General features: G+C 37.4%; 1 long non-coding RNA gene across 1 annotated transcript; it reads right to left on the reverse strand.

Annotated features, from left to right (window-relative positions):
• Positions 1-20,773: 20,773 nt before the first annotated feature.
• On the reverse strand, positions 20,774-42,644 carry LOC111191777 (uncharacterized). The gene is made up of 4 exons (XR_002649660.2): positions 42,444-42,644; positions 42,228-42,272; positions 40,661-40,883; positions 20,774-21,216 (listed from the first exon to the last, which is right to left on the reverse strand). It is a non-coding gene; the product is annotated as an uncharacterized LOC111191777 (long non-coding RNA).
• Positions 42,645-72,089: the final 29,445 nt, after the last annotated feature.

Raw genomic sequence — 72,089 nt, forward strand, 5'->3', positions numbered from 1 at the left:
ACAGTCGAGGCCTCGTCACACGAGGATGCTACAATCAGGCAAATCACTTGGCCTGTCCGAGTCCATGTTGAGTAACCCGGACACCGCAAGCCGACCACATTTTCCGAGTGAACTGCTCTGAATGGGAGTAATTGCTACATAAAGGTAGTAGGACATGACAGGGCGTTCGTCTTACAGCCTGGAAAAAAAAGAGCTGTAGTGAGAAGGCTAGAGGTTCACAGTGCAAGAAAATACGCTGCAAAGTACAGTATCAGGTTGATGAAAGCAGATTCTAATGCAGTAGGATATAATCCACTTCAATATGTGGCAAATAAGAGCAAATCTGGGACGACTTATGTGGTTCTCAACTGCTCGATGTAATTAGCGCTCAAACTTAAAACGGCGCAGTCGCTAGTTCTAATGTAATTACGCAGATACAAGTGTCTGAATACGTGAAGTGCATCTGCCACATTGCTTGTAAGCTGTCACACTAAAGACTGTACGAGACAAGGCAAGTTCAAACAGCCCTGACACTCAACAGTCTTACTTAGCACTCCGTCCACCTTTCTGCACACCTCGCGAGCTGCGAGCATGCGTTCCCCGCAAACACAAAACGACAGCGCTTCACGGGCGGTTTGGCTACACTTTTTCCACATCACGGTGTGAGCAAATATCGTAAAACGGGAGCACAAAATACATGTGACACCGTATAAATCGCTTCAAACCGTCCCGGCGTGGCAAACGGCGCCGGCGAGACAATAAAAAGCGCAACAGATTTAAAGGCTGTAAAATGAAATAAGGTTCGGGCGGACGAGGCTGAGGCAAATCTGCCGCAAAACAAGGCAGGCCTGGTCTCCCAGCTGTGAAGGTGACTGGAGGGGGAGCTCTGCGCAGAACAAGCCCTTTTGATTAATCACACAGTATTTACAGGCTCGGGTTTAATCACAGATCAGAGGAGCGCACAGCTACATCGCACAGGGGACCAGGAATTTATTCAGTGACGTTAACCCCTAGAGGACCACCAGGCTGGACACTCTAAACCATTCACACACATCAACTATTATTCCATAGTGCAGTTCTGATATCCAGATTCTGAAAAGTGAAAAAAAAATCCAGTGAAACCAATGTGTCATTTCACAATACTTTATAAAGTAGCAAAATTTATGTTTTGGGAAGCATCATGTGGAAACAACTGGAAACAAAATACGGTAACACTTTACTTGGATGGTCCATTTGATGGCCTCTTTGATGCTCAACTAACATTCAACTGCATGTCTATTAAATGCAAATAAACTAAAAGGTGAATGTAAATTATTTTCTATTGAATGTAACCCTACATTCAACTCTAACCCAAACGCTTATCTTAATATTTTAGGATTGGGTTTAGGGTTAGATTTTAAGCTTAGGTTAAGGTTAGGGTAAGGGTTAGGTGTAGGGTTTGATTTTATGGTTGATTAAGGGTTAAGGTTAGGGTTAGGTGTACGGTTAGGTTCTATTTTGAATCCTTTACATTCAACATAGGGTTAAGTTACATTTAATGAACATTCAATTCAGCGTTAGTTGAACGTCAGTTGAGCATCAACAAGGCCATGAAATGGAGCATCCAAGTAAAGTGTTACCCGAAATACTATAAAAAAGACTGTATTAGGGTCTGGGATCCAGATTGTGAACCGTTAAAATGTTCTATATTTTCTATATATACAGTTCATCAGAATTTCACAGGAGTCCACATCTAACTTTTAGTCAACTGTCTGACAATCTGGTGTGTTATTTAAAGATCAAGTATCTCTCAAAGTCTGATCTTCACAGTGTATATTTGTGAAGGTTTATTGTGTGTACACAAACAAAGGAGATTTCTCAGGAGCTCAGGAGAAGAACTGTTGATGACCATCAGGCTGGAAAAGGTTACAAAATTGTCTCTTAGGGGTTTGGACTCTGCCAGTCCACAGTCAGAAAGATTACATACAAAAAAATTAAAGAATATTAAGCAAAGGGGTGTAAAACAATCTGTGAGGTCAAAAATGAACCCAGAGTAACTTCTAAGCAACTAAAGGCCTGCCTTTCTCACTCCGGCTAATGATAAATTTCATGAGTACAGAGACAGGAAAACACTTATTACACTCTTTTGCATGGCAGGATTTGCATGTAACTTTACAAAGAAAAAAAAAACAAAAATGTTGTTTGCCAGCAAGAAGAAATGTCAGTGGCCAGACTGGACAGTGTGGTGTGGAATGTTTTCACAATTTGTGGTGAGGTAAATTAGTTCAAGGAACCAATGCACATAGAAAAGCATGGACAGCCCAACATCTCTTAAAAGTAAAGCCACCATACACTCTAAAAAACAGAGATACGATATGAGTACTTTTTTGTACTCAAAGGTACACTCTTCATAATTGTACCCTCAATGGTACAATATTGGTCTTTACGGGGTCAGATTTGTTCCCTCTGAAGTACAAAGTCATTTCTAACAGCAATAAGTACAAATTTGTACCATTTAACCAGCCAAAGGGTACATTCAGTATTCTGTATCACTGTACTAATGAACAATATATACTTTAATTGCACATTTTTTATTTGGAAGCCAGACAATTTTCGATAATCAAGTTTTTGAGCCATATTTAGTTGATGATAATGTTTATAATCTTTATAATCTTTACTGGCACAAAAACCATGGGTACAAAAAAGGACTTTCACTGAAAGGTACTTTTTTGTACCTCAATATAAGGTACAGCCCCAGCGACAAGCTTTGTACTCTTTTAAGTACAAATCTGTACTTATTTTTCTTAGAGTGTAGGTCTAGTGCCTCTACTGGCTGGGTGCAGCTTGTTGTGTAGCTCCGCCCATTTCCATATGTTTTAATGATGAAAAAAACGTTTTTTTTTTCATCTCCAGTGTCTGATTTCAAAAGTGAGTTTTCCCTGCATACTAAAAAACAGTGTGATATGAGTACTTTTTTGTACTCAAAGGTACGCTCTTCTTAATAGTACCCTCAAAGGTATAAAATTGGTCTTTAAAAGGTCAGATGTTTTCCTTCTGAAATACATACTCTTTTTTTAACAGCAGGAAGTACAGATTTGTACCATTTAATCAGCCAAATGATACATTCAGTATTCTGTACTAATAAACAATATATATTTTAATTATACATTTTTCATTTAAAAGCCAGACAATTTTGGATCATCAAGTTCTTGACACATATTTAGTTGATAATAATGTTTATAATCTTTATAATCTTTACTGGTACAAAAAAGACTTTCACTGAAAGGTACTCTATTGCACCTTAATATACGGTACAGCCCCAGCGACAAGCTCTGTACTCTTTTAAGTTCAAATCTATACTTATTTTTCTTAGTGTGTGTGTGTGTTAAAACATGCATATTATATTTCCCAGAAATCAGTTCATAATAAAATACACATAATTATTACAGTTACCATGGATTTCATGTAAATAATATACTGCAGACTGTGCTTTTAGGATCTTATTAAAATGTGGGACCAAAAAGTTAAATCAAGCTAAAATCTGAACACAGCTTTTTTTGATTATTACGTTTATTAAAAAACACATTTGTAACAATACTGTTTTTGCCACACTTAGTTTCAGAAGCAGTACTGATCTTCATTTACACAGAATTTATAATAAATCATTTTTCAGTAAAGCTGCATTGTCCTGTCTTTTTCTCCTGTTGTTTTTCAGATCATAGCTGTGGTGTGGTTCGAGGCCTGTCCTGCTGCTCAGTGCGGCGTGTGACACAGACGCAGGCTGAGAGGTGGGCCGGCTGAGCTGCGATGTCGGCCACGCTCGTCAGGCTGCTGAGTGCGCCTAACAGTCACTTTACCAACCTGCGTCCGCCTGAGCAAAATGTCACTCCCCAGGGGTCTGACCACACACACAGGTTACGCTCCTCTTCCAGACATCGCTAACAAACAGTATACCTAAACACAGACAGGCCTGACACTCACACACACACACACATGCACATGTGCAGACTGAGTATTCCTTATTATGTGTATTATGGAAACACAACACCTACAGAAGCCTTTCAGGACAAATAACATAAATCGATATAAACAATTTTTTATATATCACAGGCATCAGCTGTCACAACACTACATGTTAAACGCTATCTGCTCCTTTATAAATCTTTATGTAGATGTTTTGGTAACACTTGATAGGTACCTACATAACAGGCTATATAACACATTTCTATACGCTCCATAAAGCAATACTTTAATTCATATGTATAGCTTATGGCAGGACTTAACATAACATGACATTCTATGCAACTGATCTTTTTTTTCTAAAAAAAATATATAATTATATTGAAGTATTCATTTCATATTTATAACTTTATCAATATGGTGTTGTGTATTGCACACTTCCCATGCAGAGTACATAGCTTTGATTGATAACACAGTAAGTATAGAATGTATGTTTTTAAAAATGTATAATTTTACTTCTAGGAATTAGCATTGGCATCAGCTAGTCTTTTTTTTAAAGCCAACCGTCAGAATCTCTTTCTCTGTTGTGTTTTTATTTATATTTGCTGTCATCATAATAATAATGTATACCACCAAAACTGGCCTAATTTGGGCTGCAGAAAATACTGAAAATAAGTATAGAGTAGACACAGCTTTATAACTAGTAGTGGTTTTCATGCTGTTGGCCTCTAAATTATGTAGACCTAAATGGCCTATGAAAAAATGTGAACACTGTATTTCAACAGGACCCAATAGAAAAGTAACCAAGATGCATGTAATTAAAGTAATATAATTTAATATAATTAATTTAATTACTAGTTTATTTTAACACAGCTGTTTTGTGGGATATGTTACTGGTGACGCTAGTAAAGCATATATACTTTTTAGGTTTTAATTTGTTTATTTTTATAGTGGCAGGAAAAGGCTTTTGGAAGAAGATGAAGATCAGTTATGACCAATGCAACTTTACTATTTATATTATTTTTATCAATTGTATAATGATTGTTCATTTCTTTTTCATAGAATTGATTAAATATTATGTTTTTGCATTATGTTTTGTATTATGTCTTGCATATGCGATAATTTTTTAAGTTTCATGTTGTGAAAAGTGTAATAAAAAGTGTAAAATGTAAAAAAAATATTTTACAAGGAAATTATTGAATTTTTATAAAAGTATTTGAATAGGTTAACTGTATTATTAACTCATCAGTTTAAAGTGCACATACAGTGCCACTTATACGTTTGGACACACCTCTTCTCATTCAGTGTGTTATCTTTCATTAATTAACAATGAATTTTTTTACATAGTAAATTCAATTTTAATATTATTACTGAATATATTTAATATATAGAGGAACACATGGAATTAATGTGCAGAAAACAGAATATGTTTTATACTTTAGATTCTTCTAAGTAACACATGTATCTTTGAGGACAGATCTGCACACTCTTGTTATTTTAATCGCAGTGTCTTCATGAGGGAGAGTCACCTGGAAAAGTTTTCTCAGCATCTTGAAGGGAAGGTGGTGGTGGAGGTGCTGAACAATAAATGCTGCTTTGAGCACCAGCTCATCCCAAATCACCTCAAATCATCATCTCAGTTGATCAGGTTTAGATCAGGGGATTGTGGAGGACAAACACATTTCTATTTATTACATAATTCCATAAGTGTTTTGACCTATATACTATTCATCTACAAGGCAGAAAACAAATTAAATAAAGAAATAAAAAAAAAAAACATGGAATAAGAAGGTGTGTCCAAATGTTTGACTGTTACTGTACATAGAGAAAGTAATTTTTTAGGTCTGTTTTTGCAGGTCTAATACTTTTCTAGTATGCTGGATTTTGGTCATGTTTAACTGATCATTCAGTACTTAAAGAGTACAGTTAAAGAGATTTCACTCTGAATTCTGCAGTTTCTCTTCATTTTAAAATCATGAGAAATCCACTCCGCCACTTTCCCCGAGCCTGATCACTCTACATCGCTGACATTTCCATTAAAGTATGGGGATGACTTGGTAAATTTGTTGGTCCATTAGCTGTGAGCATTTTTGTCATTCTCTCTGTCCGGGAGATATTTTCTCAAAATGACGAGTCACATTAGGAGCGAGGAGGGAGAGTAATTTATATGTCACATCCCTTTAGCCTGACCTTAACCATGATCACAAAGACTCTCCAGCCTCCCCTAGTAAAATTTAATCACATTTGCCTTTTTAATGGCGTGTCGCGAAGAACCGCTGCCAGGAATTCACAAGATTCCCGGCGATCCCATAAGTTCCCCATGCTGGTGCAGAGAATGTGATTTCAAGGAGTGTGTCAATACTTACATCAGCCCTGTGGCTCTAGCCCTGCTGCTGTTGACATTGTTGTAGTGTGATGGAGGCAGAGTTGACATGCTCTTTGGCAGTGGGCCACACGCCGCCCCCGTACATCCTCGCCCATAGACATATGCAGGAGGAGGAGGGAACGCGCTGACTGAACTGAAGAGCATGGGAACAATGCTCCATCATCATCATCATCATCATCATCATCATGCGACGGGATCACATGTGAAAGTCAAACTCCGGTTCAGAGCGATGGAGCCTCTGTGTTTGAAGAGCAATTAAATCTTTATTAGTTTAATAATGCAGGAGCTGAGGAAACTCATTATGGAAGAGTGTTGACAAATGCACAGCACCATTAGTGTTCCTGCTAAACAACACAATATCTGATCTACTAACATATGAATATAATACACAAGGCCCTAAAACACAGCTACTAAAACCTGCACTTTAATTTCTATTTTATGATAGTTTTTTTTTTTCTTTTTTTTTCTTATTTTTAATCACTTTACTTAAAACTTGTAATCTTGTTACATGCTAAGCACATTTTTACTAACAATAATATATTCTATTGTGTTACTGCAGGCAGACCTTTCCACTGACAAAAGGACTACAACATATTCAGTGTCACAATCAGGTCTTAACGAACACACACACACACACACACACACACAAACCCACTCTTAGCTGACATAAACTTGATGGTTACCTGCTCAAAAGGGATTTTCTTTTACAGAATTGATTGAATATTATATTTTCCTTATATATGAAACGGGGTCCAAAACTAAACAAAACGCTTTTAATTTTTGTCTCAATTAAAAGCGTTTTAGAATAAAAAACTAGTTTTAAATTAAAAGGATCTTTTTAAACTAGATTTTTTTTTTATTTTGTAAATTTAGCAAGTATTTGACAAATGTATGCAATGAAAAGGGAAATTTCCTGCTTAACCTGCTTAAAAGGGATTTCAGTGCATTTTATTACAGAATGGCTTTGTTCTGGCCAAAACTCATAATTATGGAGTTATGCTATACAGAAAGATGATGAAGGTTACCAGGAACAATAAATGATTAAATATTTAGACTGATATGTGTAAGCAATGCAAAATGCCAGATGTCTCAGCATGGAGTTGTAGAATTTGCCGATGGTGTCCTGAGATAATTCATCAAATGCGGCTTATATATTCCTACAGATTTTTTGTGGTAGGTACGCAGTGTTGATTACAGGCATGTAATGTTTATCTTCAAGTTCAAAATGATCCCAAACAGCAGTTTTTTTTTTGAGGTCCTGCAATTTCACAAATGGTAACGGTTTGACATCTACAATGATTTTAAAAGTGTGGTGGGGCTCAGAGTGGTGCAGCGGCCGGAGCCCTGAGAAAGCAAAATTGGCCTTCCTGTTGTCATGACACACAAACAGTTCTGAGATCAGAGATTAGATTTTCCTCTCATTTAGAAACATTTGGAGACAAACATTCTCAGATGATCTCAGATCAGCTGTTTGTACTTGGGTGCATCCTAAGAAAAAATTTGAAATTTTTTAAATGTGTGGCATAATGAAACCTGTTTTGGGAGAGTTATGTGGCTTTTTGTTTTGTTTTAACATGGACTTTGTAGCAGTGTATGAAAACACGGTAATTCAAATTAATCAATTCAATTTGAATCTGAGTTCTGAGTTTGAAATCACTTTATATCTTTGTATCTCATATATTCATTTTCACGTGTAATTGTGACGTAAATGATGGTTGATGGTTGGCCAATTTGTCATCATGCTGGACTCCTGTAGACAGAAACAGTCTAAAGTATCTTTAATGTAAAAGCTCCCGCCTTTAATTTGGACTTTCTCAATGTGTTCAGAAAAAGTGCAACGTCTCTCTCAGAAATACGTTAAAATATTCACAGATCCTGCAGCTCACATCCCTCTACAACCACCAAGCAGTGTAAAAAATGACTGGTAAACAAATCACTTCCTGGTTGAAGCATGTTCTGAGGAGATTCTGTCAGGTTCTTTGGCTTTTAACAAATTTCAGCTCTGAGCCCTGCGATGTAAATGCTTTAAAACACTTTGACATAACATGGGTAGTCTTGGGACTCCAGCCACTTGAATAATGAATTGGCAATATGTTGCGGAACAGCTGTCTACTCACCAGAAATGAAGTGTTCTTCAAGGGTAGGGCATCGTAAAATCTTCTTACTTACGAACCTCGCAATTACTGCAGATAATCTAGCAGGTTCAGGACCGAAGGGATTGTTTAGGATACGTGAGCTTCCACAATTGGTGTTTGTTTGTCTATCAGCACCCATCGCGCTGTAATCTGTGCTTATTCTAGCCTGTGTTGTCCTTGTCTACAAGGCTTCATCTTTAATTCAGGACCTGTGTATTTCTTTATGATTGCAACATCTGCTTGATCCCGGTGCCAGCCTGCCCTGTCACTCAACCTGTGTTCAATAATTTCTGCCACGACCCCTCGGAGGCCATGACGGCACCAGTTTACCAACTTCTGCTTTGAGACGAGTGCTATCTATCTATCTATCTATCTATCTATCTATCTATCTATCTATCTATCTATCTATCTATCTATCTATCTATCTATCTATCTATCTATCTATCTATCTATCTATCTATCTATCTATCTATCTATCTATCTATCTATCTCTATTGTCCAGTAAAGGCTTTATACTACATTTTGGAGCATTGCTGTAAAAATTGATTGCATTAATCAACAAGAGCATTAGTGAATGATTAGTGATGATTGTGAATGATAGTGATGTTTTTTTTGTTTCTATTTAGCCCTGCTTTAGATCACTGAATTACTAGTCTGTGAACAAAGACAGGATTTGGATCTTGCACATGAATATTCATACATGCAAACATATCACCTCTGATTGGGTAACAGCACTGCAGCATAGAACGCCTACCTGCCTTGATAACGTTTATTTCAGCTAAACTAACGCTATTAAACTCTTACCTCAGACTTGATGATTTGGTACTTGGGCAGTTTCACCATGTTGAAGCCCCAGAGTCCGCTCTATAACATAAAATCCAACGCGAACAGCAGCCGCTTTGACCGGTGTTCTGTCGAGTTGTGCTGCCTTGCCAAACCGTGCTTCCGTAGAGTATGTTTAAGGCCTCGGTAATACGCGGAGTCAACCAGAGATATATGATTTAAACCTTTCAGTTAATTACACATGATAGCTAACGCTGACTAGCTGTGTAAACAAAGCTGGAAGCTGACAGTGTCGGCTCTGCTGAAGCCCGGCTTCAGTGCTGTCTGTGGGCGGTCACGAGCTGAGGTGGGCAAGGCCATGAATTCACGAGTTGACATAGACATGGGTGCTTTACCTGATCAACTCTTTTTTCTGAACATTTTCTTTTACCACCTACTGCAGACAATGGGGGCTGAAGAATAGTTTCATGTGCAGCGTCCATATACAACTCAGTGTGTAGTGATTCCCCCTGGGCTACGTTAGAAATAAATCAAGTTTCCCTTTAGTTGTAATAACTTGTAGTTTTAATTTATTCTAACTCAAGTTTTCATTCCCCATTACTTAAAAAAACTTTAGCAAACCGGCTGCCTTAAAAAAGATAAGTAAACTCAACTTATCTGGTCTTACAATATAACAAAGAAAAAAAAGTTAAATCAACTTCTTCTTTAGTTGTAAAAACTTAATGTTCTAAGTTATGCTTAATAAATTTTTCATTACCCATTGCTTAACTTTTTTAAGGCAACCGGTTTCCTCAAATTTTTTAAGTAAATTCATCTTATCCAGATTTAGAGTGTATAGTATTTCACAAAGAAGAATAAAAAGTGGATTTTAGTGGAAGGAGATCTTTAATAGATATTCAGTTGAATGTTTGTTGAATGTTAGTTGAGCATCTATGAAGACTCCGAAATGGACCATTCAAATAAAGTGCTTCCATTTTGTTTTGTGGCTCATATCATTGATCAAACCCTGACAAATTTTTTAATTCATTTTTAATCCATGTAAGCTACTGTGTTTTTTTTTTTTGTGCTCTGGTTCTGAGTCAGCAGCCATTGATGCTGAATGTTGATGCTTTTAGGTATTAAAAGCTGTGTGTGTGTGGTTTAATGTAGAATTTTAATCCAGATCAGTTGGGAGGAACACAGCTGCATAATGTTTTATTATAGTGGTTTTATGGATTTTAGCTGGGCTCATAAGGCCCATGAGTAGCTTAAGGCACCTCTGGTCGAGGAGGAAGATTTTTATTGTATGTGATTTGGGCCCTTTTAAAAACAGAGAGTCTTGGTGTATTGTTTTATTGTCTGTATTCCACTAGTGTGTAAACAGATACTTCCTCCAGCAGGCATGAAACTGAACCGAATCAGTTGTCACTGATTAATTTCCTAAAGAACGACAATCATATTAAAGTAGAGGTCAATGTCTCTGATAACAACAGCAATACAGCACGTTTGTGTATATGAGCTGAGAAGTGTCCTGTGTAACTAACACAAGGTCAGTGTAGCTAATACAAAGACAGTTAGTGAGCAGACACGTTTACACCCTGTGATTCTGCCGCGACGGAGGCGATGGGAGCCCGTTCTGGCCGCAGTCAGAGGGGATTGTGGGCCAGTGTCTATAAACAGATGCTGCCCAGTGACAAACCTTAAAGGACAAGGCAAAGGGGCCAGATGTTGGACTGACCTCTGGATCTGTGGACCCGCTGACGGTCAGTGACGACGATGGGGCTTGGCAGCCGCCAGTGATCCAGTGGCACCCACAGCAGAAGGTAGAGAAATTTCCATTTTCCACCCCCTTCTCTCCTTCAAACATGGCCGCAGCGAGGCTGCTGGTCAGCGGTGCTGATGCTTGTCAGGGATGTGGAATTCAGCACAAACCCCTGCCAGAAGCCATCACATCAAAGCCTAGTTAGCCGAACGAACAAGAACAACTGGAGGCCCTGCCACTCTGCATTGTTCTCAAATCCAACAGCTGTTTCTTGAGCGAATGCAGATGCAAAATAATGATAATAATGGCTACTTACAGCTCGCACTACCAAGCAAACAAGTCACGAGAGCACGTCTGTGAAGTATATCTTAACTCCACGGGTGACGACTTTAAGAGCAAGAGCTATGAGCAGTGATGAGAAGTGATGATGACTCCAGACTATTTTTAATGTACAATCATCTGACTGACGAGGAAATGTCCTTAAGCTACAATAAAGCAACTCCACTCTTAAAAATAAAGCTTCTACAATGTGTTCTCCAAAGGACTCCAAATTAGAACCACGTATGGTTATTTAACCATGTTTGTAATAGAGCTGTGTGAATATGTGTGTTGTACCAACATTTCTGTTATAATCATGGTTCTTTATGGAACCAAAAGTGCTTCTGAATCACAAATATTTGGTCAGTGTAGTTGCTTAGACTTAACATAAGTTGGAATAAAATTGTCCATTTAGCTGTAAAAAGTATTTTCCCCTACTGTTATAGTTTTATTTAATGCAATATTTAGTTGCCTTGTGTGTGTTATACAGTATGTACTATATACTGTATGTATTATACATTTATATGTAAGTACGTTTATATACATTTCTACTTTTTTATATATATTTTAAATTTTCTCCTATTTTCTCCCTAATTTAGAAGATTAATTGATAACACTTTACTCGGATGGTCCTTTTGATGGCCTCTTTGATGCTCAACTGACATTCAAGTAACATTCAACTACATGTCTATTAAATGCAAATAAACTAAAAGGTGAAAGTAAATGATTCTCTATTGAATGTAACCCTACATTCAACTCTAACCCAAACGCTTATCTTAATATTTTAGGATTGGGTTTAGGGTTATATTTTAAGTTTAGGTTAGGGTTAGGTGTAGGATTAGATTTTAGGGTTGATTAAGGGTTAAGGTAAGGGTTAGGTTCTGTTTTTAATTATTTACATACAACATAGGGTTAAGTTAAATTTAATGAACATTCAGTTCAGTGTTAGTTGAATGTCAGTTGAGCATCAACAAGGCCATGAAATGGACCATCCAAGTAAAGTTTTACCAACTAATTTCCCAACTCACTCACTTAAAATTCCATATTGGAAGTGATGTGGGGAGAGGAGAGCACCACCAAGAGAGAGCAAGGCCAATTGTGCTCTCTCATACTCCAGCTGCTGAAGCGATCCTCGAACTTAAGCACCTTAAGGCACTGGACAAGTTAGAACTATAATTGATAGTAAAAAAAAAAAAAGATTTGTTTGCTCTGTCAATTAAAATAACTTTCCAATTTTTTTCAAAGTTATAATTTCTTCCTTTTAAAAAGAAACACCAAAAGAAGAAATGATTTAAAATATTTGCAAAGTTATTTTTAATTGAAGAAGCAAAATGATCTCTGTGTTCAGTTGTGTGCACAGCAATGACACAAATGTGTTTACATAAAGAGTATGCAAAACTAGCTTTCTGTACCCTTTAGCACTAACTTAATAATGAACATGTTCATGGTGTATCCAGATAATCATTACATTGTTCATTAAATAAAATATACCTCATCTGTCTGAACTTACAATCTTGAAACGTGTAAAAAGAACAAATCAAATTTATTTGTATAGCACTTTTTACAACTGTTGCAAAGCAGCTTTAAAGAAATCTGGTAATCGGACAAATAATCCAAACACAAGCCATAAAAACATAATCCCCCTCCCCCCTCTGTTGTGTTTAGGTTTCCTGATAGAATTGTAACAGTGGCAGTAAGAATAATAAAAGTAATAATAATACAAACAGTAATAATAATATCAACACCAGCAATGGCAGTGATTTGAGTTTTCAGTTACTAGATAGAGTCCATGTGCACTTCGCTGTATTCAGTAGTGGAGTGCGGGTAAATAATCCAAGGCAGATATTAGTAGAGATTTGTGACCTGTTAAAACAGTCTACAGCCAGACTTAATAAGTAGAGATGATAAGAAATGCAGAGAATAAGCAGAGAGAAGTGCTTGAAGCTGCTTCTTACTATATATCTAAAGACAGGGAGGCATGCGTGGATTAGGTCACATCTCTCCCAAGTATAAATGCATGTCTTTTCCTATCTCTTCATCTTGTTAAGCCATCCAAATCAGCATTCCTCCCCTTTTAATTTGGCATGTAAAATCCCTGGCATTTTGTGCGCATCTTGGCTCTTAACACCCCAGTCAAAACTGTCTTTGTGCAAGAACTGAGGCCTGTGGCGGTTTCCTTGGTGATGGATGAATTTGGAGACATGCATGTGTGTGTGTGTGTGTGTGTGTGTAGAGAGAGAGAGAGGAAGGCTGGCCTGGAGTGGTGCATGGTGACAAGATTCCCTCTCGAGTGTGAAGTGCAGCGTGGGCTTGGCTGTAGGCTTTGGCCAGGCGAGCTTCTGCAGCAAAAGCTAGCGGTCATCTGCCAACAGATCAATCTGAGACCCATCACACCCACCAGCCCTATCAATATCGTACACACACACACACACACAACACACACACATACAAAAATGTCCTTTTCTTTTTATGTCATAACATGAGGTCATTTTGGAGGATTTCAATTGGTCTATTCATCATGGAATTTTAAAAACAACATAAAAAACAGCTGCAAGTTATGTGTAATGTGAAAATAGCAAAATAAAAAAAATAAATACACTATCTAATATAGGTAACAGTTAGTGCAATATCTATCAATATCATACACAATACTATCATCAGAATTTCTGAAACATTAAAAATTAATTAATTAGCCTGTTAGAGTTATAATTATGGTTCATAATCAGTGTTTGAAAGGGTCAGGTGTCCAAAGACATCACATCGAAGTTCATATAAACTCTGGCTAGTATATTTTTTTAACTGCTTCCATTTCTGATGTGGGTAATAACCTGAATATATTAGACGTTTGATGACTTTTTAACATTCATTTATAAGTTGTCTGACCAAACAAGGATGGGTCCCCCATATATATTAGCCTTTATATTACATGTGATATTACATGTGATAGTACAAGGTACATATGAGCTTAGGTTCTGCTTTGTGACATCAGGCAAAGACTGAAAAAATTATACATTTTAGAAAGACATAGCAGACTGTGGAGTAGTGCCGCACTGTTCTACTTTGCAGTGACACCTTCATGACCAGTGACATGAGAAATAAACATTACTGGTAAATAGAAATATTTATTTAAGTAAAAAACAGCAAACATGGGGCCCTGAGTGGTCCAGCGCTCTAAATCACTGCCCCTATGATCAGGAGATCGCTGGTTCAAATCCTGGTCATGTAGCTTCCACAGCCCTAAAAGGAACCGAGTCGCTACGCTTTCCTCCAAGCGCGCTGTGATGCTACTCGGTAATGCTACAGAGCTGGAGGAAAAAATATTGGGAGGAGCCAAGGATCACAACTATTATGTTATATATGTAAATTTTCTATTGCCTTGTATTTCTCAGATATTTCTATAAAGTCAGGATACTTTTGTTTTGAAAAGTCCACTTCGCCATCCGGTTCACAAACCCACAGAGACAAAATCCAGCAAATAACACTCATCTTTGTTTATCCTCCATATCCGATGAGTTCTCTCTATCTAACATAAGTCTGTTTTATTATGATGGGATTGCTGGGATTTTTATATATTGTCTTTCTCTTGTGGTTAATTCAGGCTTGCCCTGCCAATCCTTTGCTTTTTGTATAGGTCAGCTGCCAGAGGCCGTGTGTGTGTGCGTGTGTGTGTGAGGTACAGTGTGAGCACCTCCCAACAGGCTGTGCTTAGATGTCTCAGTCACGCAGAACTGTGAACACACACCCTGCAGGCACTGCAAACAAGGGAAGAATATATTCAGGAATTGTTTCACAGCCATGAAAACGAAATGGGGCATTTTCCTTTACACATAAGCACCAAAAGCAGACCCAGAAGCATGTGGGCTGATGCCAGCGTTTTAGAACTGATTTGCCATTTTTGTTTGTTCCATTGTACCAAATAGCATTTTTCTTGTCACAGTGGCATGTTAAAAACATTCCCACTGTCACAGAAAATTACGTTATAAATCTGCACCATGTTATGGAAGCTTGCACCTAAAAAAACAGTTTAATCCAAACTAATCCGTGGGGAGAAATCTCCTGGACAAACACGACGGCACCTTCTAGTCAGCCTGAATAATGCCTGGTGAACATGCTATACAATATCTAATCTACCAGAGAAATCTGGAATATCACTGAGCGCAATTTTCCAATGCTAAAAGTATTTGAATCTTTTAAAGCTTTGCTCCAAATCCAATCCCTTCCATAAGTGGAAAATCTAATCAAGTGTGTTTTTCTCCTTGTTTATAAAAATAACCATTCCATCATTCCGTATGTATAAAAACACTGGATTTTTATATCTGTGCTTTACACGTTTGGGCACTTTACCTGGAGAAATATTGTCAGGCGTCGCATCTGAAGTCCAGCACTTGTCATAAGCGCTGAGTGTCAAGCCTGTCGCGGCGAGTAACGAAATGACAGCTCAGAATGTCTGCAAAGACGGAGCCTCAGGAAAGAAACTCACACAAGCTCTGGAAAACTCAGGCTTCAGAAGTGCATCAAAGTGACTTCTGTCAGCGCTGGAACACAAGCTGGAGAGAGAACTGTTCATTTCTACAACCCAGTAAAGTTGCCCATATGGAGTGAAAAGTTTTGAAGCTAATGTTTTTGAAATATCGGTATAAAAAATCACACTGAAAGCTGTGAGAGACCATGAAATGATGTAAAATCACTGTCTGGTTGAATAAAATGATTGCATGGACTACATAACATTAGACTGACAACTAAAAACCTTCACACAACTCAAAGCTGTGGAGCAAGAAGTGTTCTATAGGCTACAATGTTGAACATTGGGGATCTGTAAAACTACAGTGGACAACGGTACCTGTTCATATTTAATAATAATTAAATGTTTCATCATAGAGAAAATGGCTTTAACCAGTTATATAGATCTATTTATACATATGATTCTGGATCTGAATAGCACCTCAGCTTTTGGTTGTAGGTTTTCAATAACAACAAGCTGAATGTAGTAGCAGTGTAACAATTCAATCTTCTGTTCTATCATACATTACAATCTTCTTATTCAATGATACGGTCAACACACTTAAAACACACACTGGCATCATTTTAATACTGATTATGGTGTATGATGTAATGAAACTGAAACAAGCAAGCTAACAATGAAAACCATGCACACTGAATAATCATAAGCCTAAACAAGCTTCAGATAAAGATATTGGTTTATGGCTTGCAAATTATTGTAAAACAATTTTTTTATAATAATCATACGTTAATAACAGATGGGCTTGTAAGCTACAGTGGCTCTTGAAAGCTTTTTAAAATGCTTGTTAAATTGATTCTTTGCTTAGATGGAAAAACTGAAAATCACTGTATGTAAAAACAGTAATGCTTTGTCATTACCGTATTTACTGACATGCATTATCTTATGAGGAAAGTAACATGAATTATCGAAGTTCAGGAAAGAACTTAAAAAGGGACATAAGAATTCTAAAGTTATGTGTATGAATCATAATTTAATCCAGAGTGTGTCCTGTGTAGAATAGAAGGCATTACCACTCACAGTGGGCAGCGCAGTGGATGGTAATGATCATGACCAGCAGTGTCTGGCTAGAATTGTCCTTGCAAATAGACCAATGAAGCCACATCCCATAGGTCAGTGACACATCCTCTAGCTTTCATGAACATGGCAGAAGTCATGGGACACTATACCACTATTTTCTCTCTCAAGATGTTTGACAGTTTGTCAGTGTTTCATCTTTTTTGCTCCTTATTGATGCAATATAACCCATTATCATTTTTTAAAAACTGAAGAATACGTTTATATTTAATGTTTGGATTTTGATTCTAGGAAACATATAAAATTGTTGCACAACCTTTACAGTACTATATGTGTATGGTTCTTAACTTAAGTTCTGATAAGTTAATTTTCTGATTAAAAAAAATCTTATTCAAACTCTGCTCTAATTGCATAGTCATTAATATACTAATGAATTAGTTGCTGGAATGTAAGATTATTGCTCTTTAAAATATATATAAGAGACAACAATTTAGGATAATCCAGTCAATAGAGTAACAATTTGCAACAAATGCCCAAACCATTCCTTCATGCCATTTTCTGCCTCAGTTTTGCAGTTTTTCTTGATGACTACAAGGGGAACTAATTGAAATGGTAATATGGTAGTGGCCTTTCATCACTCATATTCAGATCTAACACAGAGTAAAGGAGGCAGTTAGCATGGAGCAGGCTAGATTACCTAAGAAGGCTGAATAAGTGAACGACCCATTTGCCCCCGCTGCTGATATGAGATACGGCAGAATCTCTGGCGAGGACAAAAAAATCGAAGGCTTAAGGCAACGTAAGGCTGAGGCAATGAAAATATGTTTTTGTCCCAAGGCCAGAGCATGTCCTGCACTGAGGGCTACTTGTAATTTTAGTGTTAGCTGGTGTAGCAAAATCAGCCATGCATTACCATTGGCCCCCAAGTTAGAAACAGGCTCTTTGGCTCCTGTCAAGTGAACTTATCATACCCCGGCACGCAAACACACACACACACACCCACACACACACACACACACACACACACAGTCTCATATGTTTACAAATTATGATGAGAAGCTTGCACACTCTTTATATATTATATATTCGTATGCACAGTATGGGAAAAAAACATCTTTCTTTTCTGTATAAAAATATATATAAAAGTAACAAAGCTTAAAGATAAAACATATTAAAATAATATCATATTAATAATGCACTCACAAAATTGGGTACCACTTTAAAATAAGACTACCTTTATAAAGGGTTTATAAATGGTTTACAATTAGTTTATTAATGGTTACTAATTAGGTTGTAAATGCCTTAAAAATCATTAATAATCAGTTATAACACATACGTAGAAAAAGCAACAATGACCTGTTGTTTGCCAAATAGTGAACCCACAGCCATCTGTATTGTTGGCCTTTCTAGTTATGTGTTCTAACTGATTATTAATGCGTGGATTATTAATTTTTAAGGCCTTTAAAACCAAATTAGTAATCATTAATAAACTAATTATAAACCATTTGTAAACCCTTTATATAGGTAGCCTTATTTTAAAGTGGTACCCAAAATTGTGTATCCAATATTGTAGTAGAATAAATGACACTGGGTAGATATAACCTGCCTCTAGTATGTATGGCATGGAAATTACAATTATTATATTACTTTTACATGATATGTCATATCCTGTGATGTGACTATTTCAAATACCCATATTGCCATGACGATGCTAAAATGATATACAGCATTGTGCAGGCCTTATATTCTGTACATATAGTCCTAGGCTTATGCACAATTTGGGGTACCGCAACCAAATGACACATTTTGTGCTTTTAATTCAGAGGAAGTACCTTTTATAGTCATATGATTAAAATATTATGTGTGTAACTAAATATAATGCCTAATGTATAATTTGCATTTATCTATCCGTTTTATTTTTATTTTTTTTTTTTTTTCATTTTTTGAACAGACTATTTTCTAAAAGGATTAAAAGGATTTCTTTTAACATAGCATATGTTAATACATGTTCATAACCCAGGAAACAAGGACTAAAAAGGCAAAACATACAAGAGAAAAGGAACATTTTTGTGTTACATTTTTACATTTGTCTGAAAAGTGTGTAACTACATTAACCTGAACTATGCATATCAATTTGAGCTTTTGGTATTTGTGAAGAAAGTCTCCACCATATAATTCTGCCATTTTGACATCTTTTCTCTACCTCTACCTGTTCTCAATGGTCTAGAGGAGAGCTACAGTGAGCCCTGATACTATAATTATCATAATTAATAAGGAACCGTCCTGGGAAAAGGAACACTCAGGCTTCATGAAGACGCTGTCAGAGCCAGCCCTTTAAGAGCCCACATGCAAAGTTCAACAACTGTGAAAGAACTATTAAAAAGGACAGAGAAAGCGGTGACCTTGACTGACAAGTGCTCTTCATTTTGGCAATAAACAGCGGTGGGGCTGATAAGTGTTCATTGGCGCAGAGAGTAATTACCTATCTGTCAGCATGGCTGCAGCGTGTGAAGTAGTATAAATGGAACATACATAATGTACAGCAATAATACCGCACACATAGAACCTAATGTATTATCATTATTCTTGGGCTGAAGGCTTTTTTTTCGCCCCCTTCTCTGGCTGCCGTTGCTGGGTAAATGCCTCCCGGCCACTATAATTTCGTCTAATCTCCGTTCCATATTATAATTTTCATAGCCCAAATGACAGCGGAGAATCGATGCGTTTCTATCAATGGCTAAACAGAACACAGAGCCATAACTAGACGCTTTATATGGCTGCAATACCACTGCCTTTCAGAGCCTCTATCAGTTTATGATAAGAGTAGGATAAGCAGTAAATTTGGGTCGGGCTGTCTCTCTTGCAATAATGTCATGAGATGACCTGGCAGAGCACATGGCCACACAGGGCCAAAGGACAGAGACTTGCAGAGACATGAACATAAAATGCATAATGTATAATATACACTAAAAAGTTAAATCCAGAAGGAAGTGTCAGATTGCAATGCTATTAAAAAGAAACGTTGGAACTAATATCACGATATTTAATGATACTTTTGGCAATATGACAAAACACTGAATTAAAAGAAAATTCAAGAATGCACTACTACAAAAACATGAAAATAAAATTGTATTATTGTATACGATATGAAATTGCACACCACTAACTGAGATATTAAAAAATACAAGAATTTTATCAGATTTGTAACAGAAGTCAATGATCCAGAATGCCATGATACTAGTAATGCACTCCAAATATCTTCATACAGTCAGGATTAAAGTAAAATAAATGATACTGGACAGATATAATCTGTCTCTAGTAGATATATAATGAGAAATGAGAACAGTGTGAATTTTAAAAACACTAAAAACTAAAAATATATATTTCAGGGTCTAGGATCGTTCACAATATTGAAAAATCTTGGTGATAATATTGCCTACGATACGATAGTTGCAACAATTAACGATTAAACATTTAGACTGATATGAACAATTCTTGTTCGTATTCATTGAACAGCACATACCGAAGTAGAGTGTAACGCATGTGTAACAAAACATTCCAGACATAGCAACCTTTTAGAGTAGTTGTAGAGGTTCCTAATGGTGTCTTAATGGTGGTAATCTTTCCCAGTTTCTGCAGATATAGTTTTGGGGTGGATAGTGCGTCCAATAGCATCCTGCACATTTTCAGTCAGGGATGAGTCTAGTGATGCTGCCGGCCATGGCATCGCATTTATGCTTTAACTCAAGCTCATAAGATAACAGTGTGAGTATGAGGATGAGCACTGTCCCGTTGAAATAGCGCATTGGAATGTGCATTCAGAAAAGCTATGTCTGTTCTGGTTCTGTCCTGGTGCTTTGTTTTTTTCCCACCACCCCAAAACACACATCACAGTTCAAATTATTCTTTATTAGATTTATTAACATCATATTTACATTTCATTAATAACGTTCAGAACCAGTTTTGTCAGTAAAAGTCGCTTTGGCCCTGTGGAAGTCCTAGATGTGTTACAGACTTCTATAAATACTATCCTATTCAGGGTTTAGACAGTGTTAGAAATGAAACAACAGCAAATTATATGTACCAGGAGAATTCAATTCCAATTTGTATGATATGTTTTTACAAGCTTCAGGTGCTGTGTTTGATCTAGATCAGTGCATAAATGCACATAAATGTGCACTAGTATAGGTTTCTGGTATTAGACCTTATAGGGACATTAGAAGATGTAGTCATATAATGTGTTTATATTTGTCCTTTAACCACGTTTTGGTATTTACTGTAAGTCCTAGAGTAACAACCAGGGTATGACTCTGGTATTACGTATGTGTATGTGTTGTTATGTCTGCAAAGTCTGTAATCCAAAAACAATTGTATTGTAGCGTCACATTTGGCAGCTTCCCTGGAAAAAGGAGAGAGAAAGGAAAATAAGCATTGGTTTTCTTTTAAACTGGTAAAGATCTTATTCACCCTCTAACCCAACACCAAAAGAGTGAACAACACAATATCAGAGGAACCTCCACAGCTAAACTACATAAACACATAATAACACATAAAAAACACACCCACCCTAACCCAGTGCATTCACAGCAACTGTCTGTTGTGCTATTTATATTACCTCTATCTGTATTAACACAAAGTGTCAGAAACAAAACTGTAAAAACACAAACACATGCTTCTCATTACAGATTCTTCTCCTCATCTCCTCGGTCATCACTGGATAGAGTTCATTTTACACAGTCACTCCGAGGCTCATAGGCAAGTGTTGATTTGAATTCATGCCAATCTGTCCAACATGCAGTATGCCTTAAGTCACAGGCAAACAGAACTGGGCATCAGCCATATTTCCATTTTACAATGACATTCTCTTTTCAGCTCTTGGGCACAAGTGTCATGGCCTCCCCTCGGGTCAGGAGGGAAAAAGGGAAAAAGTAGCAGCCCAGAGAGATGTTGAGCCAGTGTGCAACCACAGTGCTGTAAAATTTACATGACAGCTCCCATGCCTGGACCCAATCTCAGGTAAACTGTTGACACAGAGGTTCCCAGGAACATTGGAAATCCTCAACATCTACTGAAGAACCAAAACATAGTTCAGTGATATGCTATTTTAATAGGTGAGAAAACTAAACAACAGTCAGTTTAATGAGGTACAAAACAATATAAATTATTTGATCATAACAGGTGATTGTAAACATGATTTGGTACAAAAACTGTACCCATGAAAAGCAAGCCTTTCAAGAGCAAAACTGGGAAGAAAATCTCTAGTTTGTAACAACAATTGCCTGAGCCATTTATGAAAGGTGGATTTTAAGTGACATTAGTAAGGAACAAGGGTGTCACCATGTTTCCCTTCTAATTGTGAAGTTGAGGGAAGCAACTAAGTAAACAAAACTGTAATCTTAAAAAAAAGTCAAAGGAGCGCTGGATGTTAATCTACACAGATTTCTCTCTTATAAACTGTTTATTTGGGTGAGTAAAGTGCTTCTGTTTATTTACAGTAAGCTCAGATTTCCAATATTTTCAACAGCGTGGTTAGCAGCAGTGCTAGCTGCGGTAAGCAGCGCTTAGCGCTAGTAGATGCCATCCGTCAGAGCTACTCTGGGGATCCCTGAGTGTAAGCCAGGGCACTTTCAGTTAGCGGTTCATCCAATGTAGCTTGTTTTAATGCGGTAAATGCGCAGGCAACAGACTTAATGGCGAAAGAGCTAGCGCTGCAGTTAGTGGCTAATGCTAATACTGCTCTCCAGTTTCGGTGCTGGAGAAACTTTACTGCTACTTAATACCTGACCAGTAGAATTCATACATAAGGCTCACTGGATTCATAAGGCTTATGATTTTAAGTGTGCTTTATGGACCACAAAATATGGTAATATCATTAAATTATTGAAGGAAGAGGAGAAATTCCAGGACATAAAGGGTATATGTGAGAGTGCTGGACTGGAGTGTCCCTAATAGACATTTCTTATCTCGGTCTCTGACATATAATTTGTCAAATCTGGTCCCTCGTGTCACCTGAGATTGTCTACAGTTAAAAAAAAATATGGTGGCATATAGCCTTTCAGGAGGACTAAAAGAAACGTATGTTAAAATAGAATCTCTCACCACCTACAGTAGTCTAATATAGTATTCCATATTGTGCAATATGTATTCTGTGACAATTCTGTGTACTTGGTGTGTGCACTATATGGTGGAGAGGACGCAGTTTTTTTTTAACATAGTCAATGATACTTTTGGACGTTACACAGCCAGCAAAGCACTGTGCTCTTGCCTTAAGGGTCAACATTGTTGGTATATTGTATATAGTAATTGCATATATTATATTACAGTGACCCTTCACCACGAAAAAAAGAAGAGCAACAGCAATACTCCCAATCTCAGTTCGTAGTCCGAGGCTGATATTGCAATATAAGATTGTGAGCGCAGTCATTCAGGTATTCTTACAGAGCAGAAGGGAAGGACGCCCCCTGCAGCTCTGAGACAGCGATCTCGCCCATGGAGGTCAAATCTAACATGGCAGGTCAGTGTCTGCCCAGACTGACAGCCTGGAGAAATACGGCTGCCAGGCTCAGCGCGCAGGAACAAGGCAGGATGACAGTGAACACCTCCCAGGGAAAAGGCTGGTTAGAGGGCCGTCAGAGGGCACTCATCCACTGAGCTGTGCTGCTATGTCTGACAACGTCCATCAACACATCATAAAACGTGTCTGTCTGAACGCTGTGCTCGCATGCATTATTAATGCATATAGTGGAACTGTATAGGAAGCTGTCATTTAAACTGATTATATAATACATACAGTAATGTCAAAGCAGAGCTTGAGGTTCTGGTTGATATGAGAAGTTTATCTAACAAAAGTTACAAGTGTAGGAGCTCAGTTCCTACTTACACTCTTTAAAATAAAGATTCCTAAATGGTTTCGCAACCTAAAACAAAAAGGTTTTGTTTTGGGCTCTGAGTGATACAGCAGTCTAAAGCACTGCCACTATGATCAGGAGGTTTATGCCGCTCGCCATATGCTACCAGAGCGCTGAGAGAGCACAATTGGCCTTGCTCTCTCTGGGTGGGTGTGGCTGTTTAAGATCCGATCAGCAACATTTAACCAAACATGAAGAAAAGACATCTATCAGTTAGGTGGCTGTGGCTGTTTAACATCTGATCAGCAACATTCGACACAAACAAGAAATACCTAACCTTCCCGTCACAAATACACTAATCATTCACTACGCCACAAGCTCTTCACAGGGGTCATCAGGTAGGCACCTACCTTCATCAGTGTTTTGCTGAATTAGGCCCACGACACCTCCAGAAGGCTCAGCAGTGAATTCTGGCGTCCCAGACTCATTCCCCTCCAAGTTCACTATACAGGACATTACAAGATGTTGCACTCAACCTCAATACCACTATCCCAAAATCACAAGCACCAAACAGCCTATTGCCTTCCCCAGCTTACCTCATTTCTTCTTATTCACAACCACTGACTAGATCTCTCAGCTACTTCTGACAGTTCCTTTATGACTGCTCTCAGCACACAGTCTCTGAAACCAAACTCCACCAATACAGACGTGAGCGTATTTGCTACAAATGCCCTAAAACCTATCACCACTGGTCTAACATGTGCCTCTCTCTCACCACCACCACCACCAAATCTGCCTATTTCTACCTTTTGCTTTGTAAGCTCCATCAACCTCATCCCCAAATGGCACAGTTAGCTCCATGAAATAAATTATCCACCTGCTCTTTAAAAAAAAAAAATCTATGGCATTACATAAAAATATATTCTTTAATCAAGAAGAAAATAATTACGATTATGTATTTGATTGAGGTTAAAGTTAGTACAGTATTAAGGTCAGAATTAGGATAAGACTCTGGGTTGAGTTTAGGTTTAAGGTGAGAAAAAGGTTAGGAGAAGGGCTTGGGATCAGTTGTTTAGGCTGAGTTGAGTTTAAGGATAGTTTCAGGATTAGGTCCAGTGCTGTTTGATACTTTAAGTTGGCTAATTTCTGTACACAAGGCAAAAAAATACACCCTGAACAGACAGTATGCACATGACAAAACAGTTGGGGGAAGTCACTGTGGTCACGCCCATTCAGTGTGAATGTTGACTAACTGTACAAACAGAAAAAAAAAAAATAGCTTTCTTTTACAGACAAAGGTAGCGCTGCAATTCACAAAAACAACTTAAATCCAGGTACTATAACTGAAAAATACTGCACTAAGCAATGTCTGAAAGCTTACATGAATCACACCTGGCATTGTCCACACCCTGCTCGAAGTCAGCTTAAAGTGATCCCCAGATCACTGATTTCAGGAGGACCAGACATTGGTACTGGTTCTGGGCTTAAAAAACAGCTTTCACACTTCACCAAGCGTAGGAAATTTACAGAGAAAGCACACCTAAGTCTAAACTTGCTCTGGCCCTTTTTTCAAGCAGACTTATTTCTTTTCCTGTTTGGCCGTTTCCTTGCTGTAGAATGTTTTGCCACTCAGTCTGACTAAGGCGGTGTGTGTTTCAGCAGGAACATCACATCAGTGCATACACTCTCTAGTAAAGAAATAATACTCAGTGCAAAGTTAATACTATAATGAATTATTCCAATCAATACAATTAAAAGGAAGCAAAAGAAAGTCAGAATGTGACAAAAAGGGGATTTAGGATTCAGTGAAGCCTTCCAGATCCTCAGCACCACAGATTCAGTACTGGAGCAGCTGGTAAGACGGTTCTGGTGGCTGTGTGGGAGGATCCCATCACCAAGAGGCTTTAGTTCAATACAGAAGTGATGACATGAGCATCATAAGGTGTTGTGAGCTTTCATCTTACAGTGTCCTCCAGCTTCCTTCTGTTCTGTCTGTTGAACAACACTTAAAGCAGAAGATAATAAGCTAACAGTTTAGTCCCAATGTGTTTTCAGAAAAGTGCAGATTTAATTTTTACTGATTGTTGGAATTCTAAGCCAAGTAGCAAAACAAAATATATTGAGCACATATTTTATAGTAGACTAGAAAGATTTACTTTTTCATTACATATTAGAAGTAAGATTATGTTTTGGGTTGAGTTTAAGGTTAGGGTCAGGGTTAGGGCATGTGTGAAAGATCAGACAAAATTTAACACTAAGGTTATAGTTAGTTAGTCAAGATTAAGGTAATTGTGAGGGATAGGATTAAGTTTTGGGTTACAGTTATGATTAGGGTTAGGGTCAGGATTAGGGCCATGGTAAGAGTTACCATTATGTATTCGACTGAGTTTAAAGTTAGTATTATTCAGGATAGGATTAGGTTTTGGGTTGAGGTTAAGGTTGGGGTCAAGATGAAGGCCAGGGTGAAGGATAGGATTAGGTTTTGGGTTGAGGTGAAGTTTAGGATCAGGATTAGGGTCAGGGTGAGGGATGGGATTAGGTTTTGGGTTGAAGTTAAGGTTAGGGTTAGGGTCATGATTGTGTCCAATGTGAGGGTACAATTATGTATTTGATTGAGGTTAAATTAGATTAGGGTCATGAATATGGTCGGGGTGTAGGACAGGCTTAGATTTTGGGTTGGGGTTAAGGTTAGAGTCAGGATTAGGACCCATGTTTGGGTTAGGATTAGGCTCTGGGTTAAGTTTACATTTAGGTTCAGGATTAGGGTCAGTGCTGAGTTGATGTTTAAGGTAAAGATTAGGGTCAGAGAAAGGATTGGGATGATTTATTTAAATTGAGTTTAAGGATAGTTTCAGGATTAGGTCAAGTGTGAGGTTTTGGGTTGAGGTTAAAGTTCCAGTGACGATTAAGCCCAGCATTGGGTTTAGTTATAATTAAGATTATGAATAAAAATGTGCTTAAAGGATATAAATTCTTCATGTAGCACATCTTACTTAAAGTAAATCATATATTGATTGTAAATGTTCAGTACAGTTACTTCTATATATTTTGATAAATCACTTCTGGTATACTATGCCCTGATATGCTGTGGGTATGTTGATAGTCTACAGTAAAGAGCTTACTAATCAACCAGTCAAAACCACTCAGAATAAAATGTTCACAATAATTGTTCAAGTTAAATGTAGAACAGGATCTAAGGACATCAAAAGAGTCATCCTTACATAGAACAATTGTCAATATGTGTCATGGGACCAAAAAAAAAAGTGCTAACGATGAAATGAAGCCAAAAATCTGTTCAGCATTCAATGTTAAATAAAGCTCGCTGGCTGTCACTGTGGTAGCCCCAGATGGCAGGTGGTCCTCTTTATATTCACCAACAAATCTGTGGTTGTGCTGCATCTTCACTGGGTGGGGTTGAAGAGAGCAGGCCATGAGGGAAATCCACGTTAATTGCTAATCCCCTCATACCCACTCCAGATTAGCATGTAATCTTATCTTTCAGCAGCTCCAGTTAAGGTATGTGACTTTTCACAAACAGCACTTGAGTGAATTGCTCTAAACAAGCAGCTCTCAGGGCTCTAGTATCATAACCACCAAAGGGTAAAGGTGATTGGTTGGATGCTCAGAGTCAGAAGATAGGCAGCAGTGGAGCTGGGGAACGGAAACAGATCGGAGTAAATGGGATCAATTACTACACATCTAAATACTAGTAGAAGCATTCAACACGTTTTGCTTTGCTCCCCAAGTGACCTACCCATCCTCTGTGCACAAATACGCTCCCTGCTGTGAGGTTGGAAAAGATTTACAGTTTACTGGCAAAAATCCCATTTATCCTCATGAGAAACCGGAGTATTCTTTATTTAGAGTCACTACATAACATTGTAAGATTAAGATCTAAGCTAATGAACTAAAAGCATCTGATGAATTCTAGAATTGATCCATCACAGTGCTGAGGTACTGAGTTTAAAAACAAACCTAATTAATTGAATTTAGATTCTGTATACATGACTGAACATGATATAAATTCACAAATTTGCTCAAAACGCTTGTGAGGTGGCAAAATTTAATATAAAAGCAAAATAATACAACATACCCAGTTGAGATAAAAACCAAACTGATCCATTTGAGTCAAATAAAAAATGAGCTGAATTTAGACAAGAGGTGAAACAGCCAGGCTTCCCAGGAAAAGTAAACTTTGTCAGAGTGATTGAACTCACCATTCAACCAATCACAGTGCCATATCATATCCGTCATACAAGTTTGTGTTTTTGAGTTTTGATTTAGACAGATTTGAATTTTGAGCTTTTAAAATCTATAAATCTGATCTTTTTTTTTTTTATCTGAAACTTTAAAATTATAAAATTAAACAGCAAATTTATCTTCACATGTTTTGAACATTGTTAAAAAATCGAATGTATTACCCCATTTACTTAAAGCATTAAAAATTACAATTTATTAAAAGAAAATGTAATACAATTCAGATTCCAATACTTATGTCAAGGTAGATATATAATCTGATAGTAATCATTTTAAGCATAGACATTTTGACTAAAGTGTACAAATTATTATTAAAGCTTGTCTAATTCTTAATAAAGAAACCCTATCTCCTTATTTACACCTGGTCACATCATGTAACTAGTATCTGGATTGTATCCTGATAAGATTTAAGCCACATCCATTTACACTTCAATTTAGTTAAATGTGTATCTGGTTAGTCAGACTGATATTCAAGTGGTGTCGGTTTTATCAGAAAAATAAAACACAGTCAGAACCTGCAGTTGGACACATATCATTTTCTGATCACGTACAGACAATGTTGAGATGTACATGCTTTTTAACATGGCTGGACAGTTTATCAACAGTCAGATAACAAATAATAACATTAGAGGAACACAAGGCTTTAAAAAAAGGCATCTTGGATTTACATTTTTGGAGCAGTTTATCTAAGCTATGTTGTAGGACTTTTTTCTTGACTCCTTCGATTTGTTGAGTAGAGTTGTTGTGATGATCTAAAAATATGATTCAAGCATTTTGTTTATCTTACAAGCAACTCACGCAGAAAACGCACTTCTTTCTTCATTTTTTTGTCATGTTTGTTTTTCCCTCTACTGTAACCCCTGCTGCAATTCACTTTACCAAAACGCTCTACGGTGGAGCATTGTCCCGCTGGTGATGCACTGCATTGTGTTTGAGATTTTCACTCAGGCCAAACATTCAGCCAAACTTCAGTTTCAACAAAATATAAAAAAGACATTTTGCTGTTTATCTACAGGGGGCTTTTATATTCTTCACAGAACACATAAAATTGAGATGCTCTGTTTGTGATGTACCACTGCTGTGAGAGAACTTTGAAGGAGAAAGAAGAAGATCTTTCTAGTTGAATCAAAATGTTTCAATATTTATATATTACATGTCATCGCTGTCCAATGAAAAACACTTATCTCTATTTTTGTTGATTTTTAGTTTACTAGATAATTTGAACAGACAAACTGTTCCTCACAATGTGCCAATTTTTTTGATGAATGGACCAACAAAAACTCTTCAAAATTAATCTATCTATCTATCCATCCATCCATCTAAATATTAGACCATGTTGGAGTCATATTACAATATTAACACTATTTTTAGCATCACACTTTTCTTCCACAAGGTCAGTAATTTGTCTTACTGCCATATTTCTAAACTGAACACAGATCTGTAAGATAAGAAATAAGATTTCTGAACCTGGCTTTAAATAAGCAACAGTGGTTTCAGCTTTATATATTAGAATACAGTAGAAGCATAACCTGGATATTGTTGACTCTGGCAGTAATGTTATGCACTCATTAGAAACTGTTCTCAAATTGAAACATTGTGTCAGAGGCACGACATCCGAGCGCATGTTCACATGCAGGGGCTGGATTAAAGTGGACAGGTGTAGACGCACCCTGCCTCCTCTGTGAACTGATCGCACAGATGATGGTGTTAATGCAAGGTGAAAACACACTTACAAGACTTGTAAGTAGTAGTCATTTTTCTCTCACTGAACCTGCTATGGGCTTTATGGTAGGATATGTGTTGTTGCAGATTCCAGAATATCGATTTGGACATTTTGTATGTACGGCCCATATCCTCCTTTTATTTTTATTTTTTTTACCTTTTTCTTTTATTTATGTTTCATTTTACTGGTTTCCCAACTCTCCTCATTCCTTAGGCTATGTTCACACAGCAGATACAAATAGCCCTGATCAGATTTTCTTACCAAATTTGTTGTGTTTTTTTTTTTTTTTAAATCTATACAGCTCTGAAACAAAAAATAAAAAGACCACTTAAAATTATGAGTTTCTTTGATTTTACTAAATTGGAATATACTTGGAATATAATCAATAAGACAAAGGATGATCACAAGCCATCAAACCAAATTGGACGGCTTGAATTTTTGCACCAGGAGTGGCATAAAGTTATCCAAAAGCAGTGTGTAAGACTGGTGGAGGAGAACATGCCAAGATGCATGAATACTGTGATTAAAAACAGGGTTTTTAACATTGCACCCAACCATACTTTGACCACTCTGTACTAAAAATACATCTAAAGTTTGAAATGATCTTTCTATTTAGCTGAATAATACATATAATAACTTTTATTCTTCTCTGTATTTTCCAGTTTTCCCAGAAGGCATTAAGTACTATTTTCCTCTTACATAACTTACCTACTTAAAAATGAGTGTACTATTAATTTTTAATAATATTTGGAGCTAAAGTGCCCAAAGTTGAGGACACACCTTCTCATTCAAAGTTTTACTTTTTTCCTACATCTAAAAAGTAATACTGAAGTCATCCAGACTATGAAGGAACACATAAGGAATCATGTAGTAACTTAAAAGTGTTAAACCTAAAAGTATTTATGTGGTTCTTATCTGGGGTGCTGTTAATTTGCTCTGATCCTGATCTTAGCCTGTGCTACAGAGGTCACTCTTGGTCTTCCTTGGTCTTCCTGGGGCAGTCTTGATGATGGCCAGTTTCATCATAACATTTTGGATGGTCTTTGGAAATGCACCTTTGGATGCTTTAAAATTTCTTGAATTTGTTTTAATTGACTGACCTTCATTCATTAAAGTAATAGTTTGGTCTGCCACAAAGCCCCTAACCCCAATCCCTGATCTAATTTCATTGCATTTCTACAGTATATTACTGAAATATTATCTGATAATTAAATAAGAATAATTTATTAGTATAACACTTGCACATGTTAAATACAGGTCTTATAAATGTTATAAAAGTCTCTGATGTCTTATTTATGCCCTATATGCATATTTTTTTATCTATTTGTTTTGTATATAATGTTATAAATGCCTGTTTTAAATGTTTTTTTATGATGGTCAAGACCAAGATTAACACAAGACATGTTAAAACTATGATCACAGTTAAAGTAATCTGTGAGGTTTTCAGTAGCCAGTAGTGCCAATTAGTGCTGTTGGGGTCAGTGATGGTAGTGGGGGTGATGGTTGGTTAAAGTGTGGCTAGCGGGGGTGGCGTGGCAGTTGAAGTGGGAGAATAAAGGCAGTGTGGTGGGCGGGGTGGAGGGGTGACTGTCCGATTGGTGACAGGAATGATGGGCTTGTGTCAGTTGGTGTAGAGAGGTCAGGGTGGGTGAGGCTGGGGTAGGGGAGGGGGGAGGGTGGTTGAGGCTGGGTGTGGGGGGTTGGTAAGGATGGCATAGGCTCTGGCTGACAGCATTCAGCCTCTGTTTGCCCTTTGTCATGCGTCCTCCTCACCTCTAGAGCTGTCAGTGACTTGTCAGAACCAATCAGAGGATCTGATGGTGTCTGCCAGCAATGTACGAGTTTGGACAAGATGACATCAAATTTCTGGTGCTATGTGTCAAGTACCATATGAAAACAGATGTCCTCATTACTGGGTCACAACTGCTTTAAAAGGGAGCATTCCAGTTTTAAACACCAAACTGCGTGAAGCTAATTAGCGAATCCTTAAACTTAATGCAAATGTATGCCACAATATACTTTAAGATCAATGGTGATTTTTTTTCTGAATTATTTTTTAATTTACATTTGCAAAAAATATGTAAAATGCAGTAGGTCAATTGTTACAGGATATTCAGTTACTGTACACTGACTGTTGTTTATCACGCTTTAAATACTCTGTAATGGTCTCTGATGGTCTTTAAGGAAACAACTGCCATTGTCTGTTAGACTGTCTGTCATTCTGTGTGTTTTTGCATTGTTTGTAGCTCAGTCACAGTTTTATAGTCATTTAAATACTAAAGTTCACTTCTCTGCATTTGAATTATCCTTTGTTCTGAAATAAAATGGGATTTTTTATGACCTGAACCGATCTGGGCCTAGTTTTTTTTTAAAGGTACTGTAGTATTAATGTGATTTTGATTTGTATAGAGCGTGTTCAGAGTGATGCTCGCTCAACCATTTAAAAATAAAACTCCAACTGTGTGTAGTACAATGTGGTCTACAGTGACTAAAGTCATCAGTTTAAGCATTTCGTTACTGATAGATTTTAATGAATGTCTTTAGATGTCTTCATAAAATAATTATTACACAGGATATTTGTTTTAGAGATCTATCTATCTATCTATCTATCTATCTATCTATCTATCTATCTATCTATCTATCTATCTATTAAATGACAATAATCTGAAACACACAGACTCTCTTTTGAAATGAATAATGTAAATATTCACTAAAAAGATATTTGTTATTCTAAACACAACTGAATGCAATACATGTTTAATTTGGCTCAAATTTGGCTTAGAATATCAGCTAAGCATGTCTTTCTCAACTGTGAGCACTTAAGATCTATACATGACAGTATATTCTGTATTGTCAGGGTGCGGGGTGCAGGGAGGACGAGGAGGCGGACGCAATTGCAAACAAAAGGGGATTTATTACAAAACAGACAACAAATACAAAATAAACATGGAATAAACCGAAAACAAGGCTGAGGAAACGGGGGAACCCATGGACCACTAACAGACGTAAAAACGTACAAGGATCGACACCGGGGAAATGGAACACGGACCTTAAATAGAGGTGCACACACACAGGAAACATGAAACACCTGGGACGAAGGGGCGGAGTACCAAAGAACACAGGTGAGTGGAAAAACACAGGCAGAACACAGGGGCACGGGTCACGTGGGACAACACAGGCACGAGGACAGACAGGGAACAGGGCCAGGACCTTACATGTATATACACCTCTGCATGATCTAAACCCTTTAACAAAATCTTAAAATATATAAAGTTAAACCAAATCTTAACCACAAATCAAAACTCATATTGAGCCTGATGATACGTGTCTCGTTACACCACAGCACTAAAGTATCCTTAGCCACAGTAAATTTCACTGAAAGATCATGACTTTGAAAGAGAATAAACCACATGAATACTTGAGGCTAGACTGAAGCTATAAGCACATTTAGATAATACTTTAAGCAGTCGTGTGAAAACGCAGAAAATCCCACATGATGCATGACGAGGCCCAGCGCGATCCCACATGACAAAAGTAACTTTATTGAATAGGACAGATTGCTGCTTGTCTGACTGACTTAATCTGTTTGATTGAGCAATGAGACGCCTTTGGCTTCACAAGTCCTTCAAAGGCAGCAGATTTTTGCAGGGTGGAAGATAAAAAAAAAAGCTTTTCACTGTGCTGGTCACACCAATGGCCTTATAAGCTTTATTTATTGGCTTCAAACATCTTTATTCATTGGCTATCGCCCAAACTCTTTCACTTCATCAACCTGCAACAAAGGCCGCGAGCTTGGACAATCTGTCAACTGTCTCTGTCATTGATTACAGGACAACACTGGGCCGGCCAATGAGGCTTCAAAAAAGATCCAACCGTCACACTAAGAGGGGAAAAAAGAGCGCTCGGAGAATTCCCCAGATAGAGCGCCACTTCCCCTGCCTCAATAAAGGGCCACATTAGCGAGCCATACATTCATTTGCCCACGCCTCATGAGCTCATTATTGGGATCTAACTCTCCTCTCCTCCTCCTGGCTTTCAGAGAGTCCGTGGCATTACAAAGGAGTCGCAGGCATCATTGTGTCTTGATCTGAGTTTTATTTAGCTCTCCATATGGTTCTCCAGCCCCTCGCTAAAGCTTAATGTTTATGCTCATGCTCAGCAGACCCGCTAACCGTTAAAAAAAGGAGAGCACTCTATAAGCACATGGGCTATTGTTGAGTTTTTAAAGTTAGGAGACAAAGCAGCATATTGTGAAAGCTGCTTTACACTCTATTTTGCTTTTAAATGAGAATGGCCAACTCACAACCAAGACCCATTTCCCCAGCATACAGCCACTCAATATATCTCTGCATGTCAACCATAATCTGTTGACATAAATGCTTTAAATATATGTTTTTTTCTATATGTTTATAGGGCGGTCTCTATTAACTTAAATGTTAAATGTCTTAATATACTGAAAATTTTACTATTTTATTTTATTATTTTATTTTTATTATATAAGTACTAGATAATCAGAACTGTAAACAAGGCCAAGCAAATAAAATAAACTTACATGATAAATAGCTTTTTTTTATATAAACAAGCATATTGTTAACAATGCATGTCAATCTTCCCAACATCTGGCATGTCTAACTTTTTATTTTTATTTTATACACGCCCAATAAATGAAGTCAATAAATAAATATAAATGCCAAAATGTTTGTATTCTAATTTTAATATCTGATTAAAAACAGAGGTACAGTTTCGCGCCACACACAACCATATGTGTGTAAATTTGTTTGTTTTTTATTTAAAAGTTCATTTGATACTATTTTTTTTTTTAAAAAGTGTCACAAACTATGATGGATTTAAAATGAAGCAATATTTGAGTAAAGTGTAAACTTTTAACTTTAAAACAAGCACTAACATTTTCTGTATATATTGAAATGTATATGCTTATGTTAGTATAAATAAGAATTATTCTTCATTCTTGGCATCAAATATTTGCAGTCAGTGACTTTTTTGAAATCTGAAATCCCACTGAAATCCCTAAAAGTGAACTTTTCTCAGTTAAAGGGTATTTCCAGGGGTTTACTGCAGGTGCCTTAAACTGCTGCTTCTTTTGGGGATTTTATAATTCTAGATTTGTCTTCAATAAGCAAAATTTGCTCAGTTTGGTTCTAGCCAGATGACACAACCCTTTAAGTTGAGTTTTTGCCTTTTAAACCCTCTTTTATATCTATCTATACTAAGAAGTGACATTGAATAAATTTTACAACATTTGGGCAGACATTATAGCTCTAATGTATAACTCTCAATCTCTTCAGAAGGAATCTAGCAAAAGTTACATTGTCAGTAAACACCAGTGGTCCTGTCCTACTTCATAAAACACCATGCACCATGTTTGACAGATGATGTGGTATTGTTTCAGATCAGGCCATTTGTTTCTTCTCCATACTCTTCTCTTTCCATAGTGCTGTTTCAAGTTTAACCTGTTTAAACTTTAACCAAGTTTAATCATGTTTTGTCAGTGAAAATGAAGGGTCTTGTTGAAATTGTCATTCGTAAATAAAATTGCTATATTCAATGCTATTATTTCACCTTGAATTAAAGCTACGTAATAAGTAATAAAGTAATAATCTCAGTTCCGACTGACTGATATATAAAGTATCCAGCCTAAAACAGTACTTTACACAACGACTACAACTGCTGTAGGGTGGATAAATGTATGTAATAAGGACATTTAAGATACATAAGTCCATCAGGATCCATTTGTAAGAAAAAGCAGCACATTTAAATCATGCATTATTGTCATGCAAACTAATGCCCACTAATCACTGTCGATTCTTATAGTAGTTTAATTTTAATTAAAAAAGGGAATTCATTGAGTTTAATCAATTAATTGTGACAGGCCTAGACGCTTTCCTTTTCAATAAGCTCTAAAGTACACACCAAAGCATGCACAGTCACACACCCACACACACACGCACACACACACATATATATATATATACACACACACACACACAGGAGGAGACAGGATTCCAGAATTAGCCCTAACAAGGGCTCCGGTGCTTTGACTTTCGCTCGCGAGCGTCTCCTGATCTGCCCTCAGTGACAATTTGTCCACATCACGAAGCCATCAGCTCTAATGGGCTCTGACTCGTGCCGCGCAGGCTCCGCAGCAGCAGGGCTCGTGGCACTGGCGGCCCGGGTGCCTCCGGTCCCCTGGGGCTACAGAAAAGCACCCTGTGTGTGAAAGCACACAACTGTTTCCTGCTAAAATCTCCCTTTTACCAGCAGAGGCCCTTCCACAATGGCCGGCTTCAGCCTCGCTGGCTCAGGGAGCCTTGTGCTAATGCTAATAACCTTTTCTCATGAGAGTTCAAAATCTAGAGCATTTTTTGGTCTTTTGTGATATTTCATTTTGACTAAGTTGGTCATTTGATACAGTACTCATTAATCTAGATCATCTTTTTGTGATATAGAGGTGCCAGCTTTGGGCAAATCACTCATTTATAGTATGGGCAGGATGATGTTTAAAAATATTTGAAGTGACCACATTGTGTCTTTGTCTCATCAAATATAGGCTAGCCCATAGTCCATTTCACACTTGAGTAATTTAGCACCCACATGTGACTAGAGGGGCTTTTGGGGTATTTTGAGAGCTTTATTACTAAACAACAACACTGTATTTAACATAATCAATCTCTGACAGCAACTGCATCTATTCTTTCCCAGCAATTAGCTTCCAGTGAAGCTGAAACCCACAGAGTAGAAACAATAACTGATACACGCCCTGAGCAGCGATGAAGAAACGAAAAGAGGCTTCATGAAGTCAACTCTCTAGTTCATCTGGCCTTTAGAAACATGACTATAAAAATTCATTTCACTTTCTTAAACTTAAGATGAGCACCTGTGTAAGAGAGACCAAATGTTCATTAGTTTCTACAGACTCAAATTCAATTTCCATTGTGTTTGATTTACCAAGTGCACTGAAAGTGGAGAATGTGAATTTTTCATGAATGTACTGGTTCTGTTTGGTTCTTACTCTTATTATTGTATTATTTTGTTGTACATAGCTGCAGAGTTGCATTAAATCAAATAAAATCAAATAAAATGTGTTTTATATTTTAACAACAGTTTTTGTCGCAAAGCAGCTTTACAGAAATGTGATTCGCAGGACAGAGAATCAGGCATTTACATTTACCTGAGTATGAGGAGAGTGAATGAAGCTCCCACAAGATCTCATCCAATTTGTACTCTGACACTAATATGTACCCTAAAGATATTTGTAATGTGCACAAATATATAGCACACATATTTTAAGATTTGCAATAGCTTCTTTCCACTGGTGGCGCTGGTTTGCCGTGTACTCGAAGAAGAACAGAGAAAACAGTGTAGCTACAGTTACATTCATTCTGATTTTAGCTTTTATGAATCTTCAAAATAAATGTCTGGTTGAAAATATGCTTGATTCATTTTTTTTAAATACTGACTGGTGACTTTATGCCCTTGTTGTTGTGGTAAGTTAGTTGTTCAGTTAATCTAATCAGCTTTTATTGGAATTTCATTGGAATTATTGGAATTAGTGCATTATTAGAGATCAAAATCTTATGAAAAGTTATGAGCCACAGTGAAGTTTGATATTTGTGAATGTTTTAGTTTAGTTATTGTGTATATCTCACTATAGAATAGTTGCAAATGCTCTTTTTTAGTGAGAGTTGGTAATGATATTCTTATGGTTTTATTATATTATGCTGATGTTGTTTAAGTGAAATTGCTGTTTTGGGATTAGTAGGTTATTAGAGACCAGGACCAGAAGCGATTACACAAAGGCCCATCCAGACAGGTTGATCTTGTCTCCTCAAATCATGGATTGGCTTTTCGTTCCGGTCAAGTGCACCGGCTGGGCAAATTTATGCAATTAGGTCACCGGTGATGGCCAGTGCGGCGGGGGTGCGTATAAGGAGCGGTGATAGAAAACAAAAGTGATATTTCACGGTGACACAATGAAGAATCAGAGAGATAAATAAAGCCGGAAAAGACTGTGGTACAGACTGCGCATGATAAGAATTAAATTACGCTCCAATATGCTGCGCCTGCCCAATGCTAGCCCCCTTTTTTTAATTTGGAAATATGCAGGCAGATTGTGTCTCGGCTGCCAGGACATGATTATATTTTAAGTGTGTAATATTCTGGAGGCCCCCTCCGCCCTTCCCCCTGCCTTGCTCTCACTCTCTCTCTCTCTCTCTCTCTCTCTTTTTTGGCCCTCTGGCTGCTCTCACCTCTCCCCTACCCTACTGGCACACACACACTGCCTCTCTGGCTCCTGACATCATCACCCACTGCGTCGCAGACTGGATGGCGTACAATGAACCAAATCCTAAATCCAGCTAGCGTCCAGCTTTTTGCCTCCTTTCTATCTCCACTGGATGCATCGTACTGACTGGTGCGCACAATGGCGGGTGGGACCGGATGGGATGGGATGGGTGTCTGGGGGGGTGGCTCAAAAAGGCCCGACAAAGTGAACAAAGGTTGCACGCTTTCATCATTCAGCCCCAGCGCCCACTCCGGCAGCTGCCTCTGCCACGCTCGTGCTGACAAACGTCCAGAGAAACAGATGGTTTGTGCATTCATGACCAGTTTCGTGGAAGCCCAAGAGTCAAACCCATTCAGGGGAGCGTTTTTTTGTGTTTTTTTTTCATCAGTCTTTGGATAATAAAGCTTTTCACTCTAGTAGAAAATTAGAAATGTATTCGGAAAAATTGGCCTTTAATTATTGAGGTCACCTCTGCTCTTTAGAGGACGAGGGAGGGGGTGGTAGTCCAGGCATTTGTTGGTGTGATGGCTGGAAATCACTTTTTAAACACCACCAACACAATTTACATACAATTCTTCTCAAGCGTTATTATTCACACCAGTCCTATTTGTTTTTCTGTTCTAATCTCTAACCCCGTGTTAATCCCTTAACCATCAGCCTATTATCAGATTTATTAAGGCCTAATATTTAGTAAATACAGCCTTAAATATTTAAGTGACCTTAAATGGTCCTTTAAAGGGCCCAAACTTTTTTTTTTTATAAAATAGTTTGTATTTAGTTTTAAAATGCTCTGTTCATTACCCAGTCTATTTAGTACCCCTCCTTTCTAGAATAACAAGGAGGAGGGGCATCTTTGTTTACTATGTGATGTGACACACAAAGTAAATCCAGTGTGAACACAAATCTGTTGATCTGTTGATATATATTCTAATCACAGCAATTGTGTACTTACAAAATGAACAGTATACTATGCTCAGCTAAAGGGTGACACAGTGATTAAAAGAAGAGGATACATTTACTTAAACAACATTGTAACAAGGCAATGCAAAAAGATCAGAATGTTATGGGACACCATATATCTTATATCCACAGTCTTCCAAAGATGAGGAGCTGTATCTATGGCTGAAGGCACTTCAAATCCATCCAAACATTTGTATATCTTACAAGTTTGTGGTGTGGAAACCAACACCATCTCCGTCTTGGGCTAAATGTGGTTTAACATCTATACAAATGTATGTACATATTATAGTTCTTTACCCAGAGAAATGATTTACTTAGTAAGCTCAGTTTAAGCAGTCACACCAGAGCAGGTGTTCATGACACTCTTAGGTTAGCTCTTACACTAATTTCTTATCTGATCGCTTTACTAGCTTCACAAGAACTTTGAAACCAAATTCTCCTCCACAAAATACTAAAACAGACACAAGCCCTCTTCTTCAGAAAGCAACAGATATGTTATGTAATCCCCTCAGTCTCTCTGATCTTCTTTTGTTATGTTTGAAGGCTAGTCAGTTGTTCTCTAAATAGCTCTAAAGTATGTTAAACTATTGAAATACTGGGTTAGCACAGCTAATATTAGTGTATAATATAATATAATATAATATAATACTTTATGACCAGTGTTCACAGCAGTAGGTACTTTAGACAGCACTAAACAAAAAGTTTAATAAACTCTTCAACATGGGTGTGGTGGAATAAGACGAATAGAAACTGTTTCATAAAATAGCCTGTCCTGTTAATGTCACAATGCCTTACAGGATTACATAAATGCACGTGTAAAGCTTATAGCACTAACAGCTTAGCACAGGTCAGTGCAAATGTGATTAAAACTCGCTTTTTGAAAAAGCCAAGCTCAATGGAAAAGAATGTGGCATTGAAAAAACAGTTAACACTTAGTTTCCAGGACTGGTTCATTTTACTTTATTCTGAGTTCTTCTAATGAACTTTGCCCTTTCTAAATCTTAGAAAGTTGAGTTAAAGTGTGTTTAAGTGTGAGCTAAAATATTAAAATACTGGGCTCTGAGTGGTCCAGCGGGCTAAGCACTGACACTATGATCAGGAGATTACTGGTTCGAATCCTGTTTAATGTAGTATGCCATCAGCTGCCGGAGCACAAATGGCCTTGGTCTCTCTACCCTCAACACTTCTAGGGTGATGTTGATCAACACAAGGCATCTGTGAGCTGATGCCTCAGAACCGAGTAGCTGTGCTTTCCTTCGAGTGTGCTGTGATGCTATTCGGCAACACTGCATCAGCAGCAGCTCAAAAAGAGGCAATGGCTGCGTTCACATGTATCAGAGGAGGCATGTGCTAGTCTTCACCCTCCTGGTGTTGGGGCATCATTAGTGATAGTGGGAGTCCTAATGAGTGGGTTGGGTAATTTGCTGTGTAAATTAGGGAGAAAATTAAATAATAAAAGAAATAAAATCATTAAAAAAAATACTATGCTCACCTCTGACCGGAAGACAAACAAATGAAATTCAGCACAATTTAAACCAAGCCTGTCCACAATCGCCTGTTCCAATTAAATTCTAGCTCATATCCATACAGCAGTACTAAATGAGCGGTTTTAGCAATAACAGCTGAAGCGTTTTCTTACATCAGTCTTAAGTTTAAAGGGTTCAAAATGAATCTGAATATGGTCTGTCCTTCTGCACATTTATACGGCTAGCAGGTGCTTTGGCTCTGAGTTTGAACCTGGTCCAGTGTATACCTTAGTCACGGCTCCCTTCTGGCCTGTCCATCTCTGAGCGGGATGCTCGCACATCTGTAGCATAATCGATAACAGATGAGTGAGTCCCAGCCTCTGAATCTTTCATCATCTCTCCTCACTCAGCAGCAGATGGCAGTGCCATAGAGCCCCAGTCTGCCTCCAACAACCCTGGGTCCTGCCCTGCGGTGCCAGCTGAGAGCCCCCCCACTTCACAGAGCATAGCCTGCAGTAAGGTTGGATAATACAGAAAAAAACACAATCCTGTCCTCATGGTGCACAAGATTAAACAAAATCATTAACAAATAAATAGAACACCAGATGTTTTACTATTTAATGTGTCCACAAATTACCTTTAATGTAATCCTCTATTATTTTTCAGTAGATTCATTTTTTTATTGTTAACTTCTAGCTAAATAAAAAAATTAGAAATACGAAATTAGAGCATTTTCTGCTGGTCAGGGACATTAACAATGATTTGCTGGTAACAATTATCTAGTAGGTGTCTATAACAAATTTTAAAGTATGCACACAATACATTTAATCACATTACCGGTACCTATTACACAGTATTTACATTACATTTACATTACATTATTTAGCTGCTGCAATGAGTAGTTTAATCTACTTTAAAAGGCATTAAAAACAAAAAATGTAAGACTTTTCATTTTTCCAGGATATCTTACGCACTAACATACATAAGGTTAACTAGTTCGCTGGGTTAGTTAATCTAGATAGGTTAGCTAGCAATATACCCATGCACAGACACAAACGTTTATCCAGTAATGTTACACCAAACAGATGACATTATCAAATATATGTAATATAATAATTTTAAATATATGTACAAATTGTCTATTTAGGTTATAATATGCTTAGCATGTAAGGAAGGTGTGCCTCTTGTTAGCTAATAAGCTATGTAACTATTCTTATGTTATGTTATGTTATGTTATGGTATGTCTAGAATAACTCGCTTGTGCAATCATTTTAATCTTTAACTGCTCAATACAGTATGTTCTGTACTTATTATTACAGCAATTTTTTATATGTGTACATATTGAATTTTTTTCTTTTGGGGTAAATTATTATTGAGTGTTTATTATTCAACATAAATGGTTGTTACTGTAATAACTGCAATTTCTAGTCCTGTAGTACAACAGAATGTCGGCAGGGAGCCAAAACACACCAAGTTAAAATGTATAAGTTTACTGTATTATTGACTGCTTACCGTTGGAAAAATATGATCTGAAAAAGGCTCGCTTAGCATTAGCATACTATGTTTACCGACCTCTAGCATGTGTGTGTTCAGCTTACTGGCCTTTCTTTGTACATTTCAGCCACATATCTGACCTGCAGTAGCTCTTTGTGTCTGTTATAAAAAAAAATGTATCTAATGTGCCATTAGCAAAGACATAATTTACTACAGTAACATACTAAATTGTATACAGGATCTACAGTGAGAATTTGTTCATTAGTAATGCTATGAAAATAACAAAAGAGTTTGTAGTGGCTATAGATCTTCATAAGCTCCACATCCTTTCAGCCCAATAGCACTTAGCTATTTTCTTACCGTGACCAGAAGCACCCGTGGACTGATCCAGATCCTCATAGGGCCCTATGGTTTCCCCAATGTACAAAACACAAACAGAATCACAAAATTGAAAGCGAATTAGGATATAAACATGGAATACACAGACAATTTAAAAATCTAAAACATTCCCAGTAAGTAATGCAGTGAGTAATGTACAGACATCATACACATATCATATCAAACACCAGAACTTACCATATATAGCCAGAACAGTAGTTAACATCATTCTGATATCAAACATTACCGATTAATTAATCTCAGAATCAGTTAGCATCGGGGCTAACATGTTTCAATCCTTACAGCTGAGTTCCACTGTAAGCTAGCATTGACATGCCAATCATCTGTTATTAAAAATGAGTGATAAATTCAGCAAGGAAAACTGTTAACTTTGCCATTAAGCCATTGGCCATCATGACCAGCCATTTTTGTTTCATAATAAAAGCCCAAGGGCTAATAATAATAATGAAAATACCTTCTTTTTTTTTATTTGGACTTAACTAATTAAACCTTTTGATTAAAATGTAGTCAAAAATCTGTTAATATCCCCATTAATTTTTAATCATAGTAAGCTGGTAAATTTAATTATTACAGAGGAACATAGTTCAGCTACTAATGTGAAAAATATCTCAGAGTTTAGTGACTCTTTAAGACACATTGGAGTAGCTTAGAATCTCCTGAAAATAACATCTGGCAAGTGTTACTGTCTTCTATAACTGTTTTGTCATTTTTAGTTAAATCAAGGTGCATCTATAAAAATTGGTCTAGTGTTGTGAGAGATAAACAGCATTTACAGTATTTACAGCATCTGTTACTAACTGATTATCATTACTGGGAGCTTTTATGTCATCAATTTGCTTCTCAGTTAAAATTAATTTGATTTGTACAGTATAAAATACTTGGTGATGAATGAGCTTAAATGCAGTTCATTTAAAAATAAATGAATCACAGCACATGTAATTAATTAGATCAGAAAATCCGAAAACAGCAAAAAATCTAATTGATATGTTTCTCCAGTCTTAACCCTTTAATGTTCTGCTCAATATTTTAGCAGAGCACACATTTTGAGTTTCTTTTTGAAGAAGATCCTTACCCAACCTGACTGTGTCATTTCAACCAATCAGCAGAGATATGTCAGACTAATAAAGTGCACTAGAGGTCACTGTATCTGTCAGTAGTATGCTGTTCTCATGGTGTTTTGGTGTGAACATGACTATGTTTACCTTATGTTCACATTATAGTTTTAGAGATTAATGAAATTATTTAACTTTATGCATTGCACACTTTATTTCAATAATTTATTTTATATTTTGTTGTTGTTGTTTGTTCTTATTGTATTCAGTAGGTCAACTTATATTTCATATTTATATGTTTTATATTTATATAGGAGTATGTATTAAAACTGGGGTCCTAAAAAAATGAAAAAAAAAAAAAAACTGACCGTTGTTATAACTGTATAACCATTACTGTTACAAAAATGCTAATACATAAACTAACTATTTATTTATTTATTTATTTATTTATTTATTTTTTTTACAATTCATACAGTTGATCAATGTTTTCTAAGTACTGATGGTACCCATGATCTACTCAAAAAAGCATGACATTTTGTCATTTATGACAATGTATCATCATATTTCCCATCCCTTGCCTGCAGCCACCTTCAGCACCTTCCAGAAGCACTGCCAATAGCCACTCCAGGGGGAGATGATGGGGTATTAAAGAGCTATCACTCGCTGAAGGCTGGGAGCCGATGATCATTAAAGGCAATGACGCGTGGCATTGAGCCGCATTTCAAGATTTGGCAATATACCTCACCATTGTTAAAAGCACCATACAATACAATGCACACCACACACTGCACAAATGAATCAGTTCTCAGACAAAACTTCTATTAATTATTTATCTTTTTAAAAAGTTTTAGAGTGTACTTCAGCACTGGTGTCCAGGAAACCATCTGGATGTTTAATATTGGATTCTAGCTTAATTTTTAATGCAGATTTTAATGCTGCTTATTTAGACTCCCTATGTGACTCAGTGAACTTGATTTCTGGCCACATTCTGTCCTTCTTTCCTCTTTAAAACAATAATACTCCAGCTGGAGCACTCTAAAACGTATCCACATGGGCTCATAATGGACTGGGACAGCCTTTGCAGCTATATTGCTTTTGGAACAAAACCTTGTTTCTAAAATAGCAACCTTTTCAGCAGAAGAAGAAATATTCCGGTTAAATACAAGAGAATATTGTATACTGACTGCATTGCTGTAGTGTAGTGGGTAAAAAGTGTCCTCCATTTAAAATAGCAGGGTTCCAGGTCTCCTAATACTTTCTGTACTTTCAGAAGTGTAAGCTGACAAATGTAGTAAATGGAAAATGTGTCTAAATATAAAAAAAGAGTTCAGATATTCAGTGTATCACTCATTCATTGATTCACTTGTTCAGATGTTTATTGATTCATTCATAAAAATCAGTTTCTGACTAACTCACTCTCAATTCCTTGACTCATTAAGCATAATGTAGTCTTTCATCGATTCACTTATTCATACATTCATTCATTTACTTGCTCCACTTGTTTATTCCCTGTATAGAGCAAAAACAGGCAATTGTGGGCACTCCTGAAAACAGATAATATCAGCTATTTGACTAACTAAATCAGATTTTACAGCAAAAGTTAATCATTCCTGAATCTCGTTTGAAAGTGAGTATAGTTTTTTTATTCTGTAACATTTTAAAGCAGTGTTTCTCAAACCGTTGTACATGTACCACTGGTGGTACGTGAAGCACACCAAGCTGGTACACCACCAAATAAGTGTTTTAATGTATCAAAAACAAGAGATTGGACAAGTCAATGCATGTGGGTACCAGGTGATATCCAAATCCCTGGATCTTTAGAATTTGTCTGGTTTCACTGAAGAAATGACATATTGTCCTTTTCAGATAAAAACGTAGTTTTCTCCAAATATCACAAACTTGAAAGGAAAAAGTCAGTTGGCAGCATTTATATTGAAATTTGGAGTATAGCTACATGTCAATAGCATTAATTTATTGTTGCGTTATTACATATTATTATTATTTTTTTTTTCCATATTGTTCACTTCCAGTTTGCTTGCATAGTCTATATTTCTGTGGATGACTTTTAGGTTGTACTTTGACTTTTTAGTTTGATTGTGGGTGGTACATGGTCTAAAATGTTTAAGAACCATTGTTTTAGAGCATTTATATTCATACTTTTAATCATGAATTTCTGAAACAATATGAAGAAGAGTGGGCAGATTGAAATGATGTAAATATATATATATATATATAATTAAATTAACATACAATGAATGTTTTGTTACTGTTCATAGCAATATTGCCTCAGTCCCGTTTTGTTAATTCACTGTCCTTAAATAAATGTTAAGTTCAAAAGTCTTGGAGGTGGTGTAAAATGATTTAACACTGTTGCATACAATTACAAAACATAATTATAATATAAATACAAAAGAAAAAAAGACACTGACTGGGTTGCACAAGTGACACAATAAGAAAAAGGCAGCCTTGCTTGTTGAACTCCGTTAGGGTTTGTTCAATTCCACTAGCAGCTTACCCGATTTACTTCAATTGATTAGATAAAGAAACAAAGTGTTGAATGAAATCTGAAAACGGTGTTCTCCTGGAGAACATGTAAAGTTTTTTTTTTTTTTTGTCACATACATAATCATGAAATGCTTTGATGTTTTTTGATGACTGTCCAATTACATGAAAACATTACAAATAAGGAAAAAGTAAAAGAAAAGAGTGTCTCAGTGTACCAGAACCAATGTTAGCTTCACTGATTAGAATGTAATAGTTACAACATTACAGTATAATATAATGTAATAGTACATTAATTTAAGTGGTGTGTTTGTGATTTCATTATTACAAATAGCATACATATAAAAGTATGCTAAAGTAATAGCATACATATATCATGCATATACATATTATTCTTTTGAAGGTTCTTGCACGTTTATAGCATTTTAAAACTTAGCTGTAAATTGTGGTGTCTAATAGTAAAATGAGGTAATTTTAATAAACCATATAAATGATCTAAATGAAAGAGAATTATCTAGAATTAATTTTCACAAAAGGCCCAACAATCCGTCCCCAACCGAGGCTGATAAATGCAATATATCGTAAGACTGAGCACATTAAAAACAGGAAAACATGCAAATCACATCTGATGTAACTGGTTTAGATCATTTTAATAATCAGGCTGAAACTTCATCACAGCTTTCTAGTGCTTAAACTAAATTAACATAATCATTGCACTATTTGCATAATCACAGAGCTTGTTTGTCTGTGTTACTTATCATTAGCAACTGCGCAACAGACAAAAACAGCATGCTCCATTATAAACTGACCCCTGCAAACAAGCACAGCGACAAGCAGAATGATTGGATTCCTGATTAAGGAACTAAAACTGGACTGAGATTACTCCACCACCACCAGCAGTCCTCTCTCTCTCTCTCTCTCTCTCTCTCTCTCTGTCTCTCTCCCGCATTATAAACACAGAATATAAACACAGTAATAAACCCCATGATGCTGAATGAAAACAAAAAGCAGGTCATCCACTGCTGCAGCGCCCTCATCTGACCACTAGAGGAAGAGCAGCTCAGCCCAGAGCCTCATTCATGAGTTCTTCTAGTTCAGCAGACTTTGAGAAGAGTAAGAAGCCAGACTCAGTTCATCACACAGACCTGGGGAGGGAGGCGTGTCCAGATTCATATAATAAATCATATCTTCAGTAGTTATGTTTGGAGAGGATTTAATCACAGGACTCTGCTGCAGAGAGAGATTACGCTGTTTCCATAATCTCGTCACGGGATTACGAGAAAAGGCTGAATGTAACGACACTAAGCATCAAAGTACTGAAAAAAATCACAATTAATTAAAATAAGCCTTTTGTTTTTTTTCTTTTCTCATAAACAAAACATCTAAAACTTAAAAACTGAGGTGCTTATTTTAGTAATATGTTCTAAAATCATGTCAGTGTATGAGTTTAACAAAATGTATCAGGCCGAATTTCAATGCTGTTTTTTTTTTCAAAGCTGTTTTCAGGATTTAAAAAAAAAAAAAACATTTGGACTGCCCTATGAGATATCTGACTTGTGAAATCTGACAGTTATACATGAAATACATGGAATATGTTATACATGCTTATACAAGCTCAATAAAACCCTACCAGACTTTGTTTTAATTTTTTTTTTACATGATTTTTGCATTGCAGATTGATATTGAAAATAACAAAACTTAGAATCAACACATATGGAACTATGTTGTAAACAAAAAAGGATTAAACAAAAAAGGAATATGTTTTATACTAAAAATAAGCTTTTGATTTGATGCCAAATTTGCCCGCTTTTGGCTAATTCTCTCAGTCAGCTTCTTGAGGTAGAACCTGGAATTGTTCTCCAATTGTTTTAAAGGACTTCTAGAGGTGCTAAGCTCCTGTTAACTGCTTTTCCTTTATTCTGCTCTCTAGAATATAGTAAATTATATAAATAAAGAACAAATACTAATGTGAATGTCTGTCTGAAGTTTTGACTGGTACTGTAGTTTTGGAATAAAAAAATGCAATGTTGTATGTAAACAAGTTAAAAAAAAAAGTATTCCCTTGTCAGTTGATTATATGAATTATTTGGACGTTGCTAAAATATACTACTTTGATATTACTGAAATCTAGGTACTTAGACTGCATATATCTGCACATTCTGCATACAGCAGTTTAGCTCTAAACACTGCAGCACTGAAGTTATAAGGATTATAATGGTTACAGTACTGATTTACGAATCAATCCAATAAAAATTCAGTGGAAAAAAAGAGCCTGTTTATTTACTAAGGAAAAGTTAAAAGTTAAAAAAAGTTAAAAATGGTTGATATATGGACTAACATAAGATAACATCAGACACAAGAAAGGTGTACCATTTAGGCTTTGTTCAGACTACCAGCCCAAGTCCCATTCTGCCATATCTGTATCCAGATTGAGTTTTAATAGTCTGGACAGCCAGAAATAAATCCAAAATACATTTAGAGGCAGTTTGAAATGGGGTTCATATTCTGAGTTTTAGAATAGACAGAGTGCATTATTAATACCATGGCATATTGGAGCATAGTAAAAAAAAAAGCTGTATTTTGTTTAAGATTGCAACAAAATGATGCAATAAAAGATAACATCACACACAAGAAAGGTGTACCCTTTAAATATTAAAAAAGATAGTTAATAGTTAGAACAGGATAGTTAGTATACAACTTTAAACTAGTTTGTCTGATCTCAGATCATCCCTAAATAAATTTTCATATGCAGCCTATATGCTCACCTTCCCCAGCTCCTTTTAAACACCTCACAAACCATGACCCCGCGACACAGGGCTCATCCCTTTACCCAGCCCTGTCTGCTCAAACTGACGGCTGTCCCACCCCTACACACACAAGGCCATGCTTACAGACACCTCTGAAACCCTGAGTAACAGAAGCAACATTTTTTTTTAATACAGAGAAACAAACAAGCGCAGTAATAAAGCAACCGATGCCCAAGGTGCCGCTGCCTCCCTGTGAGCTACAAAATAAAAGGCATTAAAATATTAAGGTCCACAGGCGCGAGCAGAACAGGGTTGATGTCTAAATTGAAATGTGTCGTGACACGGGTGCATCACCAGCTTGTTAAATCCTATCCTACAGCTGTAGAGACCTCCACTTTCTCACTGTTTGCTGATTAACGACGAGCGTTTAGCCCGAAGGAAAAGAGCAGAGAGAGTCGCGAGCGAACCCGAGCGAGCCGAGGCACGAGACAATAATGGGTTTTGTCTGTGCGGTCACCAAATGGCTGCTGCTTGGTTAGTTGTAAGCTCCATTTTGGGACCTTTTGCTCCCATATTTAATTAAAACATCATTATCACCTTTCTGCGTACTGAGCTGTATTACAGCCCATACAATCCAGATCTGTTTGCTTAATTGGTCTTAAATGAGTAAATTGCACTTCACACACTCTGTCTTTTCTAGCTCACTAATAACGGGAAGTTGGAGAGCAATTATTAGAGCTGTACGCAAATTTTAATGAGATTCAAAGAGAAACGTCTTGTCAAAACAAGGAAGAGAGCGATAGTCAATGAAAATAAATCCAAATTACATTTAGAAGCAGTTTAAAATGGGGTTCATTCCGAGTTTTATAACAGACAAAGTGCATTATTAATATCATGACATATTGGAGCATTGAGTTCTATTGAAATCTGTAAAATGAAATTATTGCAGAACAACAAAATAATGCAATCAAAGTTGAGCCCCAATATACAGTATAGTGCTTGATGGTCCATGAAAGACACTTAAACAGGTTTACCTACCAAAAATGAATCTTAATATTATCGATATTACCCTGTTTTTATTAGTGGTACTGCACAATGTTTCTCAAAAACAAGTCTGCCAACACTTCTTGTAACTTCATGCTGAATGGACAGAGCTAAAGTGACATAGATCCAATGTGTATACTGTATGTAAACTTTTCTGTTATTATAGAAAAATAAACTCAAAACAAGTTGTTTTCTAGTATTCGTGTGAAGTGCATCAAAGAGAATACTACACCAAACCATACTTGTCCTTAAAGTATAAAAAGTTTACATTATGTTGTATATTGACAGGAAACAGCCTCTTTAGACCTTGAGTCTGATACACTTTAGCCCATGTTTGTTATGTTTCTTCTTTTCTTGTTTTTTTCTGTTCCTGTCTTGTGTTCTTGTTTGTCTTCCTTATTCTGCTTGTGTTTCTAGCCAAGTTCTCTGCAGCACATAGCTCTGTTGTATGTTTCTCTATTGTCTCCACTGCAAGCTCTGCCTTTTCATTAGAGTTTCCACCAGTCTCAATTTTAACCCACCCCCCTTATTATCTTCCCCAGGTGTTCCTTGTCTGTGTCTCTGTTTTCCTTTGTTCTCTGTTGTGCCTTTTTGCCCCTTTGTAATTTTTTGTTTGTTCCTGCTGTGTTTCTAGTTTGCCTTCTGTTTGTTAGTCTTGCTTTTAAAGCTAGTCCTTGTTTTTTTTTTTGTTTGTTTTATAGTCATAGTGTTTATGTTTCCTTGTTTGTTTTCACTATAGTTACTAATAAAATCAACTTGTATCCTGCCCCTGACACTGAAGCATAACAAACTTTACTTACTTAATATTGGCCGAAAGGAAAAGTTTGTACGTGCTGATCTTTCATCCGCCACATTTGCACATTTCACCCAACGTAAACTTAACGTGCACATGCGACTCCTTCGGCCAGGGCTTACCGCCGCTGGCCTGATTACATTCAGGTGAGCTGCACGCTCACCTGTTGTGTATGCGGCACACATGGAGACAAACTTGACCAGACCTTGGAGCGGACCTTGCAGCCAAAGCGCCGTTTGGGTGCATTAATATTCAGCAGGCGCCGCTGCCAAGCACCTTGAGCAGATGCGTGCTGGCACGTCTTTGATGGGCCGAGCGAGGCACACGGCGCACGTGAGGCCGACCGCCCTCCTCGCGCTCATTGTTACTTCAGCTAGTGTTAGCCTGGCTCCCCTGGCAGAAACTAAGTGGCTTGCTGGCATATGGTGTAACCTCCATTTGAGTGCTAAAAGCTGGAGATTGTTTTTGTGGAGCAGATGTTGGTGGGCGCAGAGGAGGCACAGCTGACTCCGCCGAACAGCTGGGAACGGTGTGTGTGACCCACATACAGGCGAAGTGGCCGGCTGCATGTTACTGCCAAACGGGGACAGAAAATCAAGTCTGTTCCCCTTTGTCTATTGGGCTGGGCTGAGGTTTTGGGGACATGGGGGGTGTGGCAAGAGCAGGTTTCATGTCACAGGGAGTCATTTAATAAAACAAATAAGTCACAAAAGATCAAACATTACAGTGATTTTAGATATGAAAGGCAATAAAATGTACATATTCAATAAATAATCAAATGAATAATTAATTATTAGAGCAATATGTATTTCTTCAACCCAGGAATGTATGTAGTTGTAACAGTAGACAATGGCTGCCAAGCAAAATTATTCAACAAATAGCCCAATGATTTTTGATATCTCTGTACATTTAAGGGCCTATGTCAGGGGAAATAAATTATTCCACACTTCATTTAACATTAAATATGTGCTGTAAAAAGCTATTAAAATAAATTGTACATAGATATTACATTTTCTTCTACATTTATCTACTGTGCTTCCACCTCTACCGCTTAGATTCATCCTCATTCATCTCTACTGCAAACATAATATTTTTGAACAGCTCAACACGCTTGGAGGAGAACTTCCATTTCTCTAATATCAGCTAAGATGCACCAGTGCTGGCTAGCATCCAATCACAGATGGATGGATGGAAGAGAGGGTCAATTATTGGACTGCCAACCATAAATAGTGTGGAACTATTGCTAAAAAGGTTTTGACTGCAAAGAGAAATCAATTGGAGCTTATAACATTTGTACATGACATAACATATCGAACATGTACACATTTTTCACTATTTACAAGGATCCGCCTTCCATTGGTGGAGCTGCTTTCCACAGACACCCTGTCTGCTATGTATTTGAAGAAGAACTGAGAAAATAGCATCATCACAGCATGCTTTGGAGTTTCTAAAACGTAATTAATAGAAGAAACTTTAAACATGATATTTCACGTTCTGTCATAAGTTGGTTTATGTTAAGGGTTAGTTTAAGTTTAGGGTTATGGTTAAGGTAAGGGTCTGGGTCAAGGTAAAGGTTAGATTTTAGATTAAACTGAGCTGTTGGTTCAGTTAATAAAATTACTCTTTTTGCTTTGTAACATTTTCTGTTGTCTGTATCAGTACAACATGCAAATACACAAGGGGTTGCGCTAAATTTAGTGCACATTGTACGGTTTTCTGAAATGCTCCTTTAGTCGCATATGTTTAAATTCCTCCTGAGAGCAGAGCGAGAGAAAGGCAGTGAGTCTCCGCATGTGATTAAAATAGCACAGCAGGCTTGAACGTTAGTTTAAAATGCAGCAGAATCTGGAGATGATGGGCAGAGATTTGGATGTCTGCATGTCTAATGGCTGCTTGACTGTCACACAATGCTGATTACTCCAGGCTCATAATGAGGATGCCAGGGTCATTACAGTGGGTACTCTGATAAATGTTGTGGCTTTCTCTAAGCAGATGGGACTGTGTGTTTGGGTGGGGACGCTGAGAAGGCATTTTTCAATGGAGCAGTTTTCTAGTGTGTATGCAAATAAGGTGACTGAATATCTTCAGTCATTCCAAATGAGACTATAATGATAAGCGCTTTGAGTCAGTGACAGTAGTGTAATCAATACCTGTTTACAATCAAAGTACTGTATATTATTAATCATTCTTAAGGCCAGTGTTATTTAACTGTACTAGGGGTTTTCTATATTTTGTTGCATTTTTGATGCATGTGTGCACTGCTCTTTTGACATCTGTCTGCAGACTTTTTTTAATAATGCTTAGGTTAGTGGAGTCTAAATGGCTATAACGAAAGCTGCAGCTTATGTCTATTGATGTAACAGTGAAATTGCAATTATCAGCCATAATCCAAAACAGGTTTAAAAGCCAAACAAACCGGGCGCCGAATGGTCAAGCAGTTTAAAGCGCTGCTACTATGAGCGGAATGTCGCAGGTTCGTGTCTTTCCGCTGCAGTGTGGATACATTAGCGGTGGATGTTGTTTAAAAGCACTCCCTTACTGCCGCTGATTGACTGCGCAGTTTGTTGACTCTAGATTGATGCGTGTGGATCTCCGGAGAGAGACGCAGGATGCCGGTGATGCCTTGATGTGAATCTCATCAGCCGCAGCTCTCTACAACAGCATTCTAATATAACAATAAAAGTCTACGGATTTAAAATGCAGATTTCTTTTTTTTTTTTATGCACCTCCACCCCAAGGGCCTGAGCAAAGGAATCAACTGCAGCAATTTGTGACTGACATGTAGCACATAAATGGGCATAACAGAGATGAAAACACACTTCTTGCGTGGTGACGAGGGATTAGGTCTCTGCTAATTACCGAAGATTTACATCATATTTGTCTAATTAATGTGAAACTATGATTCACAAAGTATTATCTCAGAATGCTTCAGGCAATACTTACTTTCTCTCCCTGCTCATAAGGAACCATTGCAAATCATTGCATTGCAAATAAGCTCTACAGTTAATGATATTGTGAACTGCATCTGTCATCCTACCTAGAGTGAGTATCAACAGTGAGGTCCTATCTACACCCATTGGCCATTTTATCAGAAACACCTACAATTCAAGTTTAGAGTTACTTTGTAATTGTATCCCTGCAGATTTCCTCAACTTATTAACTGTCCTATTATCTTTGGGGTCAATTTGACCCCACTCAAAGTTTAAAATCTCAAAAAAAAAAAATATATTGACATTAGTTTTGTGATTCAGATTTACTGTCTTTTCTTAATTTAATGAAAACAAAACATAAAAAAATAAAATGTTCCAATATTTCATTTTCCATGTCTGTTTTATTAAGGCTGTTTTATAGACATAAAACATACGAAATATGAATATTTTACACACATTTGTGTGGTAGTAATGTAGAGGTCAATATGACATTCAGTTTTATAACTTTTTTTTTAAATGTTCCTTCACTTTAGGGCCTGACTTAACAACACAACACTTATAAAACTTACATAGTACAAATATAACATTTAAATAATGCCAGAACTGCTGACAATTTATCAAATGAACATGAAGTAAATGGCGTATAAACTTTGCTAACATGTTTATTTAAAGATAATTATATTACTTTTCTGGAGGTTTAAATAGCTGGGATCAGGTCAACCCAGAGAATAAAGGTGTTAATACATTTGAAAATAGCAGGAGGGTTAATAAAATCTACATATACATATGGGTCTGGCAATATGTCTGGCCATGGTATATTATCGATGTCTTCAGGCCAAGGGATAGCATCAGTATACAGACCAGCATTATCCTGCTGGAGCAGTGCACTGGAGTGGGCATTCAGAAAAAGTAGGGGCACAGGTTGCAGGACCAAATGCCAAATGCTGGTTTATCTCAATCTGCCTGTAAAGATTCTCCCGCTCAAACAACCCTGATTTACCTGATCTGTTAAATGCATGTTTTACTAGCTCTGCTAAAGTAGGGTAATCAGAAAACTGAGTGCCATTCCGGCCCTTGTTGCTCACCTCTGCCCTAACCCTATAACCCACAGCCCATCAGTAAAGTAAACCCTCACTGTAAAAAACTAAACTTAAAATTGTTCTTTTTAAGGTGATTTTTAAGTCAACTGAACAAGAAATAATAAATTGCACCATAAACTATAGCAAACTAATTACCTCAATTAACTTAATTAAGTTACTTGTTAAAGTTGGCCTAACTAAAGAATCTGTGTTGGCACAATTTACAAATCATAGCTGAACCCTAATTAAGGCCAAGCCAACTACTGTGTACTACTACACATGCTCAGTTTTACTCTTTAGTTAAACAGGGTCTACTGAGCAATTCTGCAGGGGGTTTCACCTGACATTGTTCATGTATTTGCATATTGGGCGTGTCCTCCCATCTCTCACTCACCATCATTGTGTAGTCATTCTCCACAGGCTGCTGCTGGCTCTCTTATATAATAGTTATATAATAGTGAACTGCCTGGCCTCAGTGTTGATCAGTGTGAATATATGCTAGCTGGGTCCAGCTGATGATATTTGCTTTGTCGCAAGCTTATATGACTGACAATTAGATATATTACATATATGTATGTAATAGTCATAAATTCACAGTTGCTAATTTAATTAGCCAAAATATAAAGTGTTGTGCTCAATAGGTGAGTTTGATTTATGTAAAACATGTGATTGGCTTAAAGGATAGTCAGCAGAACTTACAAAAAAAAAAACATTTCATAAACTAAATGAGGCCAAATAACAACACAAAGCAAATTTTTAAGTTGGTGAGACTTAATAATACAGTTTTTATGCATATGAAATATGAATTATCAAATTATCTAATGGAGTAAGTTGCCTTGAAATTTTGAGTTTTCTTAACTTTTTCATTTTTACAGTGCCTGAATTGCCAGCTGCCATGCAATCTAATGGATAGACATTGCACATAACAAAAATAATAGCTTATTAAGCGTTTTAGTTAGCAGTATTGTTCTTCTGGCAAACTAATGAAACAAAAGCCTTTTTCAGATGGGATTAGTTTCCTAGGGGGGACATCTGTGAAAAATATTTCAAACTTTTACTTAATGATAAAACTCTTGCATCTGGACTGCAAAAAACAGGAGGAACATTGAGTTGTTTGGCTTTCTCAGTCACATGACATCGTGTTCAGTAGCTCCTCCATTTCCACTCGCTGTTGTGTTTACGTGGATCTCCTTGGAAACGCATGTCCAAAGTATAATTACGGTGCGTAGCAGTGGACAAATAGCTATTTTATTAAACGCGAGGTGAATAAAATCACTGAGAACCCCCATACCCATAAAAGGAAAAACTTACCCCAGGACCCCCTGAGAAACTAATCCCATCCAGATGGGGCTAAAGCCACTCCAAGACTTTATTCACAATGTTTTAGCGGCATAGTTCGAAATCTCCTGGTAAACCAGCCAAACAAAGCCACTCCAAGGCTCCACTCACAGTGCGCACAGTGCTGTACGAGTAGCAGACAATCAAAAGTCATCATTCTCATTCACGGCTCTTTACCTGAGGTCAGTATTCATAGCGTTTCTGAGCGCGGTGCACGCTTGACTTTGACTGAGCTGACAGGTCAGAGTGATGGAGTCTGGAGCGGACAGTGAAGGGTCACAGTGACAGTGAGGTGCTCTGATCGCTGGAGTGAGATGTATGACACAGAGCCGCGAGCTGCTGGCCAGGTGCGCTGAGGAGCAGGTCCAGAGCAGCTGCTCACAACAAGCTGACCAGAGAAAGGTCCTGCAGCACACACACTCAGGCATTCTACATCAACAGCCAACAGTATGGAAAAATGCCAGCATGCAGAATTTAAACAATCTCTTAAAGTAATGATTTGGTGAAAAATATTCTGAACAATTTCTACAAATGTTGTTAATTGGCCAATACCTGCTGTTATGGAAATTGGACACTGAGTTGCGATGGAAATTTAACAATCAAGACAAAAAAAAAGACATACAGTAAATAGAAGATGAGAACATGCTCTGACTCTCATTTCCCTTACAAACATCTTTATACCTTTGCCTATGTGGGCAAAGCATTGTAGAATAATCCAAAAATGTTGATATCATCCTAATTCTGCCTATTTCTGCTTTCTTATACAATACATGACCAAAAGATGTCCCAGGTTTACAGTTTAAAGTTTAAAGACCTTTCCAACCTTCAGAACACACTGTATGTCCTCTTTCTTCCTTGCAAAAAGGAATCAAAACTTGAAGCATAAGGAAGATAGAATAAAATATTTCTGGAACAGAGAAAAACATAATGTGATCACACAGGATGTTGCAATTAAAGGACGCATCTAAAAATCCTTATTTGTTGTCAGACAGACAAACTGTACACTGGCTTTGAACACAGTTAAATGTATTAATCCAATTGCTAAATGGGTTTAATTGCTTTAATTCCTGCACACTGTAAGAAATGGTATTTTGTCAGTTATGGAGTGTAATTCATTTTCACACCACTGCTGTAAATAAAATTCCCATGTTGAACTTCATTACCTAATTGACTTCTGCATAAATACATGTGTTTGCAAGCTAAAGGGAAAGAAGCATGTGAACTGAAAAAAGAGATTTTACAGGATTTTACACAAATATGTCTCGTTTTACATATGTTATACAGCCTTGCACAGTTTCTAATTTTAAAGTGGCAGTCCATATTATTTTGTTTCTAAACTGAAAGCAGAAGCATTTCTAAGTGGAGAAGGGACAGAATATTGTGTTTAAAGGTGTCAGTGTGCTGAAATGACCATCCCTTTTAAGCCTAATATATTCATTCTAAAAACTGGGGTGTTGGGTCGCTTTTCACGGAAGTTCTTCTGGTCATGTCACACGTCCCTACGTACTTATGTCACGTGTACAGCCTCTAAAAGAGGATCCGGCTCAGTTTTACTGAACGTGAGCGGCTGGTGGAGCAATGGAGACTTCAGAAGAGGAGCTCAGAAGCTCATTTACTCATAGTAAAAACAAAGAAATATGAAGCAAGCTCCGAAGCCAAAAAGGATTGCGATAGAACCAGGATTAATATCGGATTGGCGTTTGAACAGTGGAGAGAGCTCCCTGACTGCGCTGTCTCTCTCTGACCGAACATAATCTGGAATCGGATTCATCCGCTCTGAAAGGAGACCGCATCACACCCGCCCAGTTTAAAATGATTTTTCGCATGCTCTGTGCAATTACCCATTCTCAACAGAGAGGGCCCTAAATCCCCCAAATCCCAAAACTTCCGGACATCAGCTTCAAGGTTTTAAAGTACACAAAATCTATTATGTTCCTTTTCAGGGGAAACCACCACATAAAAGCCACATAAGCTTAGTAACCCAAGAGTATCCTATTTAGTAAATGTGGTTCAGAATTTAATTGCAGAAGCAATTTGTGGTTGTCTCTTTGAGTAATTCAGCATAGCTTACATCAGTTTAACCCAGCAGCACTAGTGACAATAGTGGTGTGTTTTTATCTGCTCTGCTGTACTGAGTCACTGACTGCTCCACCTTCCCTTTAGCCATCAGTCCTCACTGGCTATATCAGACTGACACTGAGGGACACATGACCCAAGAAGCATGTCAGGATATTCTTTTGAGGAAACAGCAAAGAAAGATGTACATTAAGAGACACACGAGTCATGTTCTGTGTGTTTGTTTGTTGTGGCATGTTTGCAAAAAAAAAAAAAGCTCTATACTGTATATGTATGAGAAACAGAGAAAGACAGCATATGAAATGACCCTGTTGCTGTCAGACCATGTGTTCGTAAATAGTCGCCAGCGAAAAATAAAGATCACACACTCTAATATTTCATTAAACCATCTTTAGCTTTGGTTGCAGAACGCATTCTCTGTGACATTGTTTCAATAAGCTTCTGCAATGTCACAAGATTTATTTCAATCCAGTGTTTCCTTAATTTTTCACCAAGATCTTGCAGCAGTATTAATGATGGTAGAGTCTGACCACTGCACAAAGTCTTCTCCATCCAGCACATCCCAAAGACTCTCAATGAGGTTAAGGTCTGGATCTGTGGTCGCCAATCCATGTGTGAAAATGATGATCTCATGCTCCCTGAATCGCTCTTTCACAATTCCAGACCCATGAATCCTGATATTATCATCTTGGAATATGCTCGTATCATCAGGGAAGAAAAAATCAATTGATGGAATAAGCTGGTCTATATTCAGAATATTCAGGTAGTCAGCTGACCTCATTCTTTCAGCACATACTGTTGCTGATCCAACAAAAAATACTGTGTTAAAACTTGCGGAAAAAAAAAACATTACTTGAGATATCTTGAGGAATGCATGCTTTAATAGTTTTAATGCATGACACATCTGATTATTGTTTATCCCAAATGTACATTGTCGCTGTCCAATGAAAAACAAGTATCTCCAATTTTGACGGTTTTTAATTTACAACATAATTTGAACATACAAACTGTCCCTTGCACTGTGCCAAAATTTCTTGATGAACGGACCAATAGAAATACTTCAAAATGGTCTGAAATAAAGTATTTTTGCATTGACTTCTCTCTCTTGTAAAGTTGCCTTTTGGGGACACTAGTTTTTCACTGTACAGCAACAATAGGTATGCAAATCCTTATATGTAATAATAATATGTCCCACAAACTGTATTTTAATGAGTATCTTTAAGAAATAGTAATATAGGCCTATCCTATAAGTATTACACTGTATATATAAGTACCTATATGCAATAGTTACCCTGTATGTGCAATCCTATGTCTGAAAGTGTGTGTATGTGTCTCTGTGTGTGTGTGTGTGTGTGTGTGTGTCTGTGATGCGTCTTGTTTTGCCACGGCGTGTGTGTTCCAGGTCGAGAGTCTCTTGCTTTCTCCATCAATCCCAGGATTAATGGTGAGAGAGTTGGAACGGAGCATCAAATCTGTTGCTGCTGTCTGGAGGAACAGAAGCCAGTGTGTTGAGGCAGAAAGATGTCACAGCAGATTTGGCCTAATTGTTGTGCCCCCTCACTATAGTTTGTGGTGATGAATGTGATCCATTTAGCAACGCTTCAGCTAAGAATACCAAAGAGAGTCTTTTATACAATCACACTGTCTTCAGCAAGCATTAGTCCTCTCAGCATTTCAACTGTCAAACATTAAGCCAGACAAACCTGAGCAGGACAGTGGAAATAACTATGATGCCTCGCTACCTAATATGATGCTACAGTTTGCTGGCTTTCTAATTAACTGAGCTTTTTTACCATGTTCTCATGGGTCACAGCCCCACTAATTACCGCAACTGTGACAAAATCTCATCATTGTAACAATAAATTATGAGAAGGTGCTGACATTTAGCTGCTGACTTCAGAACTGGATGAAAAATGCTTAAAGATTAACTGTTAGAAGTCACAATTAACAATGGCATTAACATATACGTAGTGGGATTTGAGTTTAATTATTTCTCACTTGTAGTTGTTTTGAAAGAAGGAAAAAAATGAGATAGTAGTATAGAAAGTAGTATAATATGTTATTATTGTTTTTTTTTTAAGTTACTGTCATGTGTTTAGACTTTAGGTATGTTTTAGCATGCATTTGTCATTGTTTGGCATAAATAATAAAAAGGCAGACGTACAGAATGAAAGTGCAGTAGATACATTTTATTACTGCTATGACATTACCATTATCATCATTTTATCAGCATCAAAACCATTTTTACTTTACAATTATACCACAGTTAGTTCTGACCCTGCAATGTGATTGGCTAAGAGGTGTTCTGTGAGTGCTGTTATCAGCCAGTAATGCACTGTAAACGAAGCTCTCCATGTATTACTCCGCCACATACAGATAACCTAGCAGTGATGTAGCGCTTACAAGCCAAACAGCGCAGCTACAAACAGAGCAGCAAAAAAGTCAAATTTCACAACTATGGTGATTCTGCTTGACATCTAAGGGTTAAAAAAGTTTAGATCAGGGTATTATTGCAGAATGGCTGTAAAGGTCCACGGTGTGTGAGTGAACACATGAGCTCGTTTTGCTATTCACCCTGAACACAAACGCTTCCTTCCTAATACAGTTATAGTCCACAGCTCTGCACTCCGCAGTCTGCTGAACCAGCCTTCACCTGAAATGACAGGTGAGGACCGTGAAGCTGCTCACAGGCAACAGGGCATCCCTGACCTGCCAAAAACCCATCACACACACGCACACACACACACACACACACACGTCTGCAGCAGCAGCTCAATCATGTCATCTTCTTCCCTATGAATCAGTGTGACACATCAAGTGAACGTCACAGAAACCATGTTCAAACACAATCCAATAAAGAATAGCTGCGAGCTACGAAGCACTCTGTAAGTAACTAACACATAAATTATGCTCAAACGTTGCCAGGGCTCGTGTAAATAATTACGAGTAACAATATTTCTGTCCCATGCTCTTGTCTTTTCCGTAATTAGTAATAAGTGTGGATATATGGAAAACTTCCAGAGGCATTTTCTGTGCGAGGCAATAAGACTGACACTACAAGACTAAAATGTGTCTCATTAAAAGGATGTCACTTACTAAGAATGACTGAATCTTCTGTTAGGCAACGTCTCAGTCACAATAATAATTTCACCCAACATGACATTTATGCTTATTGGTATTTGGTTAAAATTCAGTTCCTCACTCCTACAAGTAAAGGTTCCTAAATGATACTTGGTTTGGTCGGTTATTTAAACTCACATCTCAGGAGAGTTTGCCTGCTTTATGTAATTATTTGAATATTTTTTTGAGATATAGCATTAATATAACATGTTTTTTATGTCGGCAGCATGGTAAAATGCATTGATATGTCATAAAACTAGATTTCATTATAAAAACATTATCACACATGTCAAGGAATATTAACCTTAACTTCAACATGTAAATTTTATACAATTTTATACAATTTTCTTTAATGTGGGATGTGGGCACTTCTATTCCTCTTGCACCTGTATCTATACCAGCAATCTCCCAGCTCCAGACTCCATTGCCCAGAATGCACCACATAAATCACACGATGACATATCACATCACACCTCCCACATAACAATCACCGGAATATTGACCTCACCTGTTTCACTCACTATATAAACCCCTTCACCACACTCGGCAAATATTTGATCCGGTTCCGTTTGTCACTTACAAAGGGGTATTCTTATGCGTGTTTCTGTTTATCTTTCTGTTTATTATGTGTATGACCCTTTTTTGACCTTTACGATTTTTGTCTTGTGCTCGGATCCTGCCTTGCTGTGTTTTGACCTGGAATGTTTCACTAGCCTTGGTGTGTTTGCTGCCTTGCATTTTTGTATTTTGGTTTTGACCCTGCCTGTTGTTGTCAATGTTGTGTTTATTAAAGGTTTTTTATTTTATTCACACTTGTCTTATCCCTTTCTTTTTTATGATGGATCGTTTAGGTAAAATAAATAACTTGTGCGAGAATTCCCTATCCATCCTGTCATTTTGAGATAATGATGTCACAACCTTCATTCTGTTTTATTGTCAAGGGACTGAAGACACAAGCTGAATGTTCAGCAATTAATAAAATTAATTTATCCTAATATTTACTGTACCATTCCACCTTTATATGTAGCTGAGGTAAAGCTAAATAGCACTCTGTTGTGGTGAAATATGATGAATAAAATAATTAAAAGGAAATATTTTGAAACAGAAAAACACCATTCAATTAAATTCAATTCAGATCAATTAAAAAATTTTGCAGCTATAGGTCAACCACGTTTTCAATCAAATGCCATTTTTCACAAAAATTATCCACCCAGTCATTGTCCACCATGCCTTAACATGACCCATGTGTGACAGGAAATTGAAAGTGAAAATAAAAAGTGATTAAAATGGAAAATATGATTTCTGTGTAGTCCTATAAATGTGATACAGAATTATTAATCTTTTTTTTTGATGGCCACAGTATTCTGATAATGATGCAGGGACATTTCTTAAGAGCTCATTTTTTTTTAAACAGGCAAGTTTTATGTGTATGAGGACTAAATAACATTACGAAATCATCTAATTTAGAACATCTCTTTCATATGGGTAGTTTTATTCTGTTGTTAGTGGAGCCATTATTCAAGTTTTTCATGGTTGATTGATCCAGCATTTGGTTTGTTCAGCAGATGTGACAAATAACTGATGCTTGTATTCAGAGCATCATACTTACATTTAGTTTAGGCTGCTGTATTCCTCTGGATCTGTTTATCTGTTTATTTTGGTTTTGCAGATTAATAATGCTATTACCTCAGAATAATAAGCGCAGAAAGCTCTGGTCATTTACAGTAGATTTACTATAGTGTTCAGGGTGCAAGTTACAAATAAATATATATACATACTTCTGTTTCCAGTTCCTCTATGACCAGATAGATTGATTTCTATGATGCGAAAGGTTGAGATGACCTAGCCCTGTAATCTGCCTTTATTTGAATGTGTGTGTGTGTGTGTGTAGGGGGGGTGTGGGAGGAGCAGTTTACACCATATGGCTAAAGATTACAACAATAAATCAGGTTCAGATCGACCATTATAATTTATGCCAGAATTATGCTGTGTTTTAATCAAAAAAGGAGCGCTTGTTATGACATTTCAGGACCTCATTTTCCCGCGCTCCTGTCCGATCGGCGAGTTGATTTTTATTTTACGGTGGGGACTGTACATACAGCGCGCACGCCGCTGATTGATTGAAGGGCCGTAATCATTGGTGGGGGCATTTTCAGTATGCAAATGAGTAACCTTTAGGAGGCCCGCACGTGGCAGCAGCGGCAGATGGGCACTAATGGTAATGGGGTGGAGATTGGCTGGAATAAATCTGAAAACGTTCTGGACGCCGGTTCACAGCCCCCAGCCAGGCCCCCGTATGAGAGCACTGGTAGAGGAGGCTGTTTTTGGAGGAGGCAGAAAAGAGAAGGGGGAAGGGGTGGGTGGGTCATGGTCATGTGACCCTGCTTCTCTTGATCATGGTGATTTCCTGGTGCCCCAGTGCCAGGTGGGTCAGCTGGGTTCGTGTTCATGGTAGATTTAGCCCATCCACGGGATATTTTGTGCAGCTTTTTTTCTACAAAAATGTGGCTTTTCATCCTCTCAGAAACAGGATTTTACGGTGTTGAAATTGAAGATATTACTAAGGCTATTCTCCAGAATGGATTTTTTAAAGATATGTTTTGGAAAACACAGTCATCAGTCATTTTGCACTGTTGGGCTGTGTTGAGCATGCTTCAGGACTGAGTATCAGATATAGTTGATGTCCTGCTATTTCTGGGTGAAACGTTTGATTAAATACACAATTTAGCTTTATTTAGTATCTGATATTTAGTTTCTACAGTTTTTTTAATATTGGTATATTTCAGTCCTCAATATATGAACAAAGGGGTTTTATGAAAAATGGTCCATAAAAGAAAAAAACTGGCCCATGATTTATATACACGCTCATAGTAGCCAGAACTCACAGAACTGTCAGATCTGACCAAAAACAGACAGTTTAAAAGATCATTCAACCAGGTAACCAGAAAAACAGAAAACTGTAGGCCAATAAACCAATCTGACCAATCTGTAATACATAATCAGTGAATCAGAACCAGCATAACGCTTACCTTAAAAAACAGGAACCATACACAGGAAGGCAAAGACAAAATAACACTTAATACACAACTACAAGGCTTTGTTGGCAATACTTTGCAAAGTACATGGCAAAACACAGGGGTATTTATAGTCATGTGGAAGTTTTCTGTGATTGGTGGAAGGTGAGTCTCTGGAATCAGCAGAAACAGAAGGAAAGACTTGTAATATTACAATAACCTATTCAACTAACACAGCCTTTCCTTGTATCACTGTACCACTAAATTGTAATGATGATGATAAAATATTGTGGAAAAAAATATTCGGTAGTAATATTTTCTGAGGAAATGCATGTACCTATTTTCCTTGGTTGACGTTTAAAACATATTTTTTAGTGCTTGATGTAATTCTTTCTGTGATGTAGCTTCCTAAAGTTATTAAACTCTACCAGAAATCTGATTCTGCATGATTTAATATTTGTCTATGAAGAGTTCAGTCTGTGTTGTACCATGTCCACTTTATGCAGACAAATTCAACTGGTAGGATCATGCTTGTGAAAGGGTTAAATGTTATAACAGCCTGGACTCGAGAGAACGTTGTACCTTTGTGACTAAATCACTATTTCAGGATTCCTACAATGTGTACTAAATACATCTCAAGCCTTGTTCATATGCACAAATTATTGACTCAACCCAGACAAGGTAAGAAAGTAAATGATTTTGAACAATCAGTTTAATTCTTTTACACACATTTACTACATCTAAATCAAAACTTAGATTTTACCAAACTCAAAATCTACCCCTAATGTGAAAGACTTACTAATTCTGTATGAGTTTCAGGTTTAGAAACAGCAGCATAAGTGTAGCTGAAGCAGCACTGATTTTACATTCTTCTTTTAGAGGTTTATATATATATATGGTAAACAGCGCCACAAATGGACGGGAGCTCCTTGTCATACGTAACATAGGTACGAAATATACCAATAAATATATATTTGTGCAAATGTTACAGATTTCTGGGGTGCATTTTAGTAGGATATGTATGTATTTTTGTATTTTATGTAATCTTATTGGTTATAACGGGTAAGGAAGTCCACGTGGGCTGACATGCTCATGTAAGTGGGAATTTGAGAAAGTCGTTGTGGTCTTATTTGATTGCAGTAAGTTTCTAGGAGGAAAAAGCTTTTGGTTTGAAGGGAAACCTGGAAATTTGTGGATGAGGACAATTAGTAGCATTGGTGGGAGCTAGCGGTGTTTTCAGGAGGCCATTTCCCACAACCTCAGCACCAATTAACAGAAAACGTGCTCTGCGATTGGTCGTAATCTCCTCACCATTTGAGCTTTGTGTTCACCTCTTAAAAGGAAATTACAATGGAATGGTTTGGGGTTTCCATACGCATAATAGGCCCTTTTGTCTTCATATGAGAACTCGATGGGTATACACCATAACACAGCTGTCAATGAGGCCTAATTGAAACCCTCTCGAGAGAGAAGAGTCCCACGCAAATAAATACCAAACACACAGAAACGAAAGCAGCTACGCGACAGGACAGCAGATTCCATTTCCTCGCAGGCTTTAAATTACCATGACAGCCACTAGCTTTCCTATCTAGCGCTGAGTGATTAGTACCATCATTTAAATTGCAATTTGCCAGTTAATTAAAGTGACCTTGGTTGTTCCTCATGCATCTAAAAAGCAGACAAGACCACCTTTCTTGCGCCGTCTGGACAAGTTGTCGTCTGCAGCTCTGCTGTGAGATTAAGTCACCCCGGTGACAAAAGTAAATTAGACAGCTGTCAGAATCTACCTGCACCTCTCTCTACACAGAGCCATTCATAATGGTCCAGAAACTGAGATTTTAGCTCATCATTATTATTGAGCAATTTATGATGAGTTTTAATGCTTTTCTTAGCGAGTGTCATTAAACAGGAAGACGTAAAAAGCAGATTGCATGAAATCATGGGAATTGCACATTAATGTTTAATGAAACGTCTGTGACAACATCTTTAAAAGCCAATGGAGTGTGTTTTATAATTGGTCGTGTAGATTTTTGGGATGGAAATCGTCGTCAACGTTTCCTAAACTTATTCGGGAGCTCTCGTTGACTACGACATGAATTATTTAACAGACTCACTAATGTTTTACGCTCCTAATGTTCTCCACACATTCTGTTTCTAAAAGGATATTAGATCTGAGAAGAAATTTCAAAATATCCTTCAGTAAAATGTAACACAACACGAGCAAATGTGCAAATGTTTGCAGTTTGTGGAAATATACAGTTGTGATGTCACACCATGTATTTCAGTCCCAGTTTAGCTAAAAACATAAAAAAGTCAATATAATAACCAAACACACAAGGGAAAATGAATGAGCTTCTCAGAGGATCTAGAACATGTGGCTCCACAGGATGAGAGACAAGTGTGTTCATACTCAGAACTCTGTCTTATAAAGTAAATCAGATGCCTCACTTGAGATATTTTATAGAATTAGTTTAGATCAAGACAAACCAAAGAATATTGTTTTTCTCTGTGCATGCTGTGGTATGTGTGTTATACACTGATCCCTGTACATTTTACATAATGCTGATTTGAGGAACCTTTTAAAAGCCTTTGAAAGACTGTCCACTATAGTTAGGGTAGTAATGTATTTACAAAGAAAATGATATGAAACATTAAACTGCACAACTTTAATTATATATTAACTTTAATTACATTTAAAGTTACATTTAATTACATATAAGGCTATTAATCTGTAATTATAGGAACAAACATTACATGAAAACAAGTGGCTTTCCTATTCCGAAATTAAAGAAGTGAGCAATGCATGTGTGTTCAGTGCAGGAAACTGACCAATAACTGAAATGTATAAGCAAAATGTAGAGAGAATAGTTTAGACTTTTTACTGTTGTCACACATCCATGTAATATTTAGGAATACTTATAATAGTTGGGGATCTAATCTATTTCAGCAGCACTGTACTTTAAGAGGTTTAAGATGAATAAATGGTTCACTCTCACAGTTCACTCTCTCTACTCTTTATTTTTTGCCTTATCATAATACAATTAATAACATGAGTATACTCATTATTACATTCTAAAAACAAAGTGTTAATCTACAATAGTGTTCAATAGTTTCAAAAGAATCATCTTTGTAAATAAGATGTGTAAAACTAGTAATAAAAGTTGCCAGTTGTCATCAAAACTTATTACCAGCCTTATTATGGAGTCACTACCTCAATTAATTATAGCAGGCGAACTTACTACAATACACCAAAAATAGTCCTTGGGCAAGACTTCAACTACCAGTGTATCATGATTTAATTGTAAGAACATTTGTCAACAGCCTTTTACTTATTCACCACTTACTGTGAACTAACTAGCTAACTGCTAATTGCACACTTAATTTGATAAGTGATAAGTCTACATCTATACTATATGTCTATATATAAAGAATTAGCATTAGCAACATACTAGTCTATATTTATCTAAGTTTTGTCCATTTATCTTTTACCTAGTACTAATTTAAGCCTTTTTTTTCCCACATTGCAGCCATATTCGGTACATAGTAAATAAGCTATTAAGAGACTAACAGTGAACGTAATTACTAATTGCCGAAGCCTTAATCATTTTCTGCCTAATTCACATAATGTAACTGTTTATTGCTTTTACCTGCAGGCCATAGGTGAAATTTCTGTATTATACTGTAGACTATGAAAATTGTTTGCACAGAAATGTAGCTTTCACTGTACTGTGGCGATACATTTATAATAATATCACACTTCCTGATGAAGCCGGGCCGTTTAAGGTTCCCCTGGCTGCCAGTTTCACTCATACACTTCCCAAGAGCCCAGACAACTGTGTGTTTAACTCTGTCACCCACACTGAGTCTGAAGCTGCTCAAATCCCTCCCCTTAACCGCACCGGAGGACCCATCACAACAGGTCACCGTCAGGACGGCTGCGCTCCAAGTGACAGCAGGTAAATTGCATGTCAGGAGGGTCTGCGTTTGCGGCCTGTGCGAATTCCGAATGCGCTTTGATACCAAGCCCTTCAGTAAGTGAGTGATTCCTCACTAACTGTTTATGATTAAAATGTCAATAAAGCTGCAGGCCCTTTCATTCCGGGGCTTCCGAGCTGTCCATCTCCGTGGGGCTGGGCCTGGCACACTGAGGACCATTTATCTACGATGAGGAGCATGTCATGTAATAATGATTGTCTCTAGAGAGCATTTAGGGCGAAGGAAAATGCTGATTGGGACAATAAGCTGCTGAATCTCATTTGGGGGCATCGCTGTGACAGGTGACTGCTGCCGCAAAACACGCCATTCTCTGGGGAATTGAGCTGTGTTTTCCCCCTCTACCCACTGTTTTTTTGCCTTTCTTTTTCCATTTTTTCCTTTTTTTAATCAGGCTGACAGCTGCTGCAAAAGTCCTTTTTTTGTTTTATTCGGCAGGCATAGAGAAATACCCAGAGGTGCTATTTGTAGCAGTCATTATCATGCTTTTGCAAACTTTAATCTTTGCTGCCGACGCTGGTTCAGTGTCTTCGGTGTCCCACTTGCCTCGGTTTCATAAAAATGAAGATAGAAAACAACCACAAAAGGCAGACATAATGCACATCTCCCTGTTTCTCCATGACCAAAGCTGAAAACGAAGCAGAAAACAGCTTACAGGCACAAAAACTGAACATTTTTTGGTGTCGCCTACATTTTAGTATTTTTTTTACCCACTTAGCACACTTAAACTGATGATGAGAGGCGTTCCAGCGCAGGCAAAGTCTCGCCTGGCGTTCTGCATGTTCGATGGAGGCAACAGGGCTAGACCAAACAGCAGCTGTATCTGCAGATGCTGCTGGAAAAACAATCCCATCCACGCAGCTCTCACACTTGTTTGTTTGCTGGTAATTTAGCCCTTCAGCAGCGAAAAAACTACAGCTTTGTTTTTATACTAACAAGGTAATTAGCAATAATTACAAATACTTTTTTTCCCTCCTTTTTTTTCCCTTCCCTCTTCCCTCGATCAGATGGGCTCATTACCGCGACACCAAATGTCTGCGTTTGTGAGTACGCGCATCAGTGTATGAGAGCAGAAACATGTGCAGGACCCACAGCGTACGCCTGTCTGTGTGCACTTGTGAACAGCCGCGGTGTCAAACAGCGGGCCGTGCTAGTTTCAGTGCTATTTGCATGAGAATAAAGCTGACTTCTGTGTTTCCGAGCTCAGTATGGCCTTGCAATTCCCTGTGGCCTTCCGCAGGCAGGGCCTGTGATTAGGCCGTGTGTTGTAATCGCATAAGAATAGTGCATTAGTGTTTGTTTCCAGCACACACAGCGAAACAGATAGCACAGTTTGAAAGGAAATAGAAGCAGACAGCTGATATTAGCGCTAAAAGCCCAGGAAACTACTGATCACACACAGGCCTGCTGGAATAAAGCACCGCTGTGAGGTAGGTAGAGCAAACGTAAGGAAGTAAACAAAACATTTGCATTTAACATGTACGTATATATATATATATATATATATATATATATATATATATATATATATATATATATATATATATATATATATATATATATATATCAGAAACTGCAAACTTATAAAACAAAGCAAGGAAACAACAAACACAAAGCAAGAAAATGCTTAACACTAAACCAGATGCTAATCCAGAGTGTTAGCATACAAAGTAAATAAGGACACATGCAGATCTAAACATCTGTTTCTATGCTGTTTATGCAGACAAATGTCTTTACGTTTTTTTTTTTTTATTATAATTTATTTATAAGGAATGTACCCAATTTTGAAGGTCAAAAGTTGTGAGAGGCTATGAGAATGGGATGCCATAGGGAATCCCATAGGCATGGGACAAAATATTGATATAAATATCGTTTCATTTTTGATTGTGATACATTATCGATATGTGGCATTAAATATTGCTATTTTTATTGAAGCCTAGGCTTTTTAAACTCCCTATGACTCGCCCCCAAATTTGACTAAAGTTCCTGCATCATTACTTCATGGGATGGTGCTAATCAAATGAATAAGGTAAGCCTGCGGTGAAGAATGTTGACTGTCAAATTCTGTAAAACTGACACTGAATAAATCCATAATATTTCTTCATATTGTATTGTAAAAATCACTTACTTGTGGTATCATCATTAACGTGGACAATGTATTGTGATAATATTTTAATGAGATTCCCTGTGATTAACAGTCCTTCTTCTTGAGTGGCACAACCATCTAATCATTAATCTACAGTCCAATAATGAGTCAGACAAAGTGTCAAATTGTCTCCAGTCTTCTTGCATGGTGACAATAACTCTTACTCTCCGCTCTCTGAGTGTGAAGCTAGGTGACGCAGCATCGATTGACTAATGTGATAAAATGACGGCCAGTGTTCTCCTTCAAGTGTGTTTAGCTCTTTAGTGGCCTATTGGTCACACAAATGGAACAAGCTAACAAAAGGGTTTATGCTATTATCACATGTGAAAGTTATGTGGTGAGTGGAGTGAAAATCGTATGATTCTTGCTTTCTGCACATACGAAATTCATAATTATAAAACCGAATATTTAAAAAACTGAACTGCCTGAACTATTCAACTAAGAAAAAAAAATACTTTAAGAAGTGAAGGCCATTCAATCTAAAAAAAATGCTAAGTACTTTGAAATTTTCTTCAAGTGCAGTTGCAAAGGCATCAAAAACTTTATGATGAAAGTGGCACTCATCAGGACCTCCCCAGGAAAGGAAGCCCAGGAAGGAAGGAAGCCCTCTGTTGCAAAGGTTACCAGCATCAGAAATCACAAGTTACCAACATCCCAGATAGGAGGCCATGTAAATGTTTTACAGAGTATTTTGCTTTGTTTAAGACTTTTAATGCTATTATATGATTCTCTATTGTCTGGATGATAAAAATCAACTGCAGTATAAATAAATCTGAAATTGGCACCAGCACTACTGCTGGTAATTATTCTGATTATAACTATGTAGATGTTTTGAAGTCCTGATGGGTGTTTTGCAGATAAAATGTTGCCGTGGGCGATTGCTTCCCCTGTGAGCTTAAAAAACAGTAACTGAACTGTTATCTGATTTATTAATATTTATAACAGAATGGTAATCATAGCATTTATACCTTATTATACCATTAAATATGGTAATGGCCTCATCTTCAGTTTGTTAATATGCTGAGGCTTGCAGTCCTGACTCAGTGTGTGTGTGTGTGTGTGCGTGTGTGTGTGTGTGTGTGTGTGCTGGCCCATGCAGACAGCGTGTGCCCTCATTCTCTATGCGGGTTCATCTGGCCTGGGAGTGTGTGGCCCTCACGGCCGAGAGCGCCAGCAGTGTCCCCCGAGCTCGCGGCCCCCACGCTCGGCCTACCTGCCTCAGCTCATCTGAGCAACAATCAAAGCCATATGTGGAGCTGCAGGAAAACAGATGCTGTTTTTCCATTTGTGAAATCAAGTTGTTGGACTACAGTCAGCTTTACGGGCAGCGTCAGGAACGATGGGATATTAAAGTGACAGTGTTGTTTATGCGCAGCCCCTCTATTAGTGTGGGCCAGACAGCGTGGAGAAGCAGGAGGGCCCTCCCATGCTTCCAAGTCGAGCAATGAAACAGGACTGCGACCTAGCACAGCTAGCCATCTGTTGTGAGCTGCTGTCTACACATGCCACTACACATCAATAGTGGAGTTGCTGATGGATAATAGCACCTCATGTGGGGTTTAACAGAGGCTCTTATATAAAATGTTGACATTTTCAGTTCATAATTTGTTGTTTTTAACCCTTAAATGCTAGATCAGGGGTTATAGTAATAGGTTAACACAGCACAGATTTTTGCGTAGTTAAGCAGGTCTAAATGAGCCTTTGAGACAGTTTTCCATTATAGCTGTAGTAGAGTTATGTGCATGTTCATAAAGCCCGCACATACGCAGGTATTTATAGCTGTATAAGTCGTGTGGCAGCAGATCAAGCCCTAGTTGCTGGTCTCCACGCCTGTCTGGACTGAAGCGGCTCTTTTGTCAGTCATCTGCTGATTCTGACAGACAATACGGGGCCGCGCTGTCAGGTGAAGCCAAGCCAAACGCGAGTGGGACGAGTCCTACGCCCCCACTGTCCCACCCAATCGCCCTCAGACATCACAGGCCACCCGCT

The sequence above is a fragment of the Astyanax mexicanus genome, chromosome 1, assembly GCF_023375975.1.
Source record: "Astyanax mexicanus isolate ESR-SI-001 chromosome 1, AstMex3_surface, whole genome shotgun sequence".
Lineage (NCBI taxonomy): Eukaryota > Metazoa > Chordata > Actinopteri > Characiformes > Acestrorhamphidae > Astyanax > Astyanax mexicanus.